At 40.1% G+C, this 51,950-nt stretch overlaps 2 protein-coding genes and 1 long non-coding RNA gene across 6 annotated transcripts in view; 1 reads left to right on the top strand and 2 right to left on the bottom strand.

The window, feature by feature from the left end:
• Gtf2a2 (general transcription factor IIA subunit 2) overlaps nucleotides 1-8,206 on the bottom strand; it is an 11,570-nt gene extending 3,364 nt beyond the window's left edge. Inside the window, exons 1-4 of the mRNA XM_031344245.1 lie at nucleotides 8,091-8,206; nucleotides 3,896-4,014; nucleotides 2,580-2,684; nucleotides 148-274 (exon numbers count right to left, since the gene is read on the bottom strand). Of these exons, the coding sequence (XP_031200105.1) occupies nucleotides 148-274; nucleotides 2,580-2,684; nucleotides 3,896-3,967 (304 nt within the window). The 5' untranslated portion in view covers nucleotides 3,968-4,014; nucleotides 8,091-8,206. The remainder of the gene's footprint in view (nucleotides 1-147; nucleotides 275-2,579; nucleotides 2,685-3,895; nucleotides 4,015-8,090) is intronic.
• A 4,312-nt stretch (nucleotides 8,207-12,518) lies between these two features.
• Bnip2 (BCL2 interacting protein 2) lies at nucleotides 12,519-31,309 on the bottom strand. Of its 4 annotated transcripts, XM_031343516.1 has the most exons (11): nucleotides 31,052-31,309; nucleotides 25,222-25,328; nucleotides 24,571-24,638; nucleotides 23,556-23,732; nucleotides 21,581-21,757; nucleotides 19,878-19,980; nucleotides 18,770-18,901; nucleotides 17,386-17,472; nucleotides 17,183-17,281; nucleotides 16,479-16,514; nucleotides 12,519-13,685 (listed from the first exon to the last, which is right to left on the bottom strand). In XM_031343516.1, exons 2-11 carry the CDS (start codon nucleotides 25,269-25,271, stop codon nucleotides 13,634-13,636), a joined length of 981 nt encoding a protein of 326 aa, XP_031199376.1. In that variant the 5' UTR covers nucleotides 25,272-25,328; nucleotides 31,052-31,309; the 3' UTR covers nucleotides 12,519-13,633. The 4 variants fall into 4 exon arrangements, with proteins under 4 accessions (XP_031199376.1, XP_031199377.1, XP_031199375.1 ...); XM_031343517.1 differs by lacking the exon at nucleotides 16,479-16,514; XM_031343515.1 differs by lacking the exons at nucleotides 12,519-13,685; nucleotides 16,479-16,514; nucleotides 31,052-31,309 and adding an exon at nucleotides 25,807-26,014 and having other exon boundaries at nucleotides 16,551-17,281.
• Nucleotides 31,310-46,906: 15,597 nt separating this feature from the next.
• Nucleotides 46,907-49,130, top strand: LOC116072378. The gene is made up of 3 exons (XR_004111420.1): nucleotides 46,907-47,030; nucleotides 48,579-48,756; nucleotides 48,868-49,130. It is a non-coding gene; the product is annotated as an uncharacterized LOC116072378 (long non-coding RNA).
• The last annotated feature ends 2,820 nt before the right edge of the window (nucleotides 49,131-51,950 follow it).

Below are 51,950 nucleotides of genomic sequence, written 5' to 3'. Positions count from 1 at the left end.
TGTAGAATCCTGAAGCAAGGTTTTTAATCTGAGGGCTGATCACCTGGTCACTTTCCCTTAAGGTTTTCAGACAGATCAAGATAATTAAAGAGAAGAAAATTTCATTTCGACAAGTTCTGCTTTCACAGTAATTAGGTGAGCACTTACTTTTACCATCACAGGCTACAATTTTCACTTTATCCACTTTAATAAGTTCTGTCACCTCTCTGAATTCAACATCATTCAATACAAATGTCCAAACATTATCGCAGAATCTGTACGTATTTAGAGAGCCCTTTAAAACAAAACATTGAGAAATGCCATGAGAAGCCATTGTTTCCCCTCATGCTTTATTTCAAAGCAACCCAAGAAAGCTCAGCTACCAAGTATATAGCTGCCGAAAGCAGTGTGCTTAGTGCTTAGCTTAATTTATTTAATTACTTACTTAATTTCATCTACTTAGAATTAAACAAGAGAAAACCTGGAAAAGTCAGCTCAGGGAAGAGTTTAAAAACATTTTAGCTAGCCGACTATTTTTAGTACTCTAAAACAATGTGCAAATTACTTACCTGAGATGAAAAGGTGTATGAAAACTTGAATTTGTGTCTACTGCCCTCTTGTGGCCAAATTATGAAAATTTCATTTGAGTTCTCTCTTTTGAGAAAGGATCTCTCTACACAGCCCTGGCTAACCTGGAACTCACTATGTAGCTCAGGCTGACCTGGGATTGTGTACTACTTTCTCCCAGGTGTTAGGATTAAAGGTGTGCATCACTACACTCTGCCCATTTGGTTAAATTTTTTTTATATATGCATGCGTCTATGTGTTTGGTGCATGCTTGCCTGAGTTTATATATACTACATTTGTACAGACGCCTCTAAAGGATAGGGGGAGGGAATCAAATCCCTGGAACTGGAGTCACAGGTAGTTGTGACCACCTGACATGGGTGCTGGGAACTAAACCCAGATTTTCTGCAAGAGCAGTAAGTGTTAGCCATTAAACTTTCTCTATAGCCCTCACTTTTGACTTTTTGTTTTTTGAGATAGGGTTTTACTATGTAGTTCTGATTGTCCTGGAATTCAGTATATAGACCAGACTGGCCTCCAACTCAAAGAGATCTGCTCCTGGAGTGCTAGAATTAAACACATGTACCTGGCTTCATTTAATCTTTAAGACTCCATATTTCATTGTGAGTTCATTTTCTAAACTTGTATAAAAGCAGAGATTTTTTCTTTTTAGACATTAAGCCAAATCTTACTCCTGGCTCAGAAGCATCACTGTTGCCTATTCTTTAAGACTACTTCTAAATCAGCTTTTTTCTGTGACTCTACGTGGTGTCATTTTAGCCAGAAACTAGAAAATTACCAATTTGTTTCTCTCTATTTTACCATATCCATAGCTGTCAAGTTCTGTTTGATGTGCTTTTTAAAGTCTCTCCATTTCTAGCCATCCGTTTGTCGAATTTTATACTATTAGAGATACAACCCCCCAACCCCCTTCTTCGAGCCCTGGCTATCCAAAAACTCTGTCTGGAGACCAGGCTGGCCTCAGAGGTAGAGGTAGAGGCAGAGACCGAGGCTGAGATCCCTGCCTCTGCCTCCCCAGTGCTATGATTAGATGTATGTGCTATTATGCCTGGCTGATACCTTTTTATTTGACTATGTGTGTAGTTTGTTAAGTATGTAAAACTGATAAGACATTTATACATAACATAAACATATTTTACTCTCTTGAGTAAAATATAAGTCAAATAGAGACCTCATCTACCTTGTTTACCTTTGCATTTTCAGTACCTAGAATAACCTAATAAGCACTTAAATGCTTAAAAAAATACATTCCTTTGTATTTTATCAACAAAAACATTCTTCTTGCCTCAACACTGAGGTTTTCTTAAATGTAAATCAACTCTTAGGTTCTTTTCTTTTCCTGTATTGGCCTTCATATGTTTTAAGTTTATTTCTATAGTAGGGTTGTATCTTGTAACACAGTATAAGATATTAGAGAAATATAACAGGGTAACAGCAAACATCTTTATTCACAATGTGTTTCTACCCACATCACATGGTAAACTGTTTTGCCACATCTTGCAATGAGTTCTTTACTATAAATCACCATAATACTGAGAGTGGTATTTTGTTCAAAGCAGAGATGATCCAAAAAACAGCCAGCTACCAAAACAGACTTTATAAGCCAAGCTACCTAAGGTAGATGGGAGGCAACATGAAGACTCTACAGATAGCCAACCTTCCCTGAAGGACAGTGTGTGAAACACATAACTGAACTTAAGAATTACTCATCACTTACCTTCCATCTCGCTGCTAATACTTTCAGGTCTTTGAAATCTCAGTAATTCTCCAGGGGAAAAAAAGCCAAACATATATAGGAAGATTTGTGAAACAATAAAATTAAAATCTAAAAGCAACTCTGTAACACATGGAATGGATGAACTTAGCACAGCTGATTTAACAACATATCATTCAACTATTGTAGACCAAGTTCCCAAAGCAGACTAACCAAGCCCTCCTGCTATGATGAGTTAAGTCCATGTAGCTCTCAGAGTTAACATGACAGACTTCCAGATACAGGAAAATGTCCTTACCCTGAAATTGACTCTGTTCCTGACTCTCTGAGCCAATGCTGAATTTATAGCTTTATCAAACTGAAGTAGAACTTGAAGGGCAAGCTGGGGGGTGATCTGTTGAGACTGAGAAAAAAAATGAAGAACATAAAATTCACTAAGGGAAGAACATTTAAGACAAATGAAGTATACTGATTATATAGTCTAGAAGTTACTGTAAGTTAAGCAGAACTTGTAAAGTAGAAACCCTTACTCTCCTGCAACAGTGAAGCAAAGCCTGAAAATAACTACACTATCTTGACAAGAAAAGGAAACTTGTGCTGAGTTTGCAAAGCCAGGAAAGACTTGCTAATGCTTCGGTGGCTGGACAAAATATTCAACACATGGGAAACTAAGTTTTTTTTTTCTTTCTCTCTTTTTGTTTTGTTTCAAGACAGGGTTTTTCTGTGTAATCTTGGTGTCTTAGCACTTATTCTATAAACCAGGCTGGCCTTGAACTCATAGAGACCTGCCTCTTTCTGCCTCCTGAGTGCTAAGATTAAAGGTGTGTACCACCACTGCCCAGCTAAATTTTTTTCTTAATAAAACACTTGAGACCTATATATAAAGAAGAAAATAAAACCAAATCATACCAAAGTCTATATAATAACACCAGAGCAGATGGGGCCAGGCATGGTGATGCAGAGCTGTAATCCCAGTGGGTGGGAGCAAGGGCAAGACCAGAAACTCTAGGCTATTCTTCCCCTCCCCCTTTCTCTTTCTTTAATATTTATTAATTTTTATATATTGAGTGATTTGTCTTCATACACATCCAGAAGAGGCAATCGGATCCCAATACAGATGGTTGTGAGCCATCATATGGTTGCTTTGAATTGAACTCAGGACCTCTAGAAGAGCAGACAGTACCCTTAACTGCTGAGTCATCTCTTTAGCCCTTCTAGGCCATTCTTAACTACAGACTATTCACTGACAGCCTGGACTCTGTCTCAAAAAACAAAGCAACCTCACTCCCACATTTCCCTCCAGACTCCAACAGAACATAAATGAAGTACTTAGCACTTTCTCAGTTGTATGATTTGAGCAAGATTAATTCTTCTAAAATTGAAATAGAAATTCAAAATTCTAACTCAGGTCTCAAAGAAGTTTATAATATTGGACAGAGCTACTTTTAAAGTGATATAATTTGCCTTTCCTCTAAATTAAAGATGAGAAGACTACTTTCGGGAATCATTTCTATAGTTCATCATTAACCATCAGCAGGGAAAACCATTCATTTTAACCTTTTTAACAGGAAACTTAGAAGCTGTACACAGACCATGTGGAGCATTTGGCCGCACCTGTATGAGCTCGTCAAGGCTTTCCTGAAGACTGTTCCCCAAAGTTGTATTTCTGTATAACTGATATGCCATGGCTTAAAAGGAAGCAATTGCTTTTTCTTCAGGCTTGCATTGATGTCCTACAAATTTAATATAAAAGACCAACTTATAACAATGTAAATTATATATAGTAGTCTATCATTTCATGTATTCTAACATGGAACTATGAGAACTCAATTACAAATTACTACATTAATTATCTTGTAAGTTCAAAGAGTTGATTTTTCTGATTTTTAACACCAGTATGGTATTTATCTTTTTAATTCAGTATGCTGACATATTCATTAAAATGTGCATCTTTATTTTTTCCACAGGTTTTCCCTTAGTTTAAAATTTTCCAGCTGGGCAGTGGTGGCGCATGCCTTTAGTCCCAGCACTTGGGAGGCAGAGGCTGGTGGATTTCTGAGTTCAAGGCCAGCCTGGTCTACAGAGTGAGTTCAAGGACAGCAGGGGCTATACAGAGAAACTCTGTCTCGGGGGGGAAAAAAAAAACCAAAAAAAAAAAAAAACCCAAAAACCAAAAAAAAAAAATTTTTTTTCCCACATAGCATATTCTACCTGCTGTCACATAGTGACATGACGTCTGCTCTTGGGACCTTTATTTTTCTGTTTTCTTACAATTCCATTAGAGTTTTCACCAAAAGGATGGCAGTATGATAGGAAACAAAGACAAGATGAACAGGTCCTAAAATCTGTCTACAAAGGGTAATAGACACAAAAAAGGTTAAATTTTGTATAGAAAGAAATAATTCATTGTATGATGTAGGCTGCTTAAGGACTGAGTTGGCTTAGAAAAGCTTCCCAGTCTTCAAGGGAAGCCACTCTAGAATGGGTAAAGGTGAGAGGAGGGTAAGAAAAGCCCTAGAAGTATGAAAGTGTAAGGTTGTGGAAATCTGTGTGAGTTGAGGAGCAGCAGGTGAGGCTGAAGCAGAGGTCAAGATGAGTTTGCCCCACAAGAGAGCTGAAGGTAACAAAAAGCCCCTGAAACAACACTTCAGGCAAGAAAGGTAGAAAATCCAGCTTATGGACCTGAAAATGGTTATAGGAGTACAGACTTAACACACGTTTATTGACCTTGTAGTACGTATAGTCCAGAGATGGACAGGAGGAGACATATTCAAACAATCATTATCAGATAAGACTTGGTGAGGCTGGAGAGGCGGCTCAACAGTTCAGAGCACTGGCAATTCTTCCAGAGGATCAAGGTTTGATTCCAAGTACCCACATGGCAGCTTGAAACTATCTGTAACTCCAGATTCAGGGGATCTGACACCCTCACAGACACACATGTAGGCAAAACACAAAGGCACATAAAAATAAATAAATCTAAAAACAACAACAAACAAACCCTAAACAATAAAACAAGACAAAAAAACCTTCCTGAATCCTAAGGATCTCCCCTCCAGGAAGAACTACAACGAGATTTGGTAAAACTAATGACCTGCCCTCTTCAGATTACACTTGGTCAGCAACTGATCCAACACATCATTCTGTGATCTGTTGCTTTTGGATTTCAGGTCATGGAACTACTGTATTTCCTGTTTTCTTTGACAATTACTCCTCAGCTCTCTGACTTCCAGTTCCTGAATTACCCTAAGGCTCCAAAGTCTTCTCTTCACCTGCTTTCCCTTTAGTTATTCCATCTCAGTTTATGGTGTTAAATCCCATCTATGTGTTGATGACTCTGTAACTTGTATCTCCTTCCCTCACTTCTCTCTTTGTACCCATATAGAGAATGGTCTACATTGAAACAATTATCAAATAGCTAAGACAAGTCTCCTACAGTTAAGAGCAAATGCAGAGGACTCTAGCAGAAGACTCTGGTTCAGCTTGAGGCACCCACATTTGGCATATCACAACTGGCTGTAGCTCTAGCTCCACGGAATCCCATGTCCTCTGGCCTCCATGAGTACCTCCCCCGCCTCCCACACACAAAAGTTTCACTCCTATCAATAACTAAGGCTTACATATACATGGCACTGTCTTTATCTACTAAACAAGATGCTACAGGGAGCTAGGGAAATCTAGTTCAGCTATGTATGTACCACTCAGAACACTGTAATGTAGTATGCATTCAAAAAATATTTGTTGAATGAAAAAACTTGGCACATCAAAGTACTAATATAAAACATTAGAAATACATCTACATGGGGCATATTTCTACTTTACTGACAAAATTAATGTTAATGAAAACTAGAATTGTACAACGATATCCACCTATTTACTTCGGCCTACATCCATACACACTGCCTTCTGTCAGATCTGTCTTTATAACAACATGCTTTTATCTGCATGCAACTTTCCACCTATCAGGCCCCTTATCTTTAGCATACTTGAAGATATTGTTTAACATTTCAAGTGATTACATCTTACATAATCAAATCTTCCCTTTTTTCTATCATTTCTATCTGCAAGCAAACTGGCAGCTCCTTCTCCCACTGTGGATAGGGAAAAAAACACCAGTCACTCACATCCAACTGCCCTGCCACCTACATTAGATTCCTCTGATTGGCAAAAGTTAAGAGTTATTTGTACTCACAATTTTCCATTCTCCCCCCACCCCTAAACTCACACCAAGCTTTAAGTTCTAACTGTAAAGAAACTCATGCTGCAGGTCACCAATGGCACTGCTAAGGCTGATCTTCACCAGACTGGAGAATCTGACACAAATGACTTCTGGTTAATGATCTCTGCTAGGTACTTCACTTTCAGGGCTGTTGTCTTAGATTCACTGATTCATCCTGTTGACCGACCCTCTTCTCTAGGTAACCCAGGCTTGTCTGGATCTCTGTCTCCTGGGTGCTGGGATCAAGGGTGAATGCCACTATTCCGGCTGGCCCTTCCTTCTCCACTCTTTACAATCACAAGACAGTATTTGACTGTTTACTATTTTTGTTCTAAATATACCTACGAAGTAAATTTACACTCATTCTAATGACTTTAAACATCTGCTGGTGATTCCCAAATTCACACATCCTAATGATTCTCAATTCTGGAGTTAATCTACTCAAAACCTCTACTTGTTCTTTGTATCTCAGTTGAAGTAACACTATACTTCTATGGGCCCCCAAAGTCATATAAAACAGCCATATAAATACGGTCCAATTCCTAGCAAATCTTGTAAGGGCAACCTTCAAAATGGACCCAGATTCCAACCATTTCTCAACATCCCCATTATTACTTCCTTGTGCTAGGCCACTAGTACAAGTCATTTGACTCATGGTGTCTAGATTTCTTTTATTCTACACTTATAATTTGCACTGGGGTTACCTTTTGAAAATATGGGCTAGAACATATTTTCCGTCAGCTTCCATCAGGCCTGACATCTGGCTACCATTTATGTTTGGTTTTATCTACTTTCCTCCTCCCCTTGCACTCTCAACTGCCCTGAGCATGAGGGCATATTACTGCCTTGGTGATGGCTGCTCTTTCTGCCTGAAATGTTCTTGCTTAGATAGTAATTTGGTTAACACACAACTCCAATAACTCCACTCAATAGCGCCTAAACTGACCATCACCTATGCTACAATAAGACTTCTCCAAACCCTTTATCACGCTAAAATTTTTTGATAGCACCATCTGCCAACAAGTCACACAACAGTCTTATGTAAATTTTCCGCATAAAATGTAAAGTTCACGAAGGCATGGATCTTTATGTTTTGTTCACTTGATGTAACCTGCGGGCTGAGAACAGTACCGGATACTCGACGAGTGTCAAACAATACATTTAGCTCGTTCAAAGTAAACGCCAGTCAGTACGAGTGTGTGGAGAAGCGGCGAAAGAGGTCAGAGAGATATGAACTTTAAAATAGGCCAGGAGGGAGCCATGGCACGCTCCATTTGACACCTAAGCATTATTTAGAAAACAGCTAACAGCGACTTCAACGTCTGCTGAAACTTGTTGGTTCGGCCATCTCCAATCTTTTAAGGTGGCGGCAACTGCAGAACTTCGGAATCCCCTCGGCACCGTGGAGCTGGAGCGCAAGCGCTGTGTGTGCCCGGTCTCAGTAGACACCGGTCTACCAGGCGCGGCCTGAGGAGAGCGGGAAGGCGGCTGCTCCCGCGCGGCTGCCTGGAGTCGGCTTCCGGCGGGCACAGCGCTCGGAACCGCCCGCCTCGCCGCGGCCTCCCCGCCCCCGGCCCCGCCACCGCCTACCTGAGGGAAGGCGCTTCCGCCACGGCGGTAGCAGAGCCAGGTAGGGAGCCCGCGGCGACCACCTCCTCAGCCGCGGAAACCGCAGCCCTGTGCCAGCGACCCGGAAGTGCTCGCGCGACCCGGAGGTGACGCCACAGGAGCCACTGCCCGCCCCCACCTCAGTTTCCGAGAAAGGGCGTGGTCTCTTCCGCTGGAGCTGGGGAAGCCAGAGGCAAAGAGGCGCCTCTGTCAAAGTTTGTGGGACTGCATGGAGTGAGTGTAGTGCAGCGACAGGTTTGTCTTTAATCTTTTTCGTTTGGAAGATCTGCTGCATGAATTTCGTGACCAATACAAAAGCAAATACGTGGATATTCTGAATTTCCAGAAATTCAGATTTCTTTTCATATAAGCCGGAGTGCTTGGTTTTTCTGCTTTCAAAACAGCAGCTATGGGTATTACAAATGGCCAATGAGTACATGAATTGTGACTTTGGAGTCAATGCAAACACTGGAGGTCTGGGAATGAAACATGCTCTCCTTTGTGCCATTCTGTAGGTTTTTCCTTTTTAGCCTTTTAAAATCATATCCTTGCAACCCAAACTCGTTAAATAATTTCGAAACTATGAAGTACAAATCTGATTAAAGTTCAAATAGTGTTAAGATTTTAAACAGGCTGAACTTGCTATCACTCAAAAGAACCAGAAGCATCCACACTGCAGGGTTGTAAAGGCCTGATATTTGAAAGGCTTCAGATAATTCATCGTAAACAGTTAACAATTAAAGATGAGAACAAGGCACAAATGTATATTCCAACTAATTTATTAAAATGCATTAATATTGTAGTAATATGTGCAACAAATGAGGACACACCACTGTATTTGGAACAAGTTAAAGGAAGAGAAAATGGCATATTTTACAGACCAGTGGCTTCTCATCTGAATCCTGCAGAGATAATCAGACTGAATTCTCACTGAAATGACAGTGCTAGGATCAATATTTCCTAAGAACAGCAAAAAGGTCACAGTAAGCTAATTTTGTCTAAATGACAGCATGTGAGCTCTTAATGAAAATAGCTTTGAAGTACGAATCAAAGTGCAACAGTGTTTGATGAGCTCCAAATTGTGTTCTATGTGAACAGAAGCCCAAGGACTATGCAAGCCAGCAGCCCTGAACATCAGTATTTACTAGCTGGGTTCTCTTGAGTAAACAGTGAAGCAGCTGTTAGGACATTAACCTTTGGAAGTCTATATACAAAGGTACCATGCTGACAGTTACCAAGTCCTCTTGTCAAACCTGATATACAAATACACAACTTCAAATCCCAACTTGTAATTATTGTAGGAAATCTTAAGACAGTAATCTGAACTAGCTTATATCATTTTCTAAACTAATTTTAAAGCACCCTGTTACTCCACCCCTACTCCCAAATCCAGGGCAGGTATCACTCTGTACACCCACCTAGGTTGTCCTGGAACTTGCTAAGTAATTCAGACCAGCCCCAAACTCCCAATCCTTCTGCCTTAGCCCCCAGTGCTGGAATTCCATGCACATACCACCATGGTAACCCCCAAAACCATTGGTTTTCATCTGGTGCTTGATTTCAAGTGTTATATGTGAATTTCTCAAAGCATTTTACATTTGGTTCCACACTGTTACATATTATAACAAATTGCCCTATTCAAATTATAGCTACTCTAACAGTCCTACATCCTGTTTTCTTTCAACTACCATTTAGAACTTAAAAGGTCCATTACTTGGCCTTCTGCTGACCTGATTCAGAATTCATTTAGGATCTCAGAAAGGGAGCTGAAGGTAATGGGGTCCTCTGACAGGTCACTTGTACGAGCTTAGGACACTGGACCCAGTTCTTGATGGTCTTAGCATCACCCACGACACAATTCCCATTTCCTACTACAAAGTAAACTCTCACTAGCACAACTATTTACCTGTATATAAATTTTTCTTATTCCAGTCCTCTGAGATATGACTCATCAATTTCTGAAAGAGCTAAAGAAAATAGGAGTATGGGGAGTGAGGGGAGATAGCTCAACAAAACCAAAGCAGAATGGGGTGGCTACCTCTGTTGTCAACTGTCTCCTCTGCATCTCCAACAGTGTTAACAATTTTCTACCCCATCCCCTTTTTTTGAAACAGGGTTTCTCTGTGTAGCCCTGGCTGTCTGAAGACCAGGCTGTCCTCGAATTCAGAGATCAGCCTGCCTCTTGCCTCCAAAGTGCTGGGGAATAAAGGGTATGTGCCACCACCATCCAGCAATAATTTTCTGCTTAAAACACAGGACAAAGAATGCCAAAGCTACTGTCACCTTTCATAGTGACCTACCAATTCCATCAAGAAACTGGCCTGCTCTATTAAGTGTGTCATAGTGCTAATTCCCAGCATGTCTGCATGAGATTGTCTCTTCGAAGTTCCCTGAGCAATCACGTACATGGTTGCAGGAACATGACACAAGTTCTCTGGAAGAATACTGTCAAGGAGTTGGTGACACTAAGGCATGACACTTAGCACAGAAGCCAACATTAACATTTACCAGCCATGAAGGGTGGTATCAGTCTCAACTTGGACACTGTAGCTGCTCCGCTACATCTTCTGTCTGTAGATGCAGAGGACAGGAGAACCTCATCACCATGGCCATCAGCAGTTCCCTTGTCAATCCGCACCATATATGATCTATTTCCTTGTGGATACAGGAAATGGAACCACTGGCTGCCATACAGAGTTTGTCCCTTAAGAGGGACACTTTTGGGGGCATGTAGGTGATAACCAAGTCTTTCTTTGTAATGGCCCATTTTCTCACTTATCTCCTCACTCTGCTTAGCACCTCTTGCCTCCTGGAGTTAAAGGCTTCAATGTGAGGTGGAGACCTCACAGTTTCCCTTGGTACTTTTTCAGAAACACAAGCAGAACGGAGTCATATTATTTTCTAAGAAAAATTTGATAAAAAGGGGACAATCAGCGCCAAAGTATAACAGAGATGGTAACAAAAACATGGAACTAAACTAAACCTGGCAAGTTTATCCATGACTCCTGCAAAAAAAGTCAAAAAATTACTCTTTGCATTTTCACCTTAATTAGTAATGAAAATTAAAATAAGATATGGGAACATATTGTATAGCACCAATTAAAAATCAACTTAACATGGCTTTCCTCTAGCCTACCTCTATATACAATTTGTCACCAATTATACAGGTATGTTTACATTTACTGTGGGTACATCTCTATACCACATTCATTCAAGTGCAGGTTAGGGCAGTTTCTCGTTCTTCAGTCAAGGGCTTGCTATGTAGCCCCAGCTGGGCCTCAAACTTAGAATTCTCCTGTTTCAGACTCCCCAGTATATGTCATGATACTTGGCTGTTCCTTATAAATTTTATTCATTTTTTAAAAAAGACTGTGTGTATATGTGTGTGTGTGTGTGTGTGTGTGTGTGTGTGTATGTATGTATGTATGGATATATATGCAGATGCCCAGAGGTCAGAGACTTCAGCAATCCCCTTAAGCTGGAATTATAGGTGGCCATGATCTGCCTGCCATAAGTGCTGGGAAACTAAACTTGGAAGTGTTCTTACAACTGCTGAGCCAACTCTCCATGTTTGAACTGAATATAGGCTATTTCTACTTTTTAAAAATTTACAAAACAAAACAAACAAAAAACCCAAGCCCCAAACCAACCACTTCTGCAAAAAGTAAAACCCAGTAAAAAGCTGAAGCTATTGTCTATATTTTGAAACTGATGATCTAAGTACTTAATGTGGAAGAAAAGCAAAGACAAAGCTCAGTCCATTCTGAGACAGAGATAGGTGAGAGGCTCCCTAAGACATTCTCCAGGCTGCTCATGACCTGGGGTAAGTTCAGAGGGGTATCTATACAGCTATGTAGGCCAGGCTGACCTTAAACTCACAGAGATCTGTCAGCCCGTGCCTCCTAAATTTTGGAATTAAAGACAGATACCACTATACCTGGTGCTATACAGTTATTTTCAAAGTTTCCTTCATCAACACAAGTAAGGTGGTTTTGGCTCAATGTACTGCAATAATACTAGTGCTGGATCTAGGCTGAGAGGTTGTGGAGAAATGTTTTACCCAGGAAGTCTTTCAGCTTGACCATAACTGGTTTTAATCTAGCAGGTCAAATTTATGCCTGAGAAAGACAAAGAAGTAAAGAAAAACTCTCTTTTGCAATAGAAGTTTAATCCTAAAAACTGAAAATGGTGAAGGTCATGTGCTAAGTAAGCATGGGAGAAAATAACCTAAGCTTAGCTCACACCTGCTTCAGTGTTGTTTTGCTAGATCACTTTTGTAAACAGCTTACCCGAAGGGCTGGGTGTTGTAAAGCAGATACACACTAAATATGTAGAAACCAGGCAAGTCCATGACACAAGACTAGACAAATTCGTTGTTTTAGAATGATTTTGAAGGTAATTAGACCCTGCTTGGAGGCACAAATAATATTTATTTCAATGTTCAGTCAAGGTACTTAACCACATGAAATGAAGGCTTACACACAGCAAATGTTGTCCTGAGTGCACGGCAGCAGCACTTCAATCCTTACAGAATAAACCCATGTACAGCACTATACACCATCCATCTGCTTAGGCCAAATTGCACTGTGCTCAAACAGCCGGCGAGGAAGTACTCTGGTAAAGTGCCCACTGTGAGAGCATTGCAATAGCATCCCTCTGCTCTACAGATGCAGCTGATCATGAATACTCATCGAAGCCTCTGCAACACCTCACAGCTTCACACACACGACACAACTCATGTCACATTACTGAACACATCTTAAGAGCTTTCTTTCTTTCTTTTTTAAACAGTTCTGACTTTGGGTAAAGTAAAATGTCCCTTATATACAAATATATAAACCCTAACTACTAGCTTTTCACAATCTCTAGTTCTGGTTCTAACACGTCTTTAGAGAGGAAAGCAAGTTGTTTACCCACCTGCCCTTCTACCACATTAAGAAACAATGTGCTTTCAGGGAGGAGCTCAGACTGCTACTACTGCTTAGACCACATGCATGACCTTAGGTACTTCTTGGCATCAGTTTACCTGTCCCTGCTTTAGGACAACCCAGCCTAAGTTACCCAGGAAATGTATCCAAACATTTACAAAAACAATGTCTTACATGTACTTTACATTTAAAATCGTGGTCTTATTTACTTGTATATATTCATCCACGAGATAGGTACACACTAAAAATTATTGCCCCCAACATAAAAAATATATATTATTTCTTTCCTTTGTCATTTATGTATATAAATACTTTACTGAAGATGCATCATTCAAATAAACAAATGTAAAAATTGCTTTATATAAAGTGTAGTTCTTTGCTATTTAGCAATATAAAATGATTACAATATAATTAGTCATCAAAGAGCTAAATTCAAGAGTTGCAAACCATGACAGCAGTGAACAGTCCCTTGTACAAGAGTCCATTTGGAAAGAAGTCAAGTAAATTTTGTTAAACTCTTGAGCCAGGAGTGCATTAGGATGCACTACAGCCCCGCCTCCCTGGTGCTCTTTGTGTCGTCTGGGCTGGACACAGAACTTACTGCTCACTTTTCGGTGGTTCTTGTTTTCCATTAAGCTCTTGATCAATTCTGTTCAATAAAAAAAACACATCTAATTAAAAACAGTCATGACACTGGCAACTAGATGATTTCTTTCTGAAAATGACTACTTTTAGCACAGATTATTCCATTAAAAATAAAAAAAACACAAAAAAACAAAGCCTTGCAAACAAAATATAGCAGGAAAAAAAAATCAAACAAACATTTCCCAAAAGGAACAGATTTTTTTTCTAAGCAACAGGACACTGGCAAGGATACAAACATTGTCACTATTTCCTTCCAGACCACAGGATACTTTATGTTCACAGCCATAACCATCCTGAGAACTGATGATGTATATAATTCCACTACAGCAAGAAGTTTAGTGGGTAAGACTGTTGAAAGAAAATCAACTCTCTCAAAATGATTGTTTAACTTAAATCACCAACTGAACAATCAATATTTAAAAATCCAGAACCAAACTATGTATTACAGAATAGCAACTATTTTCTGGAATTCACTGGTACACTGTGTGTAAATGCTTTTCATTTATTATAAGAGTAAACTATATGGACTCAACATTCAGAAGTATGTATACGAGTTAAAAAGTCTCACTGGATTAATGGTTGGTTGGCTAGCAGTACTAAGAAAATGTATGCTCTTGGAGACAAGAAGATAATGTGGTAACGGTACTGACTCTGTAATAGCTTAAATGGCTGGTGTGGGATATGTAAGTCACACTAGTACAGAGTAGGACGGTCCTTTTCACACCTGTTTCCATTCCTACAATCACCTAATTACCTGTCAATCAAAAGTAAAAAGCCCTGGTCTGTTGTACAAATATATTATCTTGGCATCAAAGATTAGCTAATATTCTTTTTAAGGGCTATAATATACAACTGATTTTTTAAAATATGAACTACTATTAAGAAGTAATTGTAGGCACTGGTGACAGCTGCCTGGCCACAGGACACCACGTTACAGAAAGAAAACAGGTAAAACATTTAAAAAGACTATACTTCAATCCTTAGTTTCTAGCAAATTCTGGGAACACCTGAGTTCCACTTAACCACTTGCCACATCTACCACCCCAAGTTTTGCCTTAAACATATTTCTGTATTTAAAGCTAATTAAACAAATATTTCTCCTTTAATTTCTCCTTTTATTTAGTATTAAAAATCACCTTTTTAATACTAAAGGAAGTTTTATAAGAATTAAGTGCTGAAAGATATCTGTAATGACCCTACTGAGGACTGAACACAAGCAAAATGGGAAAAAAAATCCAAGATAAATGACTATATATATTATTATATATTAATATATATATTAAGCAGGAGAACATAGTCTAAGGAAAGGTGAGAAAGCAGAAGGGATTCCAAGGGAGGAATACTCAGGATACTCAGGATGGAATTAACTGCGAATGCTTTCAAACAACAGAAATAAAACATTAAGTTTACTTTTTACGTGATGCCTGGATTACTTCTGACAGCTAATAAAATACTAAAACCTTTTTTAGAGGGTTATTACCAGAACATTTCCTCAACAAAAGAGCGCACGCACACATCCACCTCCCCCCTTCCCCCACGGTCCCCCTTTCTCTCTCTCTCAGTGCCCTTCCTCCCAGCTCCTGAAACTCACTATGTAGACCTGGCTGCCCTCAATTCACAGAATCTGTCAGTCTCTGTCTCTCAAGTGCTGTGATTAAAGGCATTTGCCAGCCCCAACTCCCAGTAAGTCATTTTAAAGTCTAGAAGGTAGGTTATCGATGATATTTTGTTTCATCCACTCATCAGGCATATACACAGCACTGCCTAGAGAGAAAAGCAGGCCCTATTACTGCTTTACACATGGTTAGTGAATCTTGTTTACACTGTTAAGTGCTACACAGAAATAACTCTTAAATGGTTAGCTGTGTTCTCAACAAAAGAATCAAACTGTTCAAAAATAAGATTATACCAGCAAAGATTCTAACTGGTCCCACAGATGGTTAAAGTAACACATGTAAATAAATCTCTTATCTTAGTCTTTAAGATCATATTAAGTGACATTTTGCTAATGCTGTTGTTAAAATTTAAAAATAAAATAAAATGTATTAACAGTGGGGTGTGATGGTGAAGAGCCACAACCTCACATCTGGATACTGAAGCAGAGACTGTGAAAGAGAGGCCAGCCTGAGACATAGCGTAAGAGCAAATCCAGAACAAAACAAAAACTCCCAAGGCTTATACTTTTCTAAACTTCTATATAAAATGGTAAACTATTTTATACTCTGCCTTTCATCTTTATGCTAAGACATTAACAAATGAAAGGTTGTTACACTCAAAGCAGAAGTATTCAAAATTAAATTTAAAGTAGAAAGCAGAGTGTTTAACTGTTAAATGGTACACTGAATTTTAGGTATTTTATCACATGTAGAGTTTGACTGGTTAGCAGGCTATTTAATTTAAGCATATAAAGAAAATCAATGTTGGTTAGCCAAAGAGTATATGCATTGCAAATATAATCATCGACCCCAAGGGAATACGCTGTTGCTTGAAAATGTCTGTATACCTATTTCAAAAGCAAAATGTGAAAGTTTCCAAAGGTCTGGGATTTTAACCAGGGCTGCCAGTCATTTCTTTGGGTTCAGCACACAGAGTGGGAGGGCTTTGATGCGAACACACGCATTAAGCATGCTCATATTGAGCAGGAGGAGCATGGGGTTTGCCCTGTACTGGGCTCTGGGCGACATTTATATTTACAAATGCTATTCTCTGTTTGCAAGCTAACCAACTAGCAGCAGGGTTAGTCTGTGCGATGCAAATGGACTAGTCTAGATGCAACCCAGTCAAGGTGTGCATGTACCTTTTTTGTCTCTTTTTAAACTTTTCTTCTTCATACCTTGGTAGGGAAGAGTTATTTCAGTAAATGCGCATTTTGAGATTAAAGAAAAAAAAGACTGAACGTGTAACTGTGTAGGTACAAATATGCAATGCTAACATTTAACATGGTGTAGAGAATAAAAACCAACTCAATAAACTCTGGTTCAGATACACCTGAGCCTAGACCCTGAGCCTAACAGTCAGAGAAGCCCTTCCTGCACCACAGCACTGTAATGCCAAGTGTTCAACAACAGTCTCACCAAGTCCCTTAGAGGCAGGTGGGTGGGTGGAAGTGAACGAGGAAACAGAAAATTCTAGTTTCTGGAAAATAATAAGACCAAGTTGATTTAAGGAACAACTCGTTTCTTTAGCAATATGAGTTCCTTCAGTAATATGATAAACTCATTCCACATGAGAGAGTAATATGTCAAGTAGAGAAGTTACTCTACAGGACTGCCTCTTCAGGAAGTCATCTCTCAGACTGTAAACAGCACGTAACATATAGAAGGATTCATGAGTGGCAATCACCTCTAGTTATATAAACATGGTGCTGTAAGGGGAAGCTGTGGGGAAAACAGGTTCTTCTCTACTTCTTCCTTACAAACCCCATACTCTAGAATACAGTGAGACAGAAAAGCACTTCTCTTGCACAGAAACAGGATGACAAGGAAAGTAGGGGAAACGTACTGTTTGATGCACTCTGGTATGCCAACATACTCCATGGGAACAAGCTCTGCCAGTTCTGCCAAATTAAAGACGTATCTAATTTTCTGACTGAATTTTGAACTGGAGAAGAAAATACAAACAATTATCTCAGTACTTCTGACACATAAAACTGACATTTAAATACAATATACTTTTTTTTAAAAAATACACACTCAGAAAATTACCTGATAAATGGTCTTGTAACAGCCAGAAGTGTTCGGATAAACCAAGATGGGTGCACAATGATTAGAGACTTTAGGTTTTTCCTTAATCTGAAGACAAAAAGAAAAAAAGATTATACAAATTTCTATAAATTATAGCACAAAAAAATCCCTTAGACATAAGTATAATGCAAGTTTGTAAAAAAATAGATGAAAAAAAAATCACCAAAAATTTTCACTTAAGCATAATACTTCTAGAGACAAGAAAATACATTCTTGAGTTCTAAACATCCCTCCTACATTGTGAAATAGAATTTATTTAGTTTGTCCAAATTCATGTCTTATTTTGCCTACTTTCAAATGTCTCCTAGCATCCACACTGACCCAGCAAGGAAAGAGCTGATACTGAACATAAAAGTAAACCATTTCTCTGTTCAAATCTAGGGAGAAACTGGCATTTGCTTCCAATATCATGAAAAGCACTAACTTGTAAGGAAGGGGGATAGGGCAGAGAAAACCAAAGGAGTGAGCCCAGGAGTCAGAACCAATAATGTTTTGAGATTTAAAAAGTCTCACTATAAAGTAAAAGCTTCTTTTTAGATATTTGTATGTATATATATAAAAAAAAAAAAATCACAGAAGACCATGAACATGTTTATAAAAAGAAACCTATTAACAAGTCAGGGTAAACCACTTGAATCAACTAAGGCAAAACTGAATCATTAGCAAGATTAAAGTTGCTCCACTGGTGTGGACAAATGAGACTTAAGACAAACACATTTTTAGTGTTTATTCTGAAAAACTAGAGCTGGAACTATAGAATAGAAACTTTCTTTAAGAAACCAGAGAGTTGGGCAATGACTTGGTCCAGTGCCTGCACTGTAAGCATGGGGACCTAGGTCTCATTCCTCAGAACCCATATAAAAAAGAAGTGAATGGTGTGGTAGGTATGTAATCTCAGTGCTGGAACTCTCTAGGTACCTGGCTTATTAGCTCTAGGTCTGAGCTAGAAACTGTCTTAACAAACAAAGAGGCCAGCAGTTGAGCAGTAAGCTTAGGTGACTCCTGGTTTCCACACAGGACTTGTGCATCTGCACTGGCCCCACAGTACAGTACACAGCAGAGGGACACTGTTCAACCTTTTCCAAGATGAATATTAAATAATGTGTTCCAAATGGCATAAGAAAGAATGGAGAACAATCTTATCTGTTTTGAAGAATTAAAGTCACTCTTAATAAAAGCAGACTCAAGTTATTTACCATGACATTGTTCAGTGTCATCTTTAAAAAAATAAAAACATTCAGAAGTTGTCAAGCACAACCAAAGAAGTTATCTTTAAATGGCAACAGAAAGTATACTTTAATCTAATAAAACTACTGTAAAAATCTCTCAGCCAAGTCTACATCACCGTCTATCAATTTGCTGGTAGCATCTCCTGAGCCATCCCAGACTGGGCATTTTCCTTCGAGTTGTCGCACCATTTAAGTAAATGATCATGTAGTTCTCCGCTACCAACAGCTCTAAAGTGCCAATAACATATCTATAAAAACAAATCAAGTACATGTCTTAGACATCACCATTCAGGACTGAACAGGCTCCTAAATGAACACAGTTCCCTCCCTTTTTCCACAGTTAAGAGCAAGCACCTGCAGTAGGTGATGCTGGGACTGTTTAAAACAAAGTCACAACAAATCCTGCAGCCTGAATGGCAGTGTGTGTGGTCAGGAGACAAGTGGGACCGGGGCATGGCACGCTCAGCTTTTCTCTGTGTGTAATTGTGAGCTTCACAGTACAAATGAAAAACTGCATTAAGCCACAAAAAAGAGTGACTTGTCAGTTCACTAGGTCAAGTCCCAGTGACATAAGTAATTTGGTCATATAATTTTGAGATGGTCAGTTACCTTTTTAAGCAATATGTTTCTAAATACTGAAGTTGGATGAGATAATCTATACTAATTTTAAAATGCAACTTTTTTTCTGAGTTGGAAAATACAGTTTTATAACGCTAAAAATAAAGACCTGGGGACTAAGACATAGGGTGACTTCTATATGTTGTTACTGTTATTGCCTGATGGAATTCATGTATCTGCCAGGCCAGAGCAGGCACTGAACTGTATCCCCAGTTCTTCTTGACATTTTATTTTGCTGCAAGGTCTTATTAGGTTGTCCAGGTTGGCCTTAACCTTGAACTGTAAATAGTTTGGACATGCCATCGACTTGTGATCCTTCTCCCTTTGGTCTGTACCATCAAGCTGGCTTCTTTCTTTCTAGTTTTTACAAGATTTGCATAAATTATGAGTCTAATCAGTTCAGAATTCTGTTCAAATATTTTGCTAATATATAGTTACTTAGGTGGGCAGGGGTGGCTCATGCCTTTAATCCAACACTCAGGAGGCAGAGGCAGGCAGATCTCTGTGAGTTCAAGGCCAACCTGGGCTACAGAGTGAGTTCTAGGACAGCCAAGGTGACACAGAGAAACCCTGTCTTGAACATGGCCTCCCAAAAGCCATACTTACTTAAAGAGATTGTCCATCAAATATCTATAGTTAGGCTGACCACTCTCAGGCATGAAACAGACAGCAAATACAACAATGGCATTTAAGCCATCCCCATAATAGCCTGGGAAGAAAAAAGAAGGGTAAAGTCTTTGGTATAATTTTACTCTGTAGGATTATTATCATTTTTAACTATGTATATGTGAATGCAGAGCTTCCAGATGAACAATGACTGTAGGGATGAGCAAGAGATGCAGCTGGCAAAGCAAACTAAGTAGGAACAATTTCTTAAGAAAAGCTCATCTGGCCAGTGTCTGGATTTTGAGACTATAACACATTTTATCCAGAGTGAACTGTATGCACTCTGACTGGGAAAATGTGGACACTATTTTACACAGCACCTAGGAGAACTCCTAGATTGTATGATCAGACTAACAGAGTGACAGTTACAGTTTCTGACTGACTTGCAAGTCTCCTAGGGGAATGAACTATTTCTGTGTATCTCAAAATGAAACAAACTGTGCTCCACTGAGCTAGTTGAGTTGTGAATGAAAAGCTGAAGTCAAGTCTAAGCCTTACAAAGCCCACGAGGCTTGTGCCAACACTGCAGCATCCCAGTCATATAACAAACTGCAAACAACTCAGCACCCAACCCTGCAGCAGATGCACACAGTTTATTTGGGCCATGAAATATTCAGTGATAGAGAATAAACTAGACCCATGACATGGATGTAGCTGCTCAGAAACATGCTGAGTGACAAGAAGTGCACACTGCGAGACCAGTCACACAGCACACAGAGGCAAAGCTGACTGTGGGCTAGATTGTGAGTAGTGGTTATTAGAGGATGGACTCACTGGAAAGGTGGAGAGGTTCCTGGACAAAGTGAAATGTTCTATATGAGCATGGGTTGTACCTATATGTGCATAAATGTACATAGTTGAATATACTGAGAGACAAACATGCTTTTGTTGAAAGTCATCTAACTGTATTAGTTAAGTAAACTAATTTAAGTAAAGTGTAAATGTTGCAAAGGGTTCAAAAAACTAACTCCTTTTTAAAGCAGTCAACATACAGGTTGAAACTATTATACTTTTAAAACTTACAGTAAACACATAAAAACACTGTTTAAAAGTTATTTGTATAAGTGCCCCTCCAAGCCATGAAAAGGTATTGGATCCCAAGGGACTGGAGTTGCAGATGGCTGAGAGCTATCATGTGGGTGCTGGGAACTGAACTTGGGTTCACTGGAGGAGCAGCCAGTAATCTTACTGCTGACCCATCTTTCCAGCTCTTATATAAGTAATTCTTAGTTGTCCTTTTATCATTTCACTTTAAACCTTTATAATCCTTGGACTGGAGAGACAGCTCAGAAGCTAAGAGCACTGCTATTCTTCCAGAGGACTCAGGTTTGATTCCCAGCAACCACATGGAAGCTCACAGCCATTTTCTATTTTCTAACTCCAGTTCCAGAGGATCTGATGCCCTCTTCTGGCCTCCATGGAGACATGAGGTACCCAAGTGGTGGTGTCCAGACATACATACAGGCAAAACACACATCTATATTTAAAAAAATTAAAACAAAGCATTCATCTTTTGAAATCAAAATGTCTGAGAATTTTTCTTTTTCTTTCAAAACAAGCTACTATCTCTAGGCACATTTTTTGACAGCCTTAGATTTTGTACACTCCATCTAAAGTTCCAGAGGATTTGCCCTAACCCTCACCTCCATGGCTAATAACTTTTTTGTAGGGTTCGATTGCCTTCATGTCCACTCTGTGGTCCTGTTCTCCAATCCTGAACATGCGCCAGCGGCGTCCATCGTCCTTTTCTTCTGTGGTTGTGTATTCAGTAACTGAGCCTTTCCTAATGACTTCAGTAGTTTTGGGTTTGGGAAGATCATCTGTTAAAATAAAAGGCTTTTGAATCACAAACTGTTATTTACACAATAAAAATCAAAACTGTATGTTAACCACTTTACTATCTAGATTACTCCAAGTTTTTCCTGCCTTCTTGGTGTGCTGTGGGCTCCTCAGGCTAGCCTCACATTTCTGGGCTCAGGTGAGCCTGCTTTAGTCTCCAAGCATCTGGGAGTATAAGGTGCACACCACCACAAACAATTATTTACAAAGAATTTTCAATATATAAGCTGACATCATCACCTTTGTAACAAGAAAAGGCCTGTTCTTACTTAAGGCCAATTTATGTCTTTAGAATCAGCTTACTTGAACTTTCTACTGCCCAATGCGACAAAGCACCAAGTTATAGTGCAACATTTACATTAGGTATAGGAAAGTAGAGCAATCAAAATCTTACTGCCTTTCATGTCTTTCCAGATTTCATTCAGGACAACAGTGTCCATTAGAGTTACTAATACAGCTTACTTCTAGTAACTATCTGAGTGTTTTTTAGCACATACACTAATTATAAAACACTGTAATACGAGATAGAAAGTGGTTAACTACTCAGTGATCGCTTTCCCTTTGATCAGTTTTATAAAGCAGACATGTACTTCTGAAGAACACATGCAAAAATTTACGTAAATTAACACTAGCCAAAGCTCCAATGATTATGTGTAATTTATGTTTGCAGATTGCAGGTTAGTTGATTTAAAATGAAGCAATGATTTTCAAAACTTTAGTATGACAGTCCTTACCAAAAGATGGGGGGAAGGGAAACCTACTGCATGTTAGTTGTTTCCAAGACAAAGCTGTTAACGGAAAATATCCTTCCAGGAAATGACTACAGCAGCATTAAGGAGAGAAGAGACAAAACACACAGGCAGAAAACTATTTCAGTGTCTGTATAAAAGATTGCTTCTTACTGGGCTGCTTATGGAACCAGTAAACAGGGAAGGGAAAAGAAAGAACAAAAGCTAGAGTATCACTCTTCATTACCTATTTGTCTACCTTTTTAAGTACAGTTTTGTTGCAAAATTCACTTTAAAGATGAAACAAAAAGATTATTAACATCTGTCTAAATATCATAATCAACTACTGCCTAATTCTAGAAAGCACACAAAGCAACACACACACCAACTAACTAGAATAGCGATGTCAGACTGGGCTGAGCACTCACTACTTCTAGACATAGCTTTACAAGTCCAGCTGTCCTCAGCACCTTCTCTGCCAGTGCTTAGATAGTTACTGTTATCATCTGTGACAGGATCTATGTCCTCCTGGATGTTACTGAACTCACTATGTAGACCAGGCTGGCCTGGAATTCAAGAGATCCTCCTGCTTTTGCCTCTGCAGGGTTGGTGTTAAAGGGATGTGCCACCATGCCCAGCCCCATAGGTATTTTTTAAGCATATTTTTTATGTCTCTTTAGAGGATCTTTTCCCCTCCTAGATTGACTGACAAGAATATACTAGAATATTAGGCAATACTTTGGAAGCAACTATGAAAAATCAAAACTATACAATATTGGGCAAGAAAGGAAAAACAAAACAAAACTAAAAGAAAGCTACCTGCATAATCTAGTCTTGAAAACTTCAAGTACTTTCATAATCTTCTACTTTAGAAACAAACTTAGGAACTGCAGAAAAAATAACAAATTTCAAACAAAATCCTTCAACGGATTTTAGCAGGCTTTATGTTTAAGATTTGGCCATATCCTACTTTTTCTAAAGAGAACACCATGGTAAATACTGTTTAATATAAACATTCATTCACAAAGCTCATATAAAGAGAGTGAATTACCTTCCCACTCAAACTCATCACTGTTCTCTGATGGAGTGTCTAAGCCTTCCAGGTCAACTTCTCCACCTTCATCCAAATCATCCGACCACAGAGAGTCTTCACCAGGATCCAGGGTCAGGCTGATGTCTGGGGCCATTAGTTTCTTCCGTACTTTGTTTCCATTAACTTCTAATGAGCCTGAAATTGGAAACAAGGAAGAAGACTGGACTACTCAGATGATCCATTTCGAAGAGAAACATTTTAGTCACTTCATTCTTGAGAAAACATTTAAAAGAAAATTCTACAGTATTAATTAATGAAGCCTGGCTGTGGTCACTGCTGCTGCTTTTTAAAGGTGCATTTTTACCCTACTGTTTTCACTTTATGTGCACGGGTGCTTTGCTTGCATACATGTCCATACACCACTTTTGTGCAGTGCCTGAGGAGGCCAGAAGAGATCCTCAGATCCCCTGAAACTGCAGTTATAGATGGCTGTGAGCTGCAATATGGATGCTAAGAATTGAACCTGGGTTCTTTGCAGGAGCAGCAAGTGTCTTAACTGCTAGGCCATCTCTCCAGACCCAATTTATTTTTAAGTATGTGCATACATGTCTGTGTGTGGGTATATGCACCTGAGTGCAGGGGGCAGAGTCCAGAAGAGGATAGTGGGCCCAGAGAACTAATTACAAGCACTGTGAGATGTCTGAGTGGACTCGGAGAATGGCATGGTCTCTTCTTAAAAGAATCGTTTACTACTGCTTCTTTGTCATGAGATCAAGAATGTATCAATTTCCTTTTAAAGAACAGAGGCTGCCTTTATAGTCATTTCTTATTAAGTAGTCTCTTTTGCTTCTTGTAAAATTTTCTTAAAACCAAAGGTATATTTTTTATAAAGTTAAATTTCTCAAGGATTCCAAAATTTGCCCTTTGACCCCCTCTATCAGGGGGGAAAAGAAAGAAAAAAAGCTCAATGTTGTTGGTTTTTCTCTTTCTGTATATATAAAGAAATGTATTCAAAAGTAACACAAATTCTTACCAGGCTGTCTGTCTGGACCAGTTACATCGAGTATATCTGCTTCAATGCTGTCATCTTCTGGTAAAGGTCTAGAAGACATAGATAAGCTCTTTAAAATAGAAATTAAAAACAATTGCTTTGAAGCTCAAAGATCCATTAAAATGTCACAGTTATAAGGACTAAAGCTATGTTTTGTAAGTTCTACCAACCAGTTTGTGTGTGCGTTGAGGTCAGAGATAATCTCAGATGTTTCTCAGGGGCTGTCCACCATCTGAGACCATTTGTCACCAGCCTGGGATTAATCAAATAGCCCAGACTGACTGGCAGGCAAGCCTGGGGATCTGGTCTCCATCTCTACAGTGCTGGAGTTACAAGTAGACACTACCATGCCTGGCACTCTATTCATTTTTGCAGAGAGCTGACTGCCCAGTCCTCCAAAACCTAAGACTTTAGCTTAAAGCACAGCTCCCTAAAACCTGAAGTTGAAATGACTAAAACAAATATGAAAAGATAACCAGCCACATATTTGGTAGAAAATAACTTTCATTTCCTAGTATCCAGTGATTGCTTATAACCTTCTTTTTAAAGAAGCTCAATATTCATGAGCTGACATTTCATTAAAGAAATTCTGATGTTTTGTTCCAAATCCGTTTAATAAAAAGTACTGCTCACATTGGAAAATCTTCATCCTGCCATTCTTCCTTCAGCTCCACACCTTCCATCCTCAGCCTAGACTCAATGTCAACTTCCAGCTCCTGGCAGTCCAGGCAGCCAAGGTCCTGAGAGAGAAAAGGGAGAAAGAAAGATGAACACCTGGGGGGTGGCGGTGGCGCACAACTTTAATCCCAGCACTTGGGAGGCAGAGGCAGTCGGATTTCTGAGTTCAAGGCCAGCCTGGTCTACAGAGTGAGTTCCAGGACAGCCAGGGCTACACAGAGAAACCCTGTCTCGGAAAACCAAAAAAAAAAAAAAAAAAAAAAAAAAAAAAAAAAAAAAAAAAAAAAAAGATGTAGGGGGCTGGTGAGTGGGCTCAGCAGGTAAGAGCACTGATTGCTCTTCCAAAGGTCATGAGTTCAAATCCCAGCAACCACATGGTGTCTCACAACCACCCATAATGAGATCTGACGCCCTCTTCTGATGTGTCTGAAGACAGCTACAGTGTACTTATAAAATAATAAATAAATCTTTAAAAAAAAGAAAGAGAAAGAAGGAAAGAAAGAAGATGAACACCAGTTTGAGTTCCACTTTGCACTTCACCTGCTGCAAAGGTGTAGTAATCTCTCCTGAAGCTCACATCTCCATGCCAACAGCCACAGAGGCTTTAGTTCAGTCGTCTGGTTATGAAACTTGACCTATTGCAGATAAATGGCATCTCTATCATAGAATAATACATCAGCCTTTTGTCTTCTGCACAGGGGTGGATCTAGAAGCAACTAGCATGTTACACGTGCATGCATACTCACCAGAGTCCAGTGCTATGCAGTGTTTACAGCTCCTCCTTACCACTTTTAGGTCACTTAGAGTCTATTCAGGAGTCTGTCCAGTAGATGAATTATACTGGTTTCAGATGTACTTCCCATTTGTACCATGCCTCTCTTGTAGAGCTCAGGGCGTAAGCTACTGATGCTGTCACATATGTAACTTTCTATTTTAAGTCATGCCCCAAAGTTTAATCTTGGCTTTTCTGCACCGACTCACCTTCTGTCTGACAGAATAAGACAGCTGAGATACAGAATGAAGAGAGGCTAGAGAGATGGTCAATTCCCAGCACCCACATGATGGCTCACAACCACTTGAGACCCCAGTTTCAGGAGGGCTACACACCCTCTTTTGACCTTCAAGAGTATGACACACAAACATGCTGATAAAACAATCATACATAAAATAAAAAAAAAAATCTTAAAAAAGTCATGACTATCAGTTGGTAAAAAGTACAACAGAAGCAGCTGGCAAATCCTGTCAACTCATTTACGTCAGGAATCAACTGAGCAAGCTTCTACAGACAGTACTACCACACAATTCTCTATCCCTGAGACACATCCTTGCCCTTTAGTTTAGACTGCCATCAAACTTGTGACCTTTCTGTTCCAGCCTCCTGAGTTCTTGGACTACAGGTATTGGCAGGATGTCTAGTTTTGAATTTTTCTTAAGAGCCACACAGCATAACTGGAACTACAAAAATAGATAAAACTAAAACAAAGTAGTAGTAGTTCCAAGTGGTTGACACAGAGAAAGGGCAGCATGCCCAAGCAGCACACCCATACCCTTCTCTAATACCCGATTGTAAAAAACCATGTACAAACAAACAAGCAAACAAAACAGAACCCAAAACCTTTCTAATAAATGAGAACCATTCACATTCATATCAAATGATATTCTAAAAACAAACTAAAGGAAATTAAATCCCTGAATTGTTAAGTTTCATACAGCAAACTAGATTCATTCCTCCAATGACTAGAGTCTCTCTACCTCCCAACTTGAGTACTTACTTATACTTGGGAAGGTCTCAAAGGGCTTATATTTTTATAAATCTTTTTATTAGTACAGGAAAAAAAGGTAACATGCCAACTTTCTGTTACTGAACTACTGGCTGGGTAAATAACCAGAAGAGTTCCCACGGTCTTATCCCATCTTTCTACTGGGTATTGGGGATGGGGTGGAGAGAATCAGAATATTCTAGGTATCTTTTTTAAATAACCAGAAAAAAAAAATCTCAGGAGTAATAGCAGGAACTGACAGTTGTAATCAATACATTAATCTCAGCACAACGCTCAGCATATTATGGGCTTCACAGTGGAGGCACACCAGAACTGGGCAAGCCTTGGTCAACCCTTTAAGCTTCTTTTGCTTTCTGAACTATATAAATAGGTATTATGAGTTTCCCTTAAAAAATGTTATGAGAATACTTTGTGAGAATATAAATACATGCAATATAAATTACAGTTGGCAAAATTATTCTTTGTTAGAAGAAACATTTCTCTTGTAAAAATGCTTCTTAGCTGCTTTATGACTTGAAGACTAACTCCTTCAAAACTGTCAGGAGGTTCAGGTTTGCAATCCTAGTACTTTGGGGCCTACAAGAGGATTGCTGTTGAGATGGAGACTAGCCTGGGCTATGTAGCTAGATCCTTGTTTAACACAACTAAAACAAAACAACAGAAAGGGGCCTCCTGATATACAGGGTTGTAATCCCAGCTACCTCAGAGGCCGAGGCAGGAAGACTGCATGTTCAAGACAAGCCTGAGCCTTTACAAAATAAAACTGGAAAACAGGGCTGGGCCTCAGACACTGCCTGCCCAGTGCCCTGGGTTCTATTCTCAGCAGCATAAGCAAATATGGAAAGCCCAAGTCCTTGAGCCCTTGCAGCCAACTTCCTCAATTTTACTTTCATGTTCTTGGTCATGTGCTGTTCACACACCTCCATATATTATCATGGATTTTTAGTTATGGGGAGGGACAATTATCTAGGCTAGTTAAACAAAGAAGGAACAGAGAGAGACAGACTAACTCCACCATTTCACCAAGAACTTTGGGGGTAGCAGACTAGGTAGATAAAAACAAAGCCAACAATTGAGTTCTGTTCTTGGAAGCACTTTATCACCAAGCAACTGTAGGAACAGGAAACAGCAAGAGAGGCGTGGAAATAAGCAGAACTGCTCTGGAGGGAATCGGATGCCTCTGACTCCCAAGTCCACTGCCTTCCCAGTTTTACTTTTAGAACTTTAAAATGTTAGAATACAGAAACAGTACTTTAATACACTACTTGGCAAAATAACATACTTCCACATAAATAATCTGATACCTGGGTAGCTTGTTAGCATCTCTTCATGGCATTATATGCAGCAGTCACAATAAAATCAACAGCCTTTGACCCTAGTCAGGTTAAAATCAAAGATGATGGATTCCTACCTACACAACTTCAGAGGGGAGGTGTGAATCCGAGCAAGCAGAGAAGGGAAGCCACAAGCAGTTTAGGAAGGTGAGCAGAATTAAGTATTAGGATCCTATTTTGACCTATGTAGGCTGTGACTTGACAGTTTCCATCGTAACTTTACTGTCATGTACTTTAAACACTACTCCTAGAATAGGTCTAAGTAACTGCTGTGCATGCTGAAACCAAACACAGAGACAGAAAGCCTACACTTACACAAAAGGTTCTGTTTGATTTATTTTCATTTATTATGAATAGCCTATATGGCCCTGAAGATTAACCACAACAAAAATCCCTGGAAAAATCTTCATACTTGCTTGTCATTGTTTCCAAAGGTATAATTATATCCCTGTAAGATTCTATCTTTTAAAAACACACACACACACACACACACATACATGGTGGGCAGGTTAGTGGTGTGTGCTTTGGCAGAAGAATGGAGGTCAAATGACAATTTTCAGGTGTGTTTCTCTCTGTCCACTTTATTTTGAGGCAGGGTCTCCTACTTTCTTCCCTTGCATCATGCTCCCAGCTAGCTGGCCATGAACTTCAAGAAGCTTCTCTTGTCTCCTCCTTCCATCTTGCTATAGGACTGCCAGGATTACAGCTGGTTTATGTGGGTTCTGGGAGTCAAACTCAGGGTTCAGGCTTTCTAGGCAAGTGCCCTTACTGACTGAGCCATCTCCCTTATTACGATCACATAGGGTTTTCAAGGACAAAATGCTTCCACAACAATGTTCGCACATGCATACACACAATCAACAAAGTAGAATGGTGCTAACTTCTCTCAAAACTGTAAAAACATCACACAGGATAAACGCCTATAAGAATACACTTATTAAACTATCACTCTGCAGAAGGTATTAGAGATGTGTTGACACCTTTAAGTAGACTAAACTCTAACACCTGATCTCAGTCTGCTTGTTAGAAACTGTTTATAATGCCAAGTCAGGACTATCTGTGATATTGCTTGCTAGCTTTGTAGGATGCAATCCTAATATAAGACCTAATTACTGTCAGCTAAAGACACTCCTGATCTAGAAACATACCTGTTGTTTTCAGATGCCCTCTTCTCTCATGGCTACAGAGCGAACAATCAGAACCACCGCCCCAAAGAGTATCTCTCACCTTTACTTCTATACCCATTAAAAACTAATGAGTAGTTAGGGCCTCAACTGACCAACAAATGTGTGAGGTAGAATGCAATGTTATTAGCCCTTTAGCTTAGACCAGAGGCAAAAGACAGAACCCCGACATCCTGATTCCCAGACCTATAGCAGATCTGCCTTCCACAAATAGGTCTATAAAACCAAGTTTGGTTACAGTTAGTGTGAAAGGTACTGCAATACCTAAAGGTGTTAACTATGTTGGTCTTATGGTAATTTAGTTCCTACTCCATGCACACACCTCACATTTCCTAGTTCAGCAAGCTAGCAAAGACCTAAGAATAGCAGCATTTCGAGATAGAGATTAAGAACCAAGCAAAAAAAAGGTGCAAGGCAACCAAACATAAGGGTAACTTAACTAGGTAATTTCAACTCTAACTTTGAAGAAACATCCACTCATGAATTACAGAGTTTCTGTAAGTGAGGGCTAGAGGGATGGGTCAGTGGTTAAGCATGCTTGCTGCTCTTCAGCGGACCCTATTTCAGTTCCCACCACACCAGCCTACAATGGCAGCAGCTCCAGGGGTTCCGAGGCCCTCTGCAGTCGCCTACACCACATAACACAGACACATTAAAAAAAAAAAAAAACTTTTGAGGAAAAAAAAGGAATTCTACAGTTAAAGTATTCTAATAAGTCTTAAGAAAAACGTGCACTTCATTGAAGGGGGGGGTATTCAAGTATAAGGGAAAACATCCTAATTAAAATAAAAATGACGCTAAAGAAAGCAATATTACGATGCAACCGCAGATGGAAGGCACCAGGAATACCTTGATACATACAGCAAAATCTGTGTCCTCAAAGAGTTCCCAGGACAAAGGAAGTTTCGAAGTAATGTAATACAGATCCAAGTAAGTTTCTGCTTGAACAAGACCTAGGAAGAATTCTTCAGTGGCATCAGATGCACCTAGCAATCCAAAGCATCCTGGCCGGTATTTAAATGAAGGTGTTAAGTGTCTGAGAACAACCAAGGATCGGGCATTGACGTATGCGTATCTTACCCTAGGCTATCACCTACAGGAAGGTTCAAGAGAGCCCTGATGACTTATAGGACGCTGTTAGTGTATGCAGTCTGAGTCCGTCCCCCCCCCCCCGAGGCTACGGGGTGCACTACACGCCCAAGTTTCTTTGTTCTGCTCCGGACAGACGCCGGTTAGGAACACGGAACAAACGTGGCTAGGGGAAGCCAGGAACCGGGAGGTTCCGCCCCAGGCTCTCTGCCACAGACGGAAAAGGAAGGGGGCGCGAGACTGGCATCAGCGTCCGAGGCAGGGCGGGGCCCGGCAGAGCTCGGACCCGGAACGCGAACGCGCCAGTTCACGGCCGACGACCCCGCTTGGCCTTGCCGATCCTCCCGTAGCCCTCCAGCTGCGCCGTAGCCCGGCCCGCTACCCCGGCCGCGCTCACCCCAGAGGAAGCCGCGGCCCCCTCGTCCTCTTTGCCCCTCCAGGCCGGCGACGTGGGGCTGACGGCCAGGTCGCAGAAAGCGGCGCCGGGCAAAGCCCGCTGCCCTTGGTCGGCTGTGGAGACCGGGCCCAGCTTTTCCCGGTCGGTCTCAGCTGCAGTCCGGGCGGCAGCAGCTGACCCGGATTCAGTGCACACGCCCCGGCGGAAGTGACCACCTCCGGACCGGCGCCGGGCGCGGCCGAGGCAGGAAGCAGGGGCGGGGCGTTATCCTAAAAAAAAAAAAAAAAATTCCCTGCAGGTCTCCTCTCTGCGCATGCGCAGCCGTGAGACACTTTTTTTTTTTTTTTTTTTTTTTTTTTCTGTCCCGGGCTTTAGCTTGCTCCTTTGGGGAAGGAGGTGGGCGTTGCTTTCTAAGGCTCACGCACTTTCTGTTACTGTACTGACCTAAACTCGCTGTCTGGAAGGGCTATTCGTTTCTCTCTGTTTTCCTTTATTTGACATTATGTTAACTATATTACAAAGTGAATGAAAAGGGGGTGAAAAATAGTCGATGTCTTGTGTACGGTAGCCTGGTCCTAGAAGAATCTACTTTGATAGAATTTTCCGACGTGAATAGCTTTTCTCTTCAGTAGTGCTTCTGAGAGTAATAAATGCTCCCTCCTACCCCCCAGACTCTTCTCATGTGTTCCGGGTTGGCCTTGAATTTCTTCCAGTGTATCTGAAATAACCTTGAAAACTAATTTTCCTGCCCCAGTCTCCAGAGTGCTGAGATTATCAACATGCTTGTTACCACGTTGTGGCAGAGACAGAGACAACATAGGGCTTCCTGGCTGCTAGGTAAGCACTCTATTATCTGAACTCTCCATTCCCTCACCCTTTAAAATAGCGGTTCTTCACCAGTGGGTCGCAGCCCCTCTAGGGGTGTTACAAAGGACCCTTTCTCGCAGGGGTTGCCTAAGATCTTAGGAAATATCAGGCATTTGCATTTACGATTCATGACTGTAGCAAAATTACTGTTCTGAAGTTGCAACGGAGCAGTTTTGTGGTTGGGGGTCTCCACAACATGAAGAACTGTGCTAAGAGGTCCCCAGCATTAGGAAGGTTTAGAACTGTTGCTTTAAAGCATGCTTTCCCCAATTATTTGTGGGTCCTATCTTGATGACGTAGAAAAATGAAAATAAAAATGAAGTCAATAAATGTAAAATACTTTATTATCACAGTCACCAGTCCTAAAATTGGCTGTCGTAAAAAATTCCTTCAAAAAGGGGGACGAGGGGATAGGGGGGTTGTGAAGAGGAATCTGGGAAGGGGGATGACATTTGAAATGTCAATAAATAAAATAACCAATAAAAAATGAAAAAAAATTCCTCAAAAGATCTTAACTTCTGTACTTTTCTGTGTGGGCCATTAACAGTTTTTTTGAGTGGCTCCAGTGTATGAGCTGTACTTTTAAGAAGCTTCAAGGGACTGTTATTTTGGAGGACATCCCTCTTAGAAGTTGAACGTGCTCAACCTGTCCGGAGGTCTAGTAGGTAACTATTTGGGCAAGTCTATTACTCCTAAAAGTAATGGTGCGGTCGAAAATATTTAAATTGACCTAAAACACAGTACTTTGGAGATACAGTTTGGATTTGTTCTCTGTTGGCAGAGAGTTCAGTGCTCTGTGACGTACCTATAAAATAGGGAAAAAAATAATGCCCACCTCACGGGGCTTTTGACACAGAACAGTACATACTTGTGAGACTGCCGCTTGGAAGGTTGTTATCATATGTGTTAGGCATTGTTATTTCCCCTAGCAATTTTCTTAATTGCTGGAGGGGAAACAGATGACAAACTGATCCACAAAGTTCTCGTTAAACCACTTGGCCTCAGTAAGCATTTTCTCCTCAGTTAGATATTTTTCAGAGTTCCAGTTTGTGTTTTAGTTCTGCAGTGTGCAGAGTTCCCCACACGGTGGCAGAAAATCGTTTGCTATCATGCCAAAGAGTGAGGGTTTTTTGTGGTCTTTAGTTTCTTCATTTTAGTAACTTAACATGAATACACTTGATTCCACATTTGGTTCTGAGTAAGCTACTCTGCTACATTTTCCTTTCATGAGCTATTTATACTTACTGTTAAAACATTAGAAACTATGGATAAACCAAAAAGAGAATCATTATGAATGATAGCTTTCAGATTTGAATATACTTATATTAATTGTGTGTCTTTCTAAAAACTAGTGGATATAGTTTAATCAGATAATTAAGTTTATAAGTTTGTTTGTTTAAAAAACTTTAAATTTATTTTTAGGACCTCATGTAAGTGCTCTACCACTGAGCTACCCTTTTTCTTTTGTTTTGGAAATCTATCAGGAATTCCTTTGTATATGTATAACTGAATTTCATCACATTTATTCATTCATTCATTCATTCATTCACTTCACAGTTTTAAAAGACAAGGTCTCTTGTATCTCAGGCTAGCCTCCAACTTGCAGAGCGGCTGAGCCTGGCTTTGAACTCTGGACCTTCCTGCCATTACTTCCCAAGTACAGGGATTGCACCCTGTGCTTAATTTTCAACATTATATTTATTACCAATCTTTTATTTACCATTCAGGTAGTTCCATATGTCATATTTAAGAACATTTCAAAAATGTTCAAATAATCAGAAAAATAGACTGCTAAATTATTTTCAAATTATACACTAGATACATTTTCAGATAATACATTTGAAATATTTTTAACTTACATCTAATACCTTTAAACCAATGTATCTAAATATGTTAAATACTATTTAAATCCAGTGTTTACAAACTTTGGAGGCAATATTTAATAGTTTTTTAAAAGATTATTTTATGTGTAGGACTGTTTGTCTGCATGTATGTTTGCTGTGTGCTTGCCTGGTCCCTGCGGAGACCAGAAGAGGATATCAGAAACCCTGGACCAGGAGCTTTAGATGATTGTGAGCTACCTTGTGGGTGCTGGCAAAGGACTCTCAGATCATCTGCAAGAAAGCAAGTTCTCTTAACTGCTGAGCCATCTCTCCAGCCCTGTGATCTTGGTATAGACCTTTTCTGTTTATTTCCCCTCTTTATCTGGCCTTCTCTTTCAGGGAAGCCTGAGTGAGATATACTTCCCACTCTATGCCACTCAGCTTCTTGGCCTGTTCCTTTCAGCTTTGTGATTTTCTGTTCCCACCATTAGCCCTTCTCCCCTTGGGACATGTTATGAATCTGTTCTAAGATGATGTGTTGTGCTCCTTGGAATTGCTTTTGTGAATGGTGAAAGGGACTGGAAAGATGGCTCAGTGCATAAGCACACATACTGCTTTTGTTCCCAGCAGGCAAGTCAAGGATCCACAGCTAACTGTAACTCCCTTTCCATAGCTACAACAACATCCTCTTCTAGCCTCCCTGCGTACCTGCACATACTCATAAGCTCATATGCACATACGCACACAGATACACATAATTAAAAATAGTAATATTTCCACACTGCCATCTTGGTGTGCCTGAAAATCCTGACCGATGCTCTCAGGTATCAACAATGCTGCAAAGAGAGGCAAACACCAGGCCGTGCTCCATCATCGTCTGGTCCCTAACTTCACTAATGAAGCATTATTGCATTAGCCAATTTGAGGTCATTGATGATCACAGAGCTGAGAAAATCACTGTGAACTTCACAGGCAGGTTAAACAAGTGTAGAGGGATCAGCCCCAGATCTGATGTGCAGCTCAAAGACTGAGATGGCAGAATAGTTTGGTTTTATTGTCCTGATGACCTTAGCTGGGCCACGAAGAAGCAAAATGAAAGCAGACAGCAGGGAAACCCATGGAGCTCCTTTTCTAGGTTCTAAAATATACGTAAAGTGCAACAAGAAAATAAACCTTTTTTTCTTTAAAAAAAAAAAAAAAAAAAAAAGAGTACCATCACACCGCTTTCTCTGATCTCCTTGTACATCCTGCCTTGCAGATGACAAAATCAGGGTTAGCCAGTAGAAGAAGAAAGTTTCTCACGGAGACCGTTGTCTCCAGAGTAGCCCTGGGAATTCCTTCTGGTTGGGTGAAGCTCCTTCGGCCAAGGGTAATGAGTGCACATGTGAGTGTGTCTATGTGTACGTTCATGTCTCTGTGTGTGCATGTGTATGAATGTGTGTGTGTGTCTGTCATCTGTGTCTCTATATATTTCTGTGTGTACATGTAAGTATCTGAATGTGTCTGTATGCATGTTTGTATGAGTGTGACTGCATGTGTATGTGTATGTGTGCACGTGCACTCAACCTGAGGTGTCCTTCCTTAGCCTCTACCTTATTTTTTTCCAGATTTGTTTGTGTGCCTGGGTGTTTTGCCTGCATATAGGTCTGTGTACCACATGTGTGCTTTGGAGGTTAGAAGAGAGTGTTCTGAAATTAAAGGTGATTGTGAGCCATCATGCGAGCCAAACCCAGGGCCTCTCATGAGCAACACGAACTCTTAACCAGTGGACTCAACTATTTGTTTCCGAGAAGCAGCCTCTCGCTGGGACCTGGAGCTCAGGAACTGAGCTGGTTTAGTTGTGAAATACAAGGATCCTCTCATCTCTGCCTTCCCAGCACTGGGGTTATAAGTGTGTGCCACTCTGCCCAGCTGCTTACATTGGTGCTAGAGATTGAACTCAGGTCCTCGTGGCTTGAACACCAGGCACATTACCAATAGAGCAGCCATCTCTCAGAAGTGAATGCTGTTTTTTTTTTTTCTGATCCTCACACAGGCACCTTTTTTTTTTTTTTTTTTTTTTTTTGGAAAAATTTCAAAAGTCATTCCCTCATTCCCCACCAATATCTTAGAAGTGAGTGCAATCCCTTTATTTCTAATAGAAGGGATGTTGTAGTCTGCCCCACTGGAGGACTGGTTCTGATCGGAAACAGTGTCTAGATTCACTCATAGATGCTATTCAGGTCACTCCTAGATCTGCTCTTCACACCTGGGCCCAGAAAAGGTAAGACACAATGAAGAATTAGATATTTGAAATTATGCTAGAAATTGCTTGTACAATTCTCATTTCATGGAGCTTAAGATTCATTTAATAAAAGGAGCATATAAATTCAAAATACACTAGCAGTTCCCTCACGAATTTGGAAAAAAACCACAAAATACCATTTTTTACATAGATTGCTGGTAAAGCTGAGGATAAAAGTAGATATAATTATATATCCATTTAATTATTCATAAAGTCACTCTGAAATGCATATATATACATACATATTCACTTTATAAAATCCAAAAATGAAACCCAGCAGCAGTTTTTCTTGGGCATGGTGAATGTTTCCATTCTATTATGAACTTGCCAAAGAAACTGTTTCAGAGATAATTTGTGCACTCCTTTTTCAGAAAGTCAGATTGGACTATACCATTCTCTAGCACCCTGAGTACCATTCTCTATCCCAGAGACTACTGGGAAGAACCAGTAATACACACTCTAAAGAGACAGTCCCATGTTTATAGTTAGATTGTAGCTGTTCCTGGGGAACACTAGGCTTGTTTGTTAAATTATTTAAGTGCACTGGGTTTTAAGAATTTGACTCACTCGAGAATAGGTAGGTTGTGGTTTGAGGTTATACAAGAGTGAGAGTTCAAATTTGAACATGGCTGTTTGTTGAATATGGGAGAGATGTGTCTTCATCATTCAGTGAGGAAAGATTAACACTAGGTTAGATCACCTATCACAATCAATAATGGGGCTAATCAGAGTTTATCTTCACATTTTTGGTGAGAGGTTTCTATGAGTCTAAAAGAAAGGGGCTAGGAAGATGGAACAGTAGGTAAAGTGCTTGCCGTGCCAGTGTGGAGACTGGAATTTGGATCACCAGCTCCCAAGTAAATGCCAGGTGTGATACCTGTAACCTCAGAGCTGGGGGGCAGACACAGGCAGATCCTGGGGGCCTACTGGCTCCACAAATGTAAGCCTCAGGTTCAAAGGGAGACCATACCTCAAAGTATTAAGGTGAAAGCACATCCCAACATCTCCTCTGACCTCTATGTGAGCACACATGGGTGAGCAGCACACATGGGTGAGCGTGTGGAGGTTGGCGCACAATGCTGGTACACACACACACACACACACACACACACACACACAGGGGGATAAAAGGAAGAAGGGACAGATGCAATTTTATCATATAAAATCCTAAGATGGCATGCTGGTTCAGGACTTTAGTCCCATCATTCAGGAAGCAGAGGCAGGCAGATCTCTGTGAGTTTGAGGTCAGCCTCGCCTACATAGCAAGTTCTAGGACAGCCTAGGCTACTCAGACAGATGGTGTCTCACAGCAAACAAATAAGCAAGCAAATCCCAAGGTTTGATAAAGTACAACAACTTGTCATCATAGCCGCTGTGCAGGCAGAGATCTATCTAGTTGGAGTTCATTTACACTGACCATTCACTTCAAAACAGTACCTAAGACCTCTTGTCCTAAACAGGAATCACTGCAAACATTAGAAAAAAAAAATCACTCCACCTAGTAAGTATGAAGACATGATGTCACCATGACCAGTTCATGACTGAAATAAGGATTAGCCTGAAGAGGGAGGTAGATTGCACTCTTCTTAAAGGTGTGAAGGGTTGGTAGCACCATGAACATTCAAAAAAGTAAGTAAGTTAAAAGGGAAAGAGCTAGAGAAGATGTGGAATTTGACTGCTGTTGCGACAGTGATGATTTCAGCTGAAGTAGAGCTTTCTCAACTCTGGGTCTAGCAAGCACGAGAATTGATTAACTAAAGTTGACTGTTTCGGGATTGCTTCTGGAGTCCTTGCCTTGATCCACACAAACCTGCAATATTGTATTCACCACAAGGCTTATCTTCTTTAGAATGTGATCCATCTCTGCTGCGGGAAAACAAGCACATTGCAAGATGCACAAGCAACTGCTGCATTGATTGGAAATTTTATTTCATTTAGCCAAATAAAGCATTAACATGCCTTGTAGATTGAAGAGTAGACAATCAGCTAATTCATTGCTGCAGTGGGTAAGTGGCCTCTAAGTGTACTGGGAAAGACACTTCATGTCCCATGCTAGTGACTTTCCATTGCTGGAATAAAGCACCATGGTCAAAGACACTGAAGGAAGAGAGAGTTTATTCTGACTTACACTTCCAGAGGGAGAGTCTGGAATGGTGGGAGATGCACAGCAGCCGGCAGCCAGATCAGAAAGCTGAGAGAGCACATCTTCAGATACATTCAGAAAGCAGACAGAGCTAACTGGACATGGGGCTTGGCTGTAAACCCTCAAAGCCCACCACCAGTGACATACACCACATAAGAGATCCCAAGAGCAGCACCACCAAGTGACCAAGTGCTCACAGACGTGTGCCAATGGGCGACATCGTCATCCAAACCACCACACATCCTGAGAGTAATGTACTTAACAGAATGTAAAGCATGGGAGCCAGGCATGATGGTGCAGGCCTATAACCTCAGTGCTTGGGAAGCTCCAGGCAGGAGGATTGAGAAATCAAGGCTACCATGAGCTACATAGTGAGTTCCAGGCCAGCTGGTTCTATAGTGAGACTCTCAAAGAAAAACAAAACAAAACAAACAACAAGAAAATGGGGTCTTACTAACAGTTTTCTCCATTAGTATGTGTTTACGGATGCATGTGGCGGCAGAGAACAGTTTTGGGTGCCATTCTTCAGGAGCAGCCTCCATGGTCATTGGTCGTCGTCATTTGCTTGCTAGGTGGAATGGCAGATGAGCTTTAAGGATCTCCTTGTCTCTACCTCTCAGTGCTGGGATTAAGAGTGTCACCATACCCAGCCTTAACATCAAACAAACGAAACTCTCAAACAACCACAACAACAACAACAAAAAACATGGGTTGTGGGCGTTTGAACAGATCCTTGTGCTTTCAACGCAAACACCTGACAAGCTGAAGTATATCTCCAGTCTCTGAACAACTCTTTTTTAATAACTTTTATTACAACTCAGGAGAAAACATGAAAATTGTCACATTCTTCATGTATATAGTTCTCTTACAATGAAGATGAACACTTTCTTCCAGTACAATTTCTAAAGTGCCATACTATACTTGTTTAGAAAAAGGAAGAAAGGTTTCCTATTCCAGATAGCTAGACAGAGACACAATGTACATACACATGGAATGGGAAGAGATGAAGTGAGAGGTTTCCTTTAACATTTAAAACATCCGTGGTTTCTAAAATTCTAGACTTGGCCTTTAGGAGCCCACCCATGCATATATAGGCCTATCTGTATGCTTCATATTTCTATGCAGCTTATGTTTAGTTGGAGGCATGAGAGACTATGGAGGGGAGGGCTAAACCAGTAAGATGACTAATGCCTGAAATTACTTTGTTAGCCTTTTCTTAATTAGTTTATGATAACTATACATGTTAAAATGCATTCTATTTTATAGAAGGTTTTTTGTGCATAATATTACACTGAAGTGAAAGGTGTTGGGGTAATAGAAGACATTTTGGACGTTACTTTGCTATCCCCATATGGCACTGGGCAAGTTATGTAATTCTCAATCACCTCTCCTTTCCCTGTTATTTATAAGGTCCTAATGATTTGTTTTTCATCTACTTTGGCATTTTGTCAGATGTAGGATAATGATATTTCTTTCTCCCTCTCCCTCTCCCTCCCTCCTTTCCTCTCTCCCTCCCCCCTCTCTCTGGAATTAACAAAATGCTATATAGATGTTCAAGTATAAACATCTGAAAAAAAATCACATCTTCTGTGTCTATTTTTCCATCTTTTCCTGGATCCTTGGGGCTCTCAGAGTCTGACGCACCAATCAAAGAAAACACACACACTGGACCTAGACCCCTCTGACACCCATCTGTAGCAGATGCTTAGTTTGACCTTCATGTGGGTCCTAAATAACTGGAGTAGGGGCTATCCAAAAGCTGTTGCCTGTACATGGGATATATTCTAATAGCTGGGCTTCCTTGTCTGGATTCAGTGGGAGAAGAAACACCTAGTTGTGCAGAGACTTGAAGTGCTGGGGGTAGGAGGGGCGGTCAAGTGAGCCCCACCTGCTCAGAGGAGAAGGAGAGGGAGCATGGGGGAAGGATTGTGAGAAGGGGTGACCAGGAGAGGGGCAGTGAGTGGGATGTAAAGTGAATAGGTAAAAAAATAAATAATTTTTAAAATATGGTATATGCACCGGGCAGTGATGGTGCACACCTTTAATCCCAGCACTTGGGAGGCAGAGTTTGAGGCCAGCCTGGTCTACAGAGTGAGTTCCAGAACAGCCAGGGCTACACAGAGAAACCCTGTCTCGGAAAACCAAAACAACAACAAAAACCAACCCAACAACAATAAAAAAAAATATGGTATAAGCAACAAACAATCCAAATTAATATACAATTCCATGTCCCATAAAAGGAAGATGCTTTAATCAGAATATTTATGTCATATTTGCCTTAATCTGAATATTTACGTCATATTTGGGGTGTGCAGGTTTGTTCAATGTATTTGACAACACCATGGACACAGAGTCAGGAAACATCCTTTAGACTTCCAACCTAATCACAGAAGTCATAGATTCTCCCCATTCCTTTGCCTGTATCTGTCCCCTTTGGCCAAAGGGCAAGTGGTAGCCATGAAGAACCAGATATTCTCAGGGAGTCTCAAGAGCTTTTGTACTTGAACTCATCTTTTCTGCGTAGAGACCATTCTGAAAATGGGGAGTCCCTTCGAACTTTGGTTTATAAGACTGTTCGTTACAGTTTCACCCCAGTGCTGAAATGACTCGAAGTATACTTTTTTCACTTTAATAATTTTTGCTTGGTTTGATTATTAAAACCACCCTGTAGTAAATGTACTTCTATACTCTGTATTTTTTTAAAGTATTAATTAAAATGTTTATATTTTTTAGGTTCTCTTAAACCAAGTAATATTTCCAAAGGTGTTCCAGGGGTCTCCCAAATAAGGACTCTTTTGGTTAAATTAATAAATCAATCTAAAAGTACACTTCTTATTTCCATTTATTTTAGAAAACAGAACAGCACAGGCCGTGATACTGATTGCTCATCCTCTCCCACACACTCATAAATTGGTTTGGTGTTTAATTTTTGAGCTAGGAAAGAATAATTCATTTTTATCTTCATTTAATTTTAATAGTCAAGGAGTTAGCCTATAGAGATGGAATAAATTTAATCCTTCTGCAATTAGTGTCAAATTAATTCACCCTGGACTCGAATAACTGAAGACATACAGACCCTCCCACAGGCTGACAGACACCTTTATCAGGTTTAATGTTTTATGTAAATGACCCCACTTGAAAAGCTTGTCCTGTTTCTTCCCTCCTCCTTTCCAGTCCCTGCTAATTGTTTTTAAATAAACTTTTAGTATTCTCTCAGGACGAGACTGTTCAATGGGTTCACGGTGGGATCCCCCAAAGATAATGTCTTCTGATGTTGGATTGGCATCTTTGGGCTGAGACATTCAATTTCCTCATCTGATAAAAGTTCCCAACCACATACCTTTGGTGGGATGCTCCAGTGAAGATGATATGGCCAGACCTCATGAGGATTGAGATGGTCAGGCTGTGCCTGTGTGCAGTGAGCAGATCGGATTATTTTAAGCAGCCATTTATCTCGCACAATGCAGTCCATCTGGATCATCCCTGAGTCGTTACCCAGAAATGACTTTTCTGAGCAGGAATATTTTTTCCCTCCTAGGGAGAGAGGCCACAGTACAAAAGACTACCAAGAAGGCCAGCATCCAAGATGTTTCCAACCTCTTTCCTCTCCTCTAAAATCAACAATCGGGGTCATACGGCTAATATCCGTATTTGTTTTATAATTAGCCAACTTGGTACATGAAGAATATGACAGTCAACTATAGCTCCCCTAATTTCCATCAGCTGTATGTAAATGCGTGCTGGTGATCACTAAAAATGACTTGAGATTTTTAAAAAGATAACTTAGTTATCTCTTGTCAGGTCACTGTTTAATGTTGCTTTCTATATTTGCTGTGATAAGCATTTAAATCTGTATATTGGTTGATAAATCATTGTTTAGGAGCGCCTAAAGGGTTCAGTAAATGGTATGAAATTGCCACAGTGTAATAAATGGTTATTTGATAATGAATGAAATTGTTTGAAAAAACTGTTAAAATGTCAAGTTTAAACATATATATCATTACTCAAAAGGAAGGCAAACATGGAAACCACAGTGACATCATAAATATACTGCAATAAATGCATTTATTTATACCAGGCCAGTTATAGGTACTTTGTATAAATGTGTACAAATTGATATATGAAGTTAATTTCAATCTGTAAAAGTAATTGCATTGGTTTAACTTATTTAACTCTCCTTACAATAATATTTATTGCAGCAAAAGAGGTAAAGAAGTAAATGATGATAAATAGATAAAATACATAGGCAATGGGAATTGTTTTACAGTTTAATTATACTGTCACATAAAATTATCACACAAATACACTAACCCGACAGCAAAGATACATTAAAACTCTATTATCCAATGCACTGAACAGTTTTTGTTGTTGTTGGTATTCATTTCATTTGCACATTTAAAATTATTTTATTTCTTCAACAAGCCTATATTGTCTAAACCATGTCAATAAATGAAAGACTAAACTGGGAAGAAAAAATATTTTACAAAATAAAATAGTAGTCATTGGCTCAGTGTTTTAAAGGTAGATGTTCCATCTGGAAATGGTCAACAGCTCACATTTCCCACAATAGATAAAACACTGGGTGGAGGGAAACTCAGAAATGCACACAAGAAAAGGTAATTGAGTTGTTGTATTTGGGCAGCGCTTACAAAATACATCAATTAGCAGCTGTCTATCTTAAATTCCATTATGTTTCATTTGGAGATAGCATTTCATTTGGAAATAGCATTTGCAAAGATCCATGGGTCTTACAAAATCAACTCAAACGTTTATTTCTTAACATTGATCTCCTGATGGGTGCTGTGAATGTTATGTGGACTCTCTGTCAGAGATAAGGCCTTCCTGTCCTCCTTGGTTACTTGGTTGTTATTGTCCATCTGCATACTGGGTTATTTTGTTTTAAGTTTCTATTAGCTAGGAGCTAATGTCACAATATCTGCTAAACATTTGAAAATGAGAATTCAGTGTCTATAACTGATATCTACTTATTTTTTTTAAAAAAGTCGCACATTTAATAGTTTCTGTACTGGATATGTTTGGGTTATTAGAGTATGGTGGCTTTCTTTATTCTATACTAGGCATGGTGGAGCATGCCTGTAATTCAGGTGCTTGAGAACTGGAGGTAGAAGAATCAGAAGTCAGAAGTGCAAGGCTATCCTCAGCTATGAAGAGAGCTCGAAGCCAGCCTGGGATGCAGGAGACTCTGTCTCAAAAATAGGCTTTTCATTCTACAGTAGAAAATATGAAGTTTATATTTGAAAAAGTGAACAAAAAAGTTAAACTTGTAGAAGATAAATTCATTGGCAGAATAGATGAAAACCGAAAATAGTATGTTATTCAAAGTCTGAATGTCTGATACAGTTGACATAGCATCACCTGATTCAGTAATAAATAGTTTCTTCTTGTGAGTCAGACGCTTAGCCAATGGACAGTAAGCTAACTTTTAAGATGATTTTCAGTGTTAGTAAAACAAAGCTGTGTTTCTTGCTCATTTTTCTCAGCCATTTAACTAGAAGGCAAAACTATGGATGTTTACGGTGTGGGGTTAAGTAGATGTCAAGGCAGTGATCGAATCCTTACAAACTGGATTTATTCTTCATAGTTGTTATTAAATGTCTATTAGGGAAACTATTGTGGATTGCCCTAGTGCTGTTTGTATTTTGATGTTAATTCCGCTTCCTCAAGAGGAGCTGCCCTCGTGAAGAGTGGATCACATTCTCAGGTGATTTCATGTGAACCTTTCACCCATTCTAACTGACCATATAGAGGCTAGAGCCTGTGATCCGGCAGTGGAAGGGAGAGGTGGGGCTGGAGGTGTTAGAGAAGGGGGAAGAGAGAAAGGAGAGAGACAGATGGAGCAGAACCACCATGTGGCCTGAAAAAGCTGCAAGTAGCAAGGAATCTCATATCTGGGGAATAGATTACTGTAATGGTAGATCTGCCCTATCTGGGTGTGCAGCTTATAAATAATATAACTGAGTTGTGTGTTCTTTACTCGGGCTTATTGGGGTTGGAGATTTACTACAACAGGGAACAGGCAATACATGAGAAGTTGGAGCAAAGTTTTCATGATTATAATCAACCGCATGAGGGATGTCCTGAAATGAATTATGTGTTCCTCTCTACACAAATGATTCTCAACCCTCTTACCTAAGGTTTACAGTTACTCATATTGTGGTGACCCCCCTGACCATAAAATGGTGGTGTTGCTACTTCATAACTGTAATTTTGCTACTGTGATGAATCACGATGTAAACATATGATATGCAAAATATCTGCTATGCTACCCCTCCCCCCAGAGGGGTTTCATTCCACAGGTTGAGAAATACTGCTCTACAGTAATCTCTGATAACTCTGATCTCTGCTATCAAATCATCTTTTTTTTTCATGTGGATTATATTTATTTATTTATTTATTTTCTTTCTCTTTTTTTATTAGACGTTTTCTTTATTTACAATATCTCCTTTCCCAGGTTCCCCTCCAAAAAAATAAAAATAAAAATAAAAATAAATAAAATAAAATAAACAAAAACTAAAACTATCCCCTGTTCCCTCCCCCTTCCCCTGCTCACCATTCCACCCCCTCCTGCTTACTGACCCTGGCATTCTCGTACACTGGGGCATAGAACCCTCACAGGGGCAAGGGCCTCTCCTCCCATTGATGACCGACTTGGCCATCCTCTGCTGTACCTATGCTGCTGGAGCCATGAATCCCCCCATGTGTACTCTTTGGTTGGAGTTTTAGTCCCTGGGAGCTCTGAGGGTACAATGAAGCTATCAAAGCATCTTTATCTACAGGTTTTCATGAGCCATTTATGGCTCTGTCTGCTGCTTGTATGTATTTTTATGTGTTCACATATACAGCCTTAGATTTATTTATATGTAGGTTTAAATCTTTCACTGTTTTTTCCTTAAGTGAATCAAGAAGTGGCACAAAGGAAATGTACTTATGACAGCATTTGTTAATGAAGGGAATGTAGTTAGGACAGCATTCATTAATGAAGGAAATGTAGTTAGGACAGCATTCATTAATGAAGAATTTAAAACTTGAAAAACAATAAAGTAACAGTACATTAAAGTTTTAGTTTGTATTCTATTTTTATTCCAGTTAAAATGTCACTTTAATAAGTCTGGTTTAATGATGAAAAAATGTAAACACAATTCTTGTCAGAGAGAGCCACATTTGATTTTCTGGTAGGATAGGGGACAACTTAAAGTGTGTTTTAAATCTGAAGGGTCTCTAGGCTCATTTTGACCTTCACTTTGTGAATTCATTTTCAGGAGGAAAGAAGTAGACATTGAAATAGGTAAAATACAATAATAGAGGTAATTCAGACATGACAATGGAAAAGAGAGAGGCTCAAAGAGAAATGTAAAGTATCAGATATTGATGAGTGTAGACTCATAAAATGCTATTTTTAGAATGGCTTTCACATTCCTATAAATTAAAGAAATAGACTCTGCACGTTCGGGATTTCAGAATGATAAGTATATGTTAAAAATATGATCCTTTTACTGGCTGTTGCCACAGAAAGCATCATAAGTAATGCTGGCTGTTCTTAGAACTTGGAATCCGTCATTTATCATGCTCCAGAATGGCCTGTTGTATATCATCATTATTTAAGAAAATATTGAACATGGGGATGTAGTTATTGAAAACACTGTTAAGCTGAAGTTCACATTCCTCTATCCTCAAAGGGAATGGTGTTTAATCATTGAAAAACGCATTGTGCCTCTAGCTTGAATAGAAAAGGAAAACAGGTGAGCAGCACAGGTCAATAGAGATGCTCGCATCTTCTCTGACACAAGAGCTGTCACCATACTGAAGTGGAATTCTTTCGGTTTTCATTTCTAAGGTCCTGTGTGTGTTGATGCATTGACCAGTTCCTACTACTATCACTGCTCCCCCCACTCTACTCTGACATCACCTCTCACTGGTCACACTTTGCTCAGTTCTGTCATTTAGATCCCAAGGAAGTTCTTTGTGCTTCTGGATGAAATCACAAGGAGATGGATAACACCTCCTCCCTGGAGTTAGAGATGGAGCAGACTTACAGTCTCCCACTTCCCCTCTTGATTCAGAAACCTTGTTCAGATCAGACCAAACCTGAACAGAAAATAGCCAGCCACACCTGCATTTCCTGTCTATGGAAGGAACAAACGGGAGAATGTTCCCACAGGCTTTCCTAAGGTACCTGTCATAGGTATCTATGTGTGTCTGTAGGCAGAGACTATTCCAAGGGATGTAATACAGGAGTAAAATGCCCAAAGCCGTGTGTCTGAGTGGTCCCATACTTTTTCATAACTATCATGGGGACTGGAGAGGTGACTCAGTGGTTAAGAGTGCTTGCTAGTTCTTTCAGAATACCCAGGTTTAGTTCTTAGCAACCATCTGTAACTCCAGTTCCAAGGGCTTCAACATCCTCTCTGCACTCTGAGGACATCATACATGGTGGAGAGATACATACATGCAGGCAAAACGTTCATATACATGAAACACACACAATTTAAACGTCGATGTCTGGACTCATCCTTGATCTCTCTCACCTTATTCAGAGTCAACATCTCTCAGTCAAACCCAAGCTTGCAGATATGGCTAGTCTTGCTAGCCAGCTTCCTCTGGGAATCCTGTCTGTACTTTCCGAGGCTGGAATTGCATGTGGTTGCCATGCCCACCACGTATTTCCACGCATTCTGAGGATCTAAACTTTGTTTCTCATGCAAGTAGGGCAAGTGATTTGACCACTGAGCCGTCTCCCCAGTCTCCTCATTCTCTCACTTAAGGGACGGTTCTATTAGGATTAGAGCTCCCTAGAAAAATGGGCTCCTTGCAAATTGGAATGTGCACTCTGGGCTGAAGGTGGTAAGGAAGCCCCTTGGTACTTGGAGTGGGTGGGTAGTTTACTATAAATTAGGTCTCTGTTTCTCTGGGTTCAGTGCCTCCTGCTTATCTGGACCAGCCTGTGCCCAGTCCTTCTGGGATGGAGTATCTCCATCCTGTGTGATACCTCTGTTACCTTGGCATTTAGCTTTGGCATCCAGCTTTAGCATCCATATATTCACAAGAAAAGCAAGAATAATTCAGATTTATAACCAGAGTGACATTTAGGGCATATATCCATGTAAAAAGTAAAATCAAATATTGAGGCAATTATGATAATTATCCAAGCCAAGATATTTCTTTCTCCCTTATATGGATGTCTTATGAAAAATTTGGAGGGGGGTTGTCATTAACCAGCTCATTACTTTAATTAACCACTTCATTATGTAAGTGTAGTCACAGCTTTAAAATTATTTATACTGTTTCTTTCTGTGTGTAAATGCAAAGTAAAAATATTAATTTATGAACGCGATCATGTAGGTGATCGCTCTGCATTAACTCAGCACCAGCAATTAGTGCATGCAAATCAGCTAAGACAAAGTCGCCTCAATCCTCTTCAGAATACAGGAAGAGTTAATTTGCACAAATGCTCACTCCTGGCCCATGTGACTCTCAAAAGTCACGTACTCTCTGATGACAGTCAGAGATCCATCCTGTTTGTTGTGAGCCTTACAATCACTCTGAATGCCCTGCAAACACAGGAGATAAAATGCTAACAAACCGTCATCTAGAACCTAAAATTATATTTATCCAGATGGATAGAGTTGGGGGGGGAGAGCTATGCTCTCTCTGTCTCTGTGTCTCTCTGCCTCTGTCTCTGTCTCTCTCTATGTGTCTATGTCTGTCGTTTGTCTCTTTTTTAAGATTTCCCCCTCATTTGACAAACAAAGATGACATCAATAGCTTAATTAGCCCTCATAGTGGCCTGTGTTTTTTTCTAAGAGGTGTAAAGGGTTCCTAGTTAAATCAGCACTCCTTCATGGGGGGGTAGCACTTATGAGGTTTGAATTCTCATCTACTATCATGGATTGTAGAAAGCAGAGGGCAATAATGATCCTGGGGCCCACCCACAGTTAGAAGAAATTCTGCTGCAGATGGATGTCTGATGTAGAGTGTTCTTTCTGCAGCCTGAATGTCCATGAACAGAGAGAGTGCAACCCCTTTGAGCTGTGGAAGCAACTAAAACTGTTTCCTTTCTTTTTTTTCAATTAATTTTTAGTAAAAAATTTTCATATAATATAATTTGATCCTAATCTTTCTCCATCCCATTCCTCCCAGATCTACCCACTCAACTTCATGTTCCTTTTTTTCTCTTTAAAAACAACAAAACAAAAACCAAAACAAACAAAAAAAAACTAATCAGACAAAAAAAAAAAGCCAAAACCAAACAAAATGAACTCCCCCTCACTCCCCCTATAATCCTGGAGTTTGTTCTGTGTTGGCCAACTACGCCTGGATGTGGGTCTGCCCTGGAGTGTGGCTGATGGATCCAGTGGCACTCCATTGGAGAAAACATTTTCTTTCCCCTAGCAAGTATCAGCTGCCAACAGCGTATGCTTCTCAGTGGTGGGGTTTTGTAACCTATTTCAAAGCATCCAGCCCTGACACTTTGTGAGATGCACCAAAAGATCTCTGCAGACCAAGGATACACCCTGTGGCCACTGTCAGTGTGCTCTGGGCAAGTCACTGAGGGGGTAGCCTCACTAAGGTAAGGCTTAACTTTGAAAAGGCGGGCTTCAGTTGTTGTGGAAGAGGCGGGGTCGGTAGTGAGCTCTCTTCTCATGTATGTCCATCCTTCCATTTTTGTTCCTCTTCTTAGCTCAACACCTTGGCTCTTCCAGGAGCAGGAGAGAGTGGTATTAGAAGAAAAATAACCCAGTGATTCTGTTGGTTTTGGCCTACACATTACCAACAGGTTACAGGCGTGTGAGTAGCCACTTCCAGCTTTAGATATGAATTCTGGTGACTCGAACTTAGGTCTTCATACTTGCACAACAAGCTCCCTTATTCATCTGCTTAGCATGATAAATACTTGATGGTTGAATTAAGTATGATAATATTAATAAATTAATTGAAATTGCATGCTGGGATGGTTGCTAAACAATTTTTTTTTAAAGATTTATTTATTTATTTACTTACTTACTTATTTATGTGAGTACACTGTAGCTGTACAGATGGTTGTGAGCCTTCATGTGGTTGCTGGGAATTGAATTTTTTTAGGACTTCTGCTCACTCTGGTCAACCCCGCTAGTTCTGGTTGGCCCCACTCACTCCAATCAACTCCACTCGCTCAGTCCCTGCTCTCTCCGGACCAAAGATTTATTTGTTATTATATATAAGTACACTGTAGTTGATTTCAGACGCATCTGAAGAGGGCGTCAGACTTCATTATGGGTGGTTGTGAGGACCATATAGTTGCTGGGATTTGAACTCATGACCTTCGGAAGAGCAGTCAGTGGTCTTACCTACTGAGCCATCTTGCCAGCCCACTAAACAATTGTTTAAGAGAGAAAATCATAAAGTAAAAAGAATCAGACCAGTCAGATGGAGATGTATTGATCATAAACACAAGGAAGATGATATGAAATAATTAAATGCTAATTATCTATAATCACAAGACTATACGAATGTTGGAGCCTCTGGCACTGGAGTTACAGGCAGTGTAGGTGCTGGGAATAGAACTCAGGTTCTTTGCAACAACAGCAAAAGAGCTCCTAAACTCTGAGCCATCTCCCCAGGCCCATATGTTGTCTTTAAAATGACCAAAAACTGGGGCTAGAGAGATGGATTATGGGTTAAGAGCACGCACTGTTCATGTCGAGGGCTTGAGTTCAGCTTCCTACTATATAGGTGACTTACAAACAACTGTGACTCCAGTTCCAGGGGATTATATGTCATCTGCCTCCTCAGGCACCTGCATACACGTGGTGCACACTAACTCACACAGATATATGTATACCTATAAAAACTTAACAAATCTAAAAAAATGTGATTTATCAACTCTTCTCCATGATCTTCCATAAGTTTGATCTTCTTCTTATGATCTTCCATAAGTTTGAGTTCTTGCTGTGCCTTCCTCTAACCCTGGTCTCCTAGCTAACCCTCCTACTCGCTTCTCTCTTCCCACCCAGCTAGGCCCGCACACAGCTGCTATCCTCAAGAAACACTGTCAAGTACAGCATAGTGTTTTTCTCATTGTTTCCAGCCTTGCCAAGGCCTTAGAACACAAGAAGGGACTTTGCTGTGCACCCTACCCAGTCCATAGTGCTTAGAACAACACTTGGCGGTGACAGGTACGTAGTTACAGATACCCATCTTTACAGAATAGCCACTCCCTCTTCTGTTACTCTCGGAAATCTAACTTGGTCCATCAAGGCAGAGCTAAATTGTTTCTAGTTCTTTCATTCTCTCTGCGATTTCATTCATAGCATGGAACGCATCAAGGTCTGCTGTGCATTACTTCTGAGCAAATCAGTTACCCTACAGGACTATAACAATGTTATAACTCAGTCCCTGTGTTTCCTGTGCTTGTGTTTCCTTGACAGTGTCAGACACCTTCAACAGTGGTGGTATCAGTAAGCGTCAAGCCGAGCGTGGTTTTGGCCTCAGGAAGCTCTCTGCCCATTCTGGAGTCAATCCCAGTGACCTAGCTCATTTAAAGTATAATTTGAACCTGTGTGGGATGTGAAAGGAATCCAAGACACACTGCTGCTCCTTACAAGGATAACAATTTAATCCAAATGAGAAGGTGATTCCATTGACCCATGCCATCAGAATGACCTGGGCACTTGCCCAGATTTTTCCTTGCCCTCCCCAAGGCTTCCTGCATCAAATTTCTAGGAGGTGGTGGATGTCTGAGTATCTGAAGTTAGTGCACTCTTGGGATTACTCATACTCTCCGTAAACTGAATTAATGATAACCTCATTCAGCTTCAGTTCTTCTTTTATCCTGTGGTGCTAGATTTGAGCCTTTATTTTAGATGCCATTGGCTTCTAGTTCCTAGGAATATAACTAATGCATGTATGTGTGTTGCGGAGGTCAAAGATCAACTTTATCTTTCATTTGGACCTTAGGCATCCATCTACCTTCATTTATTTAATTGTATGTTTGTTTTTGAGACAGCCTCTCACCATGCGAACTCCTCAATGAGGTGAAACTGGCAGCTTAGGGAGCCCCAGGAATCCACCCAGGAATCTGCTTTTACAGTGCTAGATTTACAAGTACAGCCACCAAGGCTTGACTTCTTTACATGGAATCTGGGGACTGAACTCAGGTCCTCACGACTGTAAAGCAAGCACTTTCACTGCCTGAGCCATCTCAAATTCTGGTTTGTAGTAATGTACTGTAAAAAATCCCCTCCCCCCCCCAGGCAAAAAAGAAACACATATGCAAACATCACTGTTTTAGCCTTTGGGCACAGTTGTGTGTTATAACTTGATGAAGCAGCTGCAGCCACCTTGCCAAATGAGGAAACAGGTCAGAGGATGACAGATGGCACACTAGATACCAACAAGTGTTAAGACAGAGAGAACCTGGGTCACTGCAGCCATTGCAGAGCTACAGGGTCAACCTTCTCCACAGCCACTATTTATCTGTAAACCTCTTTTCATGTGACATACTAAATATTCTTTCATTTAAGTCACTTTCAGCTAGATTCTTCTGTATTTGAAGCTGATACAATCCCTGAATATAAACATAATCTTTAAGCTTAGAGATCTTCATTTGTTACTGTCCAAGTATTTGTGAGACCAGCTTCATTCACCAACTGTCCTTCCTTCAAGATTATGGCTTGAGCAGTGTGTTCATGTAGTAGAGATAATGACTATGTATAAGCCAGAAATTGTGGTACATCTACACAATGGAGTACTACTCAGCTATTAAAAACAATAAATTTATGAAAT

This window comes from Mastomys coucha, unplaced genomic scaffold (assembly GCF_008632895.1).
Source record: "Mastomys coucha isolate ucsf_1 unplaced genomic scaffold, UCSF_Mcou_1 pScaffold23, whole genome shotgun sequence".
NCBI classification, from domain to species: domain Eukaryota; kingdom Metazoa; phylum Chordata; class Mammalia; order Rodentia; family Muridae; genus Mastomys; species Mastomys coucha.
The sequence above is the reverse complement of the archived record's forward strand: the minus strand, read 5'-3'. Positions and strand labels throughout refer to the sequence as shown.

Bases quoted from the DNA above. Each gene is read 5' to 3' on its own strand.
- Bnip2 (XM_031343514.1), bottom strand. From the start codon at position 25,271: ATGGAAGGTGTGGAGCTGAAGGAAGAATGGCAGGATGAAGATTTTCCA. The intron at 18,902-19,877 runs GTAAGTATGGCT...TTGTTTTTATAG, and splicing joins TTGATGGACAATCTCTTTAA to ATATGTTATTGGCACTTTAG. The intron at 17,473-18,769 runs GTGATGTAGACT...TTTTGTCTTCAG, and splicing joins TACCAGCAAATTGATAGACG to ATTAAGGAAAAACCTAAAGT.